The sequence below is a fragment of the Anastrepha obliqua genome, chromosome 1 (genome assembly GCF_027943255.1).
Source record: "Anastrepha obliqua isolate idAnaObli1 chromosome 1, idAnaObli1_1.0, whole genome shotgun sequence".
In the NCBI taxonomy this organism is placed as follows: Eukaryota; Metazoa; Arthropoda; class Insecta; order Diptera; family Tephritidae; genus Anastrepha; species Anastrepha obliqua.
In genome coordinates this window covers 153,544,675-153,616,763 of record NC_072892.1, presented here as the reverse complement: position 1 = coordinate 153,616,763, position 72,089 = coordinate 153,544,675, and positions in this window count along the sequence as shown.

Genomic DNA, 72,089 nt, shown 5'->3' with positions numbered 1-72,089 from the left:
ATCGTGACGGGTGATGAAAAATGGATTCATTACAGCAATCCAAAGAAAAGAAAGTTATGAGGACTACGTCGCCTCGGCCGAATACTCACGCTGCGAAGGTTATGCCATGTATTTGGTGGGACCAAGTTGGTGTTATTTATTATGAACTGTTAAAACCAAGCGAAACCATCACTGGCGATCGGTATGAACTTCAATTGATGCGATTAAGCCGAGCACTGCGCGAGAAATGGCCGTAATACTCGGACAGGCATGAAAAAGTGATTCTACAGCATGACAACGCTCGATCTCGCATTGACAAACCCATTAAAACCTACCTGGAAACACTGAAATGGGAAATCTTACCCAACCCGCCATATTCTCCAGATATTGCGCCGTCCGATTATCACCTGTTCCGATCGATGGCACATGGTCTAGCTGACCAGCAGTTCCATTCATATGAAGACATCAAAAAACGGCCTGATCTATGGATAGCTTCAAAAGATGAACAGTTTTACCGCGATGGAGCCAGCGATTGGCAATACTTTAAATAAATCACTTGTAAGCATTTTTTCATAATAAAGTATTTTCATAAAAAAACAGCGAAAACTTAGTTGCGCACCTAAGAATATATAAAGTCTATGAACAACAAATTTTTTCAGACTACTAACATAAATAAAATGTGATTATATTCGAGATTTCAAAAGGTTAGTGAAAACAACATTAGATACAGAAATATGAAGCTCGATAAGAGATGAGATCTGGTTAAGCTCATTAAGAGCGCGAGTACTTGGCGGTTTTGGGCATTATTTGATTTATTACTACTTCCATAAAAAAGGTACGAATTTCAAAAATCCACTTTTTGGAACACTAGATTTCATTTTTCGAGAGGGGCAGCACAGTTAAAATCTGCCTTTTTACTCAAATATACAAAAGTTAAGGAGCTAACTGATCTATTACTTTGTAGAGGTTTTAGTTTGAAAGGAAGTAAACGGGCCTTATATGATGGAAGAGGTGCAGTAAATCGTAAAAACTACAAAGCATACTTAAGAAAAACCTTTTCAATATTCTCAACCCTAATAAGACTTGGCCCCTTCAGACTTGCACTTTATAATACAACAATTTAATGGGCTATAAAAGTGAGTGCATGCAATTTTTCTTTAAAACTCTGATTAAAGAGTATACATGTATTAGAAAACTCATTGCTGTTTTATAACTTTCCATTCCCTCGACGACTTACGTCGAACTGAGGTGATTCCTCCGATTGCTTAAGAGCCCTTACTCTTCCATTCGCGCACTTCCAAGATATATATCAAAATGAAAGATATTACCATACTAGCATATCTAAAGATTCATTGTAATAATTTTTAAGTCAAGCGTTCGCGTAGTCTGACAGTAGAAAAGAATTCGCCCAAAAGTTTTTTTCTGTGTACAAATGACTTTGCGTTTTTTATTTTGGCTTAGATATTCCTCCACAGCTAACAGATACATTTAGCTGCATTTTAAATCTCTTGGTCCAAATATGTTCTTGTATATCTAGAATTTTTTGTAATATAATAAGTGCTCGCCACAACCCTGCTCTAAGAATAGCTTAGAACTGCTTGGGATCGGTATACTTTTCATTTCTGAAGGATATTGCTGATAACATATTAAACTCCTTATTAAAACTCGCCAAGACATGCATCAAGATCTATGTCTAATATGACTCCATAAACACTGGTAACGCTACGGGCACTTGTGGTCTATTCAGATCAGCCAGATATACCTAACCTAACCTCAATGCTGGTTATCTGTTTTATATGGAAGAAAACACAAAAAATAATTTTACTTGCAAAGCAGCGGCTAATTGTTGTGGAGGATCAAGGAAAGGAAGCTGCTGAATAATTAAATATTTTTTTTTAATTATCTTTTCAATTATTGAATTATCAAGTTGAAACCATTTGCAAAGAATATAAACCTTTAAAAATTTTTACTCCAATATTGTTCTTGTAATAAACGTAACTGGTTTTTGACTTAGCTCGATCTTCTAGATCAATCCCAAAAGCCCTTTTGAGACAGAAGTACACATGAGGCAAAATTTTGCATTATATTTCTGATGAGCTCCGCATATGGCATAACCTATTAAAAGTCTCAAAGATATTAATATGGGGATATACTTAAAAATAAGCTGAACAATGAGGTTGTCACAAATTAGCGCTAAAAGTGAGTGAGTGAATTAACATTAAAAGAGCAAAGAAAACTTGTTGAGTTGGCTTAGAGTTGACGAGGGCCAAAGTTGATCTGGGCCGATGTAGGATGCGACATAGTCAAGAATTTGTAGAATAACTTGATGAACATAAAAACATGCCGTACAATCCCGGTGGCACATTTGTTTTAACTGGCCTAGCTAAATGCAAAGTGACTGAGGCGCACAAAGGCTACATTATTTAAGCCGCTTTGAAAATATTTGAAAAATCCATCAAAAAATTCGCGCCAGAGACAAATTTAATTAGAAAATGTACTTCTCTCGACTCGTTCTCATAATAACAGCAATTAGAAATTCAAAAGAAAAAGTTCATTTTAATCATATTTGCTGCTCTCTACTAGTCCAAACAAACAAAAGACTTAAGCAACGAACTTTCTAAGCTGCGTATTTTTTTTAGTTGAGAGATATTACAAAGTAAAATCATCAAAAGTGCAGCTAATCAGTTTATTGCCATCAACAGCAGACTAAAGCAAATGCCTTGGCAGTGGTAGCATTAGCAACAACAACAACAAACAACAGGTCATTTGCACTTAACTGACAAAAAAACATTCGCGGGCGGAGCGTGTGCTACGTGTCGACGACACAAAGCAGTTCTTCTTCGCAGATGCAAAGTGTTTATTTTTTGTAATCAGCGTGACTTTTGTACTCAAATATAAATCAAATAGTTGGTAAAGCATGAAATGCATATTTATATGAAAAAAGTGTAACAGAAATTATTGAAATTGAAATTGTGATGTGTGAGGCGAAAAAAGGCTTAAGTAAACTTTCCTTTTCATTTTAGTACTAGAGTGAAGCATACGAAGATTTATCATAGAGCGAATTTAATGTATACTATTCATGGCCACTTAAGGTTTTAAAGGAAATTTCAAATTTGGGCTTTGGCAGTATTCAAATTTTTAATTAACTCTTTAGTGAAGGTTTACTTTATATTCAGGTTTAAGCTGCGATCTGATTATTATCTAGTAATTAAGTGGCAGTTGTTTATTGAACTTTACACTTGCCTACATAGCAAGCTTGTGAATTATAGTTTTATTTTATTTTTTTGTTCGCACACACAGGAAATGAAAGCGCCTAACTTATGCTAGTGAAAGTCACAAAAAAATTAGCATCCAAAAAGACTTTACCATGACAAAAGGAAGAAATAATAATACGGTAGATATTCAGTCACTTGTAAATAATATATAATTTAGTTTGAAAGTAAAAATTACAAGGATAAATAAAGATAAGTAAACGAAATGCCAAATAGTGAAGTGTAAAGCATAAACCAAGAAAACGTTGATTTCCAAAATTATTTATGTGTATGTTGGTACACATGGATGTACTTCTGTAGCAGGCGAGCTAAAAGCTGCTGTAGGGCATAAGCATAATACCCACTTGATGTGAAATTTCTTTTTTTAATTCATTATTGGCAGATTCAAATGAAAAAAGAGTAGTGCACAGAACGATGTTGTGCATAACTTAAGCAATTTCTTTATGGCCTGTAAATAAGTATTAATTTTTGGGTTTACTTTAGCCCATATATAAATATACGGGTGAGTTTTGGCTCATAAATAACAGTAACATTACGCTTGTCTTTGATTTTTGATTTGTCTGTGATGTTGTAGATACCGTACTCCTTAAGAAGATACCTCACTTCTTGTTTATTATACGAGGCAGACCTCTCTGCTACTCAAAAGTTTCCCATGTTGATGTTTTAAAGCGCAATTTGCATGAAATGCTCCCATGGCTAGGGCCTTAATTGACTTCAATAGATTCTACATATATCGTAATATTGATTTTTCATTTTCAAAAAATCGCTTTACAAATTATAAATAATTTTAAGCCGTGTCCTATTTAGCGTACAAGGATTCCTATCGTGTTAAACAAACAAAAAATTGGAAAAAATTAAAAAAAATAAATAATTAATAAGAAATTTCACAATTAAATGTAAAACTTCGTTCAGTAAAATATGAATTTTGCAAAACTGAATAAACTTTTGTTAATCTGGCAATAAAATAACAACATCCTGCTCCAGGAAAATTCTTCATTTTCTTGTTCAAATTTATAGCTGGGGTGATTTTAACGCAAAGAACATGACATGGGGCTCAAGACTGACCAATTCCAAAGGGAAAGCTCTACTTGACGCCATTAGAGAATTGAACAGCGACTTTATAAGTACAGAGGAACCCACTTACTGGCCAACTTGTGTTAGTAAAGTACCAGACTTGCTGTACTTTTTCATAACAAAATCAAGAAACTTAAAAATGCTGACAATTAAATCATGCCTTGAACTTTCGTCTAACCATTCACCAATAATCCTGACAATTCAAAAACGCCTACAACTAACACCTAGTCGGACACTCTATAATCATCTAACAGACTGGGAGGCTTTTATGGACATAATGGAACATAGTCTACACAGGAAAATCCCATTAAAAAATGCCAACGATATTGAAACTGCAATAGCTTTTTTTAATGGCACGTGTCTCTAAGCCGATCTACACCAACTCTACCTCCACAAACTACAAAATATAACATTCCTGACTCTATAAAAAAGAAACTGAAACAAAAGAGAAAACTGAGAAAAAATGGCAGACTATAAGATTTCCAGATGACAAAAAACAACTTAACAAATTAACTAAAGAAGTTAAAGAACTATTGAAACATGAAAAAGACAAAAAACTAAGCAATTACCTTAAAAATATTGACGCAAAAAAATCTACAAATTATTCATTGTGGAAGGTGACAGAAAAGATGGTCGGAGCTACAATACACCTCCCACCAATAACAACTACAAATGGACAATGGGCCCGAACATAATCGGAAAAAGCGACTTATTTAGCTCAACATTTTAAAAATATATTTCAAAATGAAAATAACACCAAATTCGATTTGACTCATACAACGAGCAATAAAGGCGAGCAAACCATCAAAAAATCTCACTAACAGAGATAAAGCAATTAATTTCGACATTAAAAAACAACAAATCCCCTGGATATGACCTCATCTCGGGAAAAATTTTAAAGCAAATGCCAGACAGCGCAATAATTTATTTCAGGAACGTTTTTAATGCTGCTATCAAGTTCAAATACTTCCCAAAGATATAGAAAATTGCCGAAATCATTGTGATCCCAAAGCCCAATAAAGACGCGACGTTTGCATCGTCGTATCGATCAATAAGTCTACCGCCGACAATATCAAAAATATTTGAGAAGCTACTTTTTGATCACATAGAGGCCATTGTAACAAAAATAAATTTAATTCCCCAACATCAGTTCGGATTTAGGCGAAAACATTCGACAATTCAACAAGTGCACAGAGTCACTCATAAAATTAATAAAGTATGCGTGGCTGTATATCTCGACGTAGCTAAAGCCTATGACAAAGTTTGGCATCCTGGATTACTTCACAAACTCCAATCTTGGTTGCCATACGACTACTTTCTAATGCTAAAAAGTTACATCCAAGATAGAAAATTTTATATAAAATATAACGAAAAATATTCCTACATTGAGCCTATGAACGCTGGAATTCCCCAAGGCAGTGTATTAGGGCCCACTCTGTATCTTATCTACACCTCAGATTTACCGGAACCGTATTCACGAAATAGCATGATTGCGTCGTTTGCAGATGACACTGTACTAATGGCATCTGATAGAGACCCGAAAATACCACAAACAAATTTACAAAACGACCTCAACAAAGCACTGGACTGGTTCAAAAAATGGTACATAGAAATTAATAGCGGCAAAACAATTCAAGTCAATTACCCGAACAGAAAGGTAACCATTGACTCATTAAAGATTGGAGACTCTGACGCGATCACTGATACAAAAGCTAAATACTTAGGCATTACAATTGACTCTAAACTGTAAACTCTCAACTGTCCTGGCTGCTAGGACCTCAATCAAAGCTCTCGCTCCAAAACAAAACCTTAATTTACAAAACGACAACTACACCAATTTGGAAGTATGGTATAGAAGTTTGGGGCACAGCTTCTAAATCCAATTTGACAATACTGCAACGTGCCCAGTCGAAGATACTTAGGACAATAACAAATGCACCATGGTAATATATATACCAAACGATGACATTCACAGCGACTTAAACATCGAAACAGTTGACGAAGCAATACAAATTGCGAGCAGAAGGCACGTAAGCAGACTTCTGACGCACACAAATCCGATGATGAGGAAGCTTCCTGCTGAAGAAAAATTCAATAAGAAGAGACTAAAACGAAAAACCCCAACTGACCTCTTGTAATATAATAATAAGAAATATGTTTATGTAATTACCTAAATTATTATAGTAAATATTTTACAAATTAATTATATATTTCTAAATGATCCTGAAGTGCATTGGCCTTATAGTATCACTTAACTATCCAAATATCTTTTAAACAAATTACTTATTGTTAATATAGACAGGTGTAATATTTTTTGGAAGCAAAAAAAAAACAAATTCTTCATCCCCACGTCACCGAAGCCTGGAGCAATGAAAAGCTGTATCCGTCCTGGACAAAGGGCATCACTGTGAAGCTGCCTAAGAAAGACGACCTGCGGGACTGTGGCAACTGGCGAGGAATAACCCTACTTAACAGCATCTACAAAATTGTAACCGCGATTTTACAAAGCAGGCTCCAAGATATTGAACGCTCCTTAAAAGACGAACAAGCTGGTTTTCGCCCTCACCGAAGCTGTGTTGACCAAAACAGGATTATAGCCAAACAATCGTGCACAGATTATTTATTCTTCACTCATGACTCAATAACATGAATTTCAATCATAATTGTTAAACAAATTCTTATACAACTTACGTTTAAAAAAGTTTAAAAATTTTAAGTCCAGATATTAACCATCGTAGTTCACGGCAAAGCGGCAAATCTTTATTAACAACTACTATTTTTTGCTTCAGATCCTCCAAACTTCAGATATCGAGTTAATAGTTTTCTAAAAGGAAGTAATTTTTTGTTTGTTTTTTTTTTTTTTTTGTAATAATATTCGATGTCAATAGTCCTGTGTACTAAATACTTAAATCAATGAAATAAATTTTAATATGAAAAAAAATTCTGGATAAGAAAGTGAAAATTTTGTACTAATATCTTAAGCATTTCATTAACAAGTACAATTTTTTCTGTTTAGGTAAACAATTATATATCAGAACTTTTCTGAGTTTTTGATAATGACCTAATCTGCTTAGAAATATGCCCGATATAAGCCACATAGACAACATTTAATAGCAAAGAGCAGAGCCAAGACTTTATATGAGTTGGATAGGAACTACAAGAAAGAAGAAGCTACAATAAAATATTTATAAAATCAAAATTGGAGCACAGTAAAGCCAGTAAGAGCACAAAAGGAGGTTCGACAAAATGTGTGTACAATTTTTTGAAAATATGAATGAAATTTGACTTAGTTTTTATGGGGCTAAAAAAGTTATGTAGAGATTCGTTCAAGAGTACTGACAACAGCACTCATTAATAGATGGAGTGATCAAAATGTATCTGCAATTTTAATATTTTATCTTTCAATGTACGTTTTATAATTTAAAAATGACAGTATAAGAGTTGAGGATCAACTACGTGGTGGGCATCCAAAGAAAGCTACACCACCAGAGATCATTGAGTAAGTATGCATATGATTTCGTTTGTGAAGACCCTAGTTTGATAGTGCGTTGTTAACTTAGGTTTCCCTGAATTGTTGTTAACTCAGGAGTCTCAGATGAACGAATACTCCTTATTTTTTATGAAGATATACATACAGCAAATGGAGTCCGTAAATTAGTGTCACATTTGTTGAGTGCAAAAGCACGAGGAGTAGTGTTTTTCAGAGCTTTCAGAAATTCATTACTGATATGAAATAAAATTACACTGCCTTACAATGGTTAGCTAAATTACTTAAAATTTATTTTGATACCAAACTATGCGCTATAGTAAGCAAAAAAGTTGATTTCCCTGCAAATCGATACTACCTATTGCAAATTGCAAAGTAAAAGGTGGCTCAAAATTAATCATCCACTTTTGTTTTTTATTATTTATCATAATAATATTTAATATTTTATATAATAATAATAATATAATGTACTAAAAAATATAATATAATTTAGTACATAATAATAATAAAATTGTCTGTTTCAAATTTTTGTGAAACTCTTTAAGCCTCTGTCTTATTTAATGAGATTTTGTTAAAAGGGTGGTTAAGATTCAAGGACCGCTGCTGATTTTGAATAAAATACAATTTTTTTAAGAAATTATTATCATTTCTCTTTACTAATATTGGTATGGCTGAATTACCTATAAAACAAAATATTGTCGAAATGGCTACCGCGGCCTCGGCGGTACACCTCCATCCGATGGTCCAAATTTTCGATGATGCTGAGGCATAATTGTGGTTCTATGCCGTTAATGTGCCGAATTATCTCATCCTTTAGCTCTAGAATTGTTGCTGGCTTATCGAAATACACCTTTTCTTTGAAATAACCAAAGAAAGAAGTCCAACGGTGTCAAATCACATGATCTTGGCGGCCAATTGACATCGCCGCGACGTGAGATTATTCGGCCATCAAAGTTTTCTCCCAAAAGAGCCATTGTTTCGTTAGCCGTGTGACAAGTGGCACCCTCCTGTTGAAACCACATATCGTCTACATCCATATCTTCCAATTCGGGCCATACAAATTTCGTTATCATCTCACGATAGCGAACACTATTCACAGTAACTACCTGACCGGCCTCATTTTGGAAAAAATACAACCCAATGATGCCGCCGGCCCAGAAACCGCACCAAACAGTCACTCTTTGTGGGTGCATTGGTTTTTCGGCAATCATTCTTGGATTATTTTTCGCCCAAATGCGGCAATTCTGCTTATTGACGATTCCACCGAGGTGAAAATGTGCCTCATCACTGAAGATGATTTTCTTCGAAAATTGGTCATTCACCGTTGCCATATCCTGCCAGCATTCTGATGCGTTGCTCGATTCTTTATCTTTCCATAATTCAAATTGAGTTAGTCTGAAATTGAAAAATGTGAAATGAAATGCAGAAAAGACTTGACGTTTAGGTGTGGTTCACATTCAACATCGGCCCTTTATATGAGTACCTTATTGTCTAGTGACAATGCTGATTTGCGCCCAAGTAACCAGTGAAGTGAATGAAGTTTCACCGCAAATTGTTTTCGCTTTAAAAATATATGTGATCGCTACATTAAACGCCTGTCGATTAAAATACCTAAATATTTGGCATTATCTGTCTCGTGTATAGGAGCGTTGCTTAGAGATAGAGCATAGATTTGGTTTCGTTAGCTTTTATGCGCCAGGTTTTCATTATTGAGGTTTTCTTGTAAGTAGTAAAAAGCAATCGGGCTCTTAGGCATTATAACCGTTTTATCGGCATAAGTGGATGAATATGTGCTTTTTATTAAGGGTAGCTGTGAACAAAGTGGACAAAACAAGTCCTAAGATACCTCCTTGTGTTACACCTGCTTTATTTTCGTGGAGGTTCGTTTCTTCTGAGAAGAAAATGTCCACTATTCAGGTACGATTTTAGAAGCATATAGTAATTAAGTAATTAACATTTTTAATAAACTGTGCAAATACAATACGTTAAAACTTTAACCCTCCTTAAAAAAAACTCAGACTGGCTCGACCAGTATCATCTTTGGCCAAGTTGATTGTGGAGATATCCGCTTTCATAATTATTAGCGTTTGTTTCTGTTGAGTAACATTTTTGTGAAGTTGTGAGACTTCGTTACTACAGGACTATTTAAATAAGTTGCGAATAAGAAAGCAAATTTCATTTAAAAATTCGCATCCCTTACACCGCGTTGCACACATTCCGTTCTATGAACCAAATATACTTTTTCGGAAAGGGGATAAAAAATAAAAAATACACGTGTATCGGCGATTTTCATGTACACGTCACAATTTTTTTTGTTTGTATTTTATAACTTTAAACGAGCAATTCTTGTATGCATATCTGTATAGCCACACGATCTCAGGATTAGCTTAACGGATTTGAATGAAATTGGGCACACAGATAGTGTATCACATTTCTAGACTTTTCGCCACTGACAATGTTTCACAGAGTTGGCACCTGTTCGAAATTAAAAAAAAAAAATTGTGGTATCAAAAGAAAGGTATTTCACTCCGAATTACAATAGAGATATAAAACCCCGAATTTTTTTATTAATTTTATTATATTAAAATTAAAAATTATTACATTAAAAATTTTAATGCTTTTAAAGAAACTTAGGCCTTTTATTTTTGCGTTTGCAAGCATTTGTGTCAGTATCGCGATCACGAGCGGCTGTTATTTTAAAATCAGCCGCCACTATATTCCACTGCTTAAAGCGTGATGCAAAGAGTTCGGCTGTTCTCTTTGACAAATTTCCTTCTCGTACAAGGTCATTGAAGTCGGCTTGCGTTACTAAATGCGGCACTGCAGTCTCAAGTTCACTCGGTTTTGGTACAAATTCCGATACTTCTGGTTCCTCGCATCTCGCAGTCGATGCAAGAAATGTTGATAGCATTGTTGGTGCTACTGTTGGTTCTCCATCCCTTAATTCGGGAACATCATCAAAAATCTCCATTGAAGCCGCTATGCGTTCTTCTGGTGAGTACAGAACCGCTGGAATAACCGATTCTACATTAGCATAGCGAATTTTGTTGCGGCGAAAGTATTGGTACCCTTTAGTTTGAGTAAAAGTTACGCAAAAGTAGCACAGTTCACTGCAGTACTCCGTACGTGGTAGCCAAATTGTTCGCACAGAGTACTTTATTGTTGACCTTCCATCAGTAAACTTGCATAAATTTCTATAGCAATAGTCGCACACAACTTCCGGAGTATACCACAAGTAAGGAACATATGCAGTCTTGAATATTTTCTGAAACGAATTAACCACTGTATTATATTGTAATATTTTTAAAACTTTTACTTGGTGCGAATAAGCCACAAACGTAACAAAAGTTATTTCGAGTCGGGCACTGCATTTTTCGTAAGATGAAATATACAGAAAGACGTTTTCGCGCAACAGAACTTAAAACAATTGTCAAAGTATACGTCTCCTAGTAGCGCAACTGTCAGATGATCGGAGCTTCCGGAACTGTAAGGAACACACAAACGGCACAGAGTGTGTTGTATGAAACAATAAATTAAAGGTTAATAAGTTGTTTAAAAATTTTAAGTCCCTTCAAGTTATGCCGAAAATTTAGAAAAAAATTTTTTTTTTTAGAAAAAAAAAAAATTCAAGAAAATCTGAGAATTGAAATTTTTTTTTTTTTTAATTTTACATAATAAAAACATTTCCACGAGTCTGCCTGCAGAAATTCAGCGCGATTGGATCACGGAAAAAGGGTTAAAAATTGATACAAAGTTTTTCACACAGGCGAACTACGAGCTCTATATTTTATACACAAAAAAAAAAATTCTGACGTGTACATGAAAATCGCCGATACACGTGTATTTTTATTTTTTCTCCCCTTCCCGAAAAAGTATATTTGGTTCATAGGACAGAAAAAAGTTCGTTTTTGTAACGCAGTGTTATGAAAGCTTGCTTAGTTTTCAACCAATCTGTAATTACCCAAAAATAGGTTATTCATTCATTTCATTTGCTGAATCACCATCACCATTGTTTCAGTGAATCTTTATCGGGACATAGGGCACCAACACCACCTACGCACCATCTCGCTTACGCCGTCTCATCTACGCCTTCACCTGCTTCCAACTTGACCCGAATCGAGCCTTCTCACGATCCACAGCACTTTCCAAGCTTTCCCTTGGGCTACCAGGCGCTCTTCTTCCCGCTGTGACTAGGTTCCATTCCATTGCCTGCTTCGCTATGTTACCGTCTCCTTTGCGTAAAGTGTGACTTTCATTTCTGACATCTAATTCAAATGTCTGGCGGCTCCATGTTTGCTCTTTCGAGTAATTCCTTGCTTGGCATTATTTTTGATCACAAAATTCAGAATATAATTCTGACAAAAACTTGTAAGTGACTAGTGTTTTTAAAAAGTTAGTTAGCAAGTAGCAAGTGGCGTTAACCCTACTTGGGTTATGGAGTGGCTACCATTCGATTGGTTGAGGCTTCGATAGCCTCTATGGACATGAAACATGGAACATAAATTCTTAAAGTGTTTTTCTAATAACAGTCACCACTCGACAGGCAGTAGGAAAAACCCAAGTGCATTTTCTCATAAAAACCATCTACTAATGGAAGGCCGCACGAAGCTGTGGAGCTCACAATGCATGAGGCGACATCAAGTCGAATACCGAAAATTGAAGGAGAATGTCGGAGAAATGGCTAAGGAAGGATGTAATGCCAATTATAATAATAAAAGTTCACACAGCAACAGAAAAAATCAGAAAAAGACATACATTTTTTTAAAACCACCCTGTCTCTTGATCACGCAATGAGTTGGCTGATGACCGCTCAGTTCAACGTCGATGCGTTCGCCTGTTGCAATCAAAATTAAAAACGATATAAAAAAATACGAACAAATTTGCTGGCCAGTAAGGAGGATGCCGCATGTAATTTATCAACAATTGGAAATGATGATGTGCAGATGAGTGTCGAGTTTTTCGCTTTCACCTTGTTGCAACAAGTTGACGTTCGCTTTTTCGCACACTCACCTATACATACCTGCACATGCACATACACATATGAAAATAAAGCAGCTACGATGCACGCAGAATTGAAATAAATTCATGCGAAAAAATTAACTTACGCACAATGGTGGGCTTACTCACATAAATAACGTCAGTGTGTATGTGAACGCAAAGGCAGCTGCCACCAATGCCACAATTCTGCACATACAGCACTTGGCTTTATTTATATGTGGATTCGAAAGTAAAAATGAAGGAGGTGCCCGCTGCAGTGAGGCAAGCATTCATGCATACATCCGTGCATATGTATATGTATGGATGTATGTATGTATGTGTGTGTGTGTGCAGATGATAGTAAATGCGCGAATGCTTAATGCAGAATGTATTTTTTAAGATATTTATGATATTTGCAACATGCATTTTTTCTCGCATATGTATATAATGTGCGAGTGTGTGTGTGCATGTGCGCATGGCTTTTAACTTCTTACACTTTCGCGTTCTATTAAAAGCGCAGAGAAAACTGCAAGCAACGAAAAATATGAAATGAAAAATACAAAATAAATAAGAAATAAAAGCCAAAACCCAAGTAACAAAAGAAACACGTCCAACATTCGCGTTGAACTGCCACTGCGGCACCAAATCGAATTAATGAATTTATGCCACCCGTGTTGCACGAACGCCACATACAGACACTCACACCAACACATACGTACATATCCAGTGTGCGCATTAACACAGATTGAGTGCACAGAGAGTGAATTGCAGAATCATAGCAGCGGATTTAATATTTTGCAGCATAAGCACAAATTAGTGACATTCGGAAACTAAGCTTGAGTGATGAGTATTGAGGCGACGATTGCAGACAACCTAAATAAGCGTGAAATTGACGCCATACAATGGCGTTCCGAGAAAATGCGTTCACGTTAATTGATTATCCAGTTTATAGAAGATATGAAATGTGAACAAAAATAATTCTGTTTCAAACTTTCTCAGTTGCTTTCGAAACGGTCGACCAGAATAACGAATTTTATACAGCTTCCAATTAACAAAAATAAATTGAATTAAATGACACACAATTAAATGGCACACAGACTTATTGACAAGATTTGATAATTTATTTGTTGCTTATTTAATTTGAATAATTTTCTTTTTCTATGAAATTATAATTCATTCTCCTACCAAAATCATAGAAATCCCAGTTCCGAAATTGATGAAAATAAAAAATTATAAAAAAACTCACAAATTTTTATTAAATTGTTGAATTTTGGCGCAAGTTTGAAGTGGCTGAAATGTACTATTTATTTTTTTTTTATTTGCCTAATAGTTTGTCTTTCTAATAAAAAAATGTCGGGCATTCGTTATATGAGGAAAATATACGAGGAGTGCCTTTTATATTTCGGGATTTGGCAACCCTGGTGTTGCAATCTGGCAACTGACAGCTGTATCGCAAAGTTTGACATCTTCTGGCTTTTACGTACTCAGAACATTTTGAAATACCAGCGCAATTTGTGTTGTTTACAGTAACTTAAAAGATTCATCTCGGTTCAAAAATGGAATTAAATCGTGAACATTTTCGTGCGATTATTTTTTACAACTTTCGAAGTGGATTAACTTACTTTAATTCATTTTTTGGCGATGAAACTCCATCAAGGACCAGTGTTTATCCCATACCATCGGTCGATGAATTCAATCGTGGTCGTGATTCACTCCAAGATGAATTTCCTGAAGGTCGTCCAAAATCAGTTGTTGTTCCGAAAACCATTGATGCTGTGCGCGAACTGATATTGCAAGATCGTCATGTGACCTATCGTGAGATTGAGACAATCTTAGGCATTAGTGGGACCAGCATACATTCAATGTTGCATAAACATTTGACTGTTAAAAAAATTTGTTCGCGTTGGATCGCACACAATTTGTCAATCGCTCAAAAAAAGGCTTGTGTCGTGACAGGTGATGAATCATGGATTTACGCGTATGAGCCCGAAAGTAAACAGCAGTCGAATGTATGGGTGTTTCCAGATGAGCCAAATCCAACAAAAATTGTTCGCGTACGAAGCACTTCCAAGCAAATGGTCGCCTGTTTTTTCGGAAAAACTGGACATCTCGCAACCGTACCACTAGAACAACGCAGAACAGTAAATTCATTTGTTTGCCAGTTGTCTTCCAAGAAATTAGGAAAACCAATCGCCAAAGACGGATTCTTATGATGGACTCTTCACCAGGACAATGCGAGCTCTCACACATCGGCTCAAACAACTGCATTTTTGAGCACACAAAACATCGAATTAATGGGTCATACGTCGTATAGTCCTGACTTGGCGCCGAATGACTTCTTTTTATTCCCGTACGTAAAAAACAAACTGAGAGGTCAACGTTTTTCGACTCCTGCATGTTTTGGAGGTACCTCATTCAGAGTGGCAAAAGTGCTTCGACAATTGGTTCAAACGCATGCAAGTGTATAGATCTTCATGGAGAATATTTTGAAAAACAATAAAGTGATTTTCGATGAATAAAATTTGTTTTTGTTCTCTAATCCCGAAATATAAAAGGCACCCCTCGTAGAATATCGCCACCAGAAAAAAAATCAATCAACAATCATCACATATATGTATGACCAGTCTTTTATTACATCAAAGAGCAAAATAAGAATATAATATATGCAAACTTGAATAAAAAAAATATATATCCTTAAGGGGTTAGGGCTAGTCAGAATTTTCAAAAAATTGGATTTTTTTTATTTTGTTTGACATGAATATGACAAATACTTTTCGCGTTATTGAACAATGAACAGAGGGCGCTCGGGCAGTCCGGAACGTTCGTATGCTAAAAAAATGGATGCTGCACGTATGAAATCGACAGAAAAGCGTGCTAACGATAACACTCGGGAAGGTGGAATGCTTCGTGGGCAACAGCAAATCTATATTTTGGAAGCTGATATGGCGGCTGAAGAATTATTATATGGCCCAGGAATAGATGACACAGAGTAAGTATTTAAATAATTCGGATAAATCGAAAGCAAATCTTTAAGGGGACAGATACCTGTAAAATTTCGAAAAAAAACGTTTTCCATAAAACGTTAATATAATCTTTTAAGAATGTGTCAAAAAATTTTTAGAACGTAAATTTAAGTATTTTTTATATTATAGATCGTCAACTGTGACGACTCTATCCTTTGCGTTCGAGCGCTGGGAGAGGTATAGTTACCCTGCCGACTTGAGACGCGTTTTTCTCAAAACTATATTTTTCGAATTGGCGTACACGATAACTCTAAAAGTTATTGACTAACCTCCCTGAAATTTTGGGCACATTCTTTCTATGATATTACTTTCTATGTGAATTTACAAGTTTTCGAAAAATTTTCTAAAAAAATAATTTTTTCGAAGCAAACATAGTTGGAAAATTCGAACCAAAATTTATTTTTTTGCTTTGAAGCATTTTATACCGCGATCTTTTTTAATTCATATAAAAATTAAGGCATTAATAAACAAAAAATTTTTTTGTTTTTCGCCCATTTTAATTCGGGAATGAGTAACCCTCTCATGATTAACCCTCAATGATTAAAATAAAAAAAGAAGAAAGATTTATAATATTTTAATATATAAATAAACTGTATGCCAATTTTGTAAAAAAGTAAAAAAAATGTATTGACTTCTTCATTTTAAGTAATTTTAATGCAAATCAGGGAAAATATGGCCGTTTACAGGTATCTTTCCCCTTAAATGCGATTTTCTCAAAACTAGATATATTTTTTGAACTGGTGATCACTGTAACTTAAAAACCGCTTAGTAGATTTCAATATTTATATTGCTTTCGAAGAACATAACAAAGTCGTAACTGACCGAAGGATTGGTTTTTTTCGATTTTTTTAAACAATTAATTGTTGGTTTTTTTCTCGAAAATCTGAAAAAACCTTCGATCAAGCACAAAATTATCTACTAAATTTCTCTTTTCCGATTGATTTTAGATGAATCTTCAAGGACTTGTGATCGTCACCGCAAGGGACTTCTGGAGAAACGGGCTCCACACAAACAGCGATAACTTTTACAATTTTTAATTTTTTTGTTTTTACTTTGCTCAAGTCAAGCCGAAACATGACTTTTTATTGCTATGTATTTATTTTTGTAAAACAAAGCAATTGGCTTGCAAAAAACAATTGTTCAAAATCATCGCTTAAAATAATTAAAAAAAATACCAAACGAATTGAAACAAAACCAGATAAGTTTCTTGAGAAATATGAAGCCAAAATGATTTTTTCGGTCGTCATTCACATCCACTTTCTCCCACTGTAGAATAATTTGAGTCGTTTTATCCAATTGACTCTCTCTTTGGGCCACCAGTTATCCTAAGAAATCTATTTTACATTTTGCAAATCTATTTGATGTAGAAAAGAAAAGAAAAAAATACAATACAAAATAAGTTATCAGTATCTTCACCTTTAGAACGTAATGCTTTGTTTGGTACATTGCAAAGTATCTGCTCAAATAATGATGGGCAATTAGTGACTGAAGGTTTCGTCTAAGCAAAGGCCAAATGGAGGACGGAACGAGTAAAAATATGCTGTACTCAGCCAATTTTACCAGGATATGAGACATACAATGGATTATCGATAATAGAAACACCTTCCAACCTGGATCGTACCGGATTTTCTTGTACAAACAGCCTTCATTTCTCCAGCGAGATGCTTTAAAAAAGCTTGATGGGGATAAGCCTTGGCAATAACACATTTGTACGATTAACGAAAGTAAAACCTGAGCCAAAAATGACCCCCAGATCCAAGTATTCTTCAACATTAGAAAGTTGAAGGTTTAGGATAGAAAAATTTGTGTCCATACAATTTTGAGCTTTATTATTATTAAGAGGTTACATACGTCCTGCAGCGCCAAAAATGCGCTAAAAAACTTTTTTTTAGAAGGGATAACAATAAAAAAAAATGTTTAAAAAATTGTATACCTTGTTTATTAGTACTTAAACTTTATTAAAAAAATTATTTTTATTTTTCTTTACAAAAATTAGTATACAAAAAATCAGGTGACCCAAAGTACAATGAAAAAAAGTTGCTCCACGGTCTGCATCATTTCGCATAATTATGTTTATAAAATTTTTTAATAAAAATATCAAAAATCCGACTCCTTAGAGAAACAATTTCAAATATTAAAAAAACCACATCAAAAAATTTTAAACACTTTATGAGGTATCACGCAGACCGTGCCGGAAAAGTAGTTTTGAGAAAAACGAGTATAAACTTTCAAGTGCATTTCGCTCGAGCTCGCGCGCTTTTAAAACAAGAACTTAAAATGAATGTTTTATAATAATTTATTTTGGTAACTTACGTCTAATCTCCCATTTCAGCTTTATATTGTATGCCTTCCTGATCAGTAGGCAATTGTAGTTGTTTATTTTTTTCCAGTCGACTACGAAAGTAACGGCCAGCTGACTCAAACGAAGGACAGGTACCTGTGCGCATCAAACTCTCGTGGGGCAGATACATTTTCTACCATAACTCTCTATCTTTAAGGAATTTTTACAATCAACTTCCACAAAAATATGCCTAAAACTATAAAGAATAATAATCTGAAAAAAAGTCGATTCTTTTAACATTCTGGATGTATGTAAGCCCTTAAGCGACTTATTTTTGCTACCCCACTCATATTTTGAGACTAATAATGAAAACACAGTAAAATAGTAATAAAAATGGTTTTATTGTTGGAAGTCAGTCCACTTCTGCATTCGCTTGAACTGATTTTCAGAGCTCTTTTGCCATTCAGAAGTCGATTCCTTGAAAATGAGCTGTTTAAAGCCTCAGCAGCTTCTTCAGGCGTTGCAAAATGTTGAGCTCTCATTTTATTTTACATGCTCGGAAATAAAAATAAATCATTAGACGCCAAACCAGGTTCATAAATGTGAATTACCCATTAATTCGATCTTTTTTATACGCTCGCATTGTCGTGGTGAAGGAGGATTCTCTGTTTCTTACTTCTACGAAAACTTCTAGCAAATAAATAGCTGTCTACCACTCATAATTGATTGTTTTAAGTTTCTCTAGTGAAAGAGTTGCTACATGACCAGATTTTCCGAAAAAAACAGGCGACCATTTGCTTTGAAATGCTTCATCTGCGAACACTGTTGTTGCATTATCCAAACCGTCGATTGCGGTTTTGTTTCCAGCCCATATCCATAGATACAAAACTCGTAACTTGTACGCTATCATAGACGTGCTTTGAACTATCGCGGCTTCAAAATTTCTTCACACCAGTCGGCACAAGTCCTTTTTTGGGCAGATGCCAAATTATGCGGAATCCAATGAGAACAAATCTTCGTGGCGACCATTTGCTTCATGCAATATTGGATGTAAGCTGGTCCCATCGATGCACAAGGAAGCCTGTATCTCGAGACATATCACGAGGAAATGATGATCATGTGTTAGCAATTGTTTTTGGACTGCCTTCAAGAGATTAATCCTGCAACGAACTCGTTGTGCTTCAATCCAAACGTCGATGCAAGTTAATCAATGCGCTGCTGTCTTGATAATCCACTTTGAAAATCTTACCAAGCCATTGCATAGATAAGTCAAAGTGTCGGCTATTGGGCACAAATTTTTTTTTTCCTTGTTCACTCTCTCTCGGGAGCATAGGGTCCTGTGCTGTTGTTTTTGTACCGTCCCATGACATGTCGGCATCTGCTGGTTCGTGCACATTGACCTTCTCCAAGTGTTTTTTTGGTCGACCACGACCTCTGCTCCCTTGCGGGCTCCAGGGCAGTGCCATTCTCCCTGATGCTATCTGGTGGTTTTCTCAATGTGTGACCTGTCCATCGCCACTTTCTGCGTTTGATTTGCCTAAGGATGGGTTCCTCATTCGTTAATTTCCACAGTGCGTCGTTACTGATGGTGTTTGGCCAGAATATTCTGCAGATGATACGTAGGCAATGGTTGATGAAAGATTGTAGCCTCTGTGTGATGTGTTGGGCACATCAAAGATACAAAATTATTATCGCGCAAAAATGTTCACGAATTAATTTCATCTTTTGGGCAAGATTAATTTTTCAACTCACTGAAAAAAGAACAATCAAAGCTCGTCAGTAAGAACTTTATTTGTAAATTTATGCTAAAAAATGCAAAATTTTTCCCTTAAATAATCGAATTGCAGCTCATCACTAGTAGCGTAGCGAAGGCGACCCTATTGGAGGGCAATTCTCGTAAAATATTGTATGAGACTGTTAGATTAGATTAGATTTGTGGGAAGTTGAACAAGTCCAAGCACTCAGCCAGTAGACCATTGTACTACACCCGGATAGAAATCAGTATCTATCTCTAATAGGAAAGATAAAGGGTGGATGGTAAACGGATAAATTGGTTTGAGGTCACTCTTCCACAAATCTCTTGGATTCATTGATGAATTTTAAAAGATCCGAAAGAGGAAGACTGTGAACTTTGTCCATACTCAGTGTATCGCAACCCCATATCCTAAGTCTGATTCTGGAAATTGCAGGACAGCTACATAGAAAATGCTCTACAGTGTCGTCATTCTCACGATAGAATAGGCATATCGGGCTGTCTACGACCCCCATGGTAGCCATATGCTGACCACAGACAAATTAAAAAAAAAACAACTCACAAATTTTCATTAAATTGTCAGGTTTTGAAGGCGGTTTTGAAGGCTTTCGAATTTCAGGGCAAGTTTGAAGTGGCTGAAAAATACCATTAATTTTTTTTTGTCTTTCTAATAAAAAACATTTCGAGCAGTCTTTATATGAGGATAATTCAGAATATCGCCACCAAAAAAAACCAATCAAACAAAAATCATCACAGCAAATCATCAGCAAAATAAAAATATTATTACCTGTGGGCAAAAAGTAAGGTGACTTTATTTGTCAAACTTCGCGGGATTACAATTTCGCTCTAGTGATTTTTTCATGAGTTGGCAGCACTGTTAATAACATCTGGGCCAACTTTCATGTGAATGTCCTTATCAGTTATATATTTACGCTTGTGTTTACCAAACGACCAAGAGTGCATTTTTCGATTTTTACAATGACTGATTTGATTGAGCAGAGAAGTGCCATCAAATTTTGTTTGCGGAATGAAATTTCGGCTGCTTTCCTAAGTCTGATTCTGGAAATTGCAGGACAGCTACATAGAAAATGCTCTACAGTGTCGTCATTCTCACGATAGAATAGGCATATCGGGCTGTCTACCACCCCCATGGTAGCCATATGCTGACCACAGACATTGTGCACTGTGATTACACCCACCAGCACTCTCAGGACCTTCCTGCTGAGTTTTAGGAGGAAGATCGCTGTTTTCCTGTTTGGTTCTTTCACAAAGCACTTGCCTACTCTGCACGAGTTCAACTCAGACCAACGTCCTCTGTGAGTAGACCTCATGAAGTCGTCAATCCATAGTTGAATCGATGCGGAATTGACACCTAGAAAAGGTTCAGGGCCTAGTGGCATACTTGCAGAGCCTTCATTAGCCAATTTTTCAGCTAACTCGTTCCCTGCAATACCACAATGTCTAGGCACCCAAGTAAAACTTACTTTGTTGTGTTTTGCAACACTGTTCAGTTTCGTCTTACATTCACCGACTAACTTCGAAGAGCAGCGTGGGTTAGCAATGGCTTTCAGTGCAGCTTGACTGTCACTACAAATTCCAATACTGTTGCCCCGCCACTTTTTCTCAATTAGCCAGTACGCCACATTCAAGATGGCATAGACTCCCTTAACGAATACCGTGGCCATCTGTCCTGTGGCATAGGAGTACTAGTGTCTTCGTCTAAGTACCATCCAGATCCGGTTCCATCGCTGGTTTTGGATCCGTTGGTGTAGAAAGTGTGCTGATATCTCGTTAATAGGTTCTCTAGACTTAACCATTGATCTCTATCTGGAATCAAAACATCATACTTCTTACCGAAGCTAACGACAGGCACCCGATTGTCCACCGGCATCGAGAACAGTGTGCACCGCTCCGACAACTGGTGGTATATCTGACAGTGGCCAGTGCTTAACTCATTTCCCCAGACTCCGTTTAACTTGAGCCTGTACACCGCCTTAATTGCTTCCTTTCGAATTTCAAGATCTAGAGGTTGCAAGTTCAGAATGGCATTAAGGGCATCACCAGATGTTGTGCTCATGTCACCTGTGATACCCAAGTGCACACTTCTCTGTAGCCTGTTTAGGGGTTTTACTCTGGAATTAACCATTGTGGCTTTCCACCATACTACAGAGGCGTATTTAATAATGGGTATAATCAGGGTGATGTACAGCCAGTGTACTATCGCCGGTCTTGGACCCCATGTCTTGCCACAGGTTCTCTTGCACTGCCAGAAGACATTTAGTGTTTGAGAGACCTTCTGCTCGACGTTCTTCTTCCAGGTAAGTTTACTATCTAGGATTACTCCTAGATATTTAACCTCAGAAGACAGTTGCTGTATTACCCCTTTCAATGTGGGTAGTAACAGGCCTTCCATATTGCGTTTCCTAGTGAAAAGCACTAAGGTACTTTTTGTAGGATTCACCGAAAGACCATGCAATTCGCACCAATACACAATCTGCATCTTATTGCATATAACTTCAAGTGATCATCCTGAGATTAATACGCACACAGCGTCTGCGTATCAATTTTCTGCAGATCATTAAGAGAAGGGGAGAGAGTACACCGCCTTGTGGGCAACCCTTCTTATTTATGAGACTGTATCCTTCGAGAAATCCAGATAAAGCTGAAAACATCCTCCATTTTCTCAAGCCTCGAAGCGATTACTTGATTAAGTTTTGTTTTTCACAAATTTACTATCTTTTAGTGAGTACAATAACACAAATTTATATATACAAGTGTATCCGAAATATCACTAGGGGTATGATAATAATATATCTACTGTACATATGTTTGTATAAAAAAGATATGTGAAAACTCTCTACTACGCGTGATTTCTCATTTAGTAAACTCTAATTACAGGCAATAAAAACAATAAAAAATATAAACACATTTAAAGCATTTAAACATTTTATAAACATATTATATAAGCTCCCATGTAGGTAGTCGGTTTCCCACGTGACTACTTCCTCAACACTCAGTCAAAGGCCGATTAGTCACACTGCTGCAGTGCAGCCGCTGCAGTCGAGTGGTCAGCAATAATTTTAAATGCTGCTACCGCAAGACTACCAAACTAATGGCTAACCAACTACTGCACGGTTGGCTAATCGTGGATTTTCTGGTTATTTTGGCTGATGTTACCGCTTACGCGAAGGGCTTCACGACTGCCATGCAACGCTACTTTTGTTTTTAACAAATTGATTAATTTTTTCACTGGTTGCATTCGTACGCTTCATTCAGTTATAGCGAGCTTTTTAATTTCTCTTTGTTGTTGTTGCTTTCATTTTCGAGTATTTTTTTGTACCTGCATATACTCATACCTACATATTCTCGTATCTTCCGCATGCTCATTCCTACTTTATGGTGCTTTGTTTGATGTCGGTAAATTACCATGAAATATTTTTATATAAAAATTAACATCGAAAAAAAAAAGAAATAAAAACAATAAAATCTTATGAAAAACGAAATTTATGCTTGAAGCGAAAGTGAAAGTTCTCTCTCACATCATCGTCAAGTGGTCTGTGGGCACGTTGTTGTTGTTGTTGGTTGCTGCAATATAAGGGCCGGCGAAAGATTAATGGGATTTTGTCGTTTTCGAGCATTTAACACGCCAAAACATGTTGCATAAGCCAAGAAGTTATGTATTGCGGCATTACTTAAATGGCATTCACCACTTTGCACCTCTCATCGCCACCGTCACCAGCAAATGTCATGGTTTCTTTCACTGCTTAGTTGCCATACACCACCGAAATGGTTTTCATTTATGTAAAAGCATACAGTGATACAGAAAGGTTTGTACACCGCAGTGATAATTTAATCTGAACAGCTTGTGCGAAATTTGTATTACTTATTCAGATCAAATGAGTTTATTAAAAAAAATGTATTAATTTACAAAAAATATTAGTAATAAAATAATAATAATAGCGACCGCCGTAGCCGAATGGGTTGGTGCCTGACTACCATTCGGAATTCAAAGAGATCGTAGGTTCGAATCTCGGTGAAACACCAAAATGAGGAAAAAGTTGTTTCTAATAGTGGTCGCCCCTCGGCAGGCAATGGCAAACCTCTGAGTGTATTTCTGTCATGGAAAAGCTCCTCATAAGAAATTTCTACCGTTTGGAGTCGGCTTGAAACTGTAGGTCCCTCCATTTGTGGAACAGCATCACGCCACATATAGGAGGAGGAGTTCGGCCAAACACCCAGAAAGGGTGTACACTCCAATTACATATAAATTAGTTGTAAGTGGGTCGTTTTTTTTTATTACAATTATTCATAAGAAAAACAAGGAAATTTAAATTTGGCCTAACCAGTGAAGCCACTGTACTTTTACACACTTAACTACATATGTCCATGCCCCTATATAGCTCATACAGCTCGCTGTTCCATCGCGCATGATACTTCTCACCAACGCGGAGGGCACCAAAGATCTTAGAGGATAATTTTTCTCTCGAAGGCTCCCAAAACTTTCTCATCTGCTGTTGACGTCGATAAAGTGATTAGAAATTCGAATTGCTGGTTGTATACTTCTGCACTGACATATTGGCTAGGCTAAGTTAGGTTAGCCAGTTTGTTTGTCTAAAATAAGGCACTTGGTGGCCCTAAGGCTTACTGTCACACCTGCATTTGATTTCCATCCACCAACAAAGTTATTTAAACCACTGAGATCTTTTTAAGAAGCAAATAGTCTTCCCAGTAAAACATTTTACGAATTTCCCAGGTCTTCAAAGAAATAATCGCCAAGGTACAATATTTAAACGGCTTCTTTGAACTGCCCGACATTCCCAGAGGAGGTGTTGTACCGACTTAATTTCCTCTTCATCTTCATAATTCCTGTAGAGGTCATTGTGTGAGGTACACCCGTTCCATTGGTTAGGGTACCAATAGTGCAGTGACCCGTTATAACACCTGTGTGGACGCTGGTAGTTGATCCTTTGAATCCAAGCAGACATTTTGTACTTTTAAGATTCAGCTTTGGCCAGAGCGTTTTGGAGATCCTGCAGTTAGTAGTCAGAGACCATCCTCTATTGGTTTCCGCGATTACACTCAAGTCAATCGCGGTGTACAGTTCGTTTAGAAGAATGCTCTATCACTCCTTTCCTTGCACACTCATTTGCTCTTTCATTTTCCCTTCACTTCACAGTGGCCGGGGTCTAACAAAGTGTGGTGTTGTATTGTCGGATAATTCAGGTAGATCTCCTGCATTCTTTAACACAATTTGAGTTGATGTGCGCTGTATGCCAGAGGTGCGCCTTTGCTGCTTTGTCTAAAGCGTAGATCTCAGCTTGGAATACGCTACACCGGCCAGGCGGTCTTAAGGAGCAATTTAAGTATAATTGTTCCGAGTACACTCGGATAGTGACCACTATCCTCTGATATGACTCTGGTCTGCCAATCCTTTCTGTCGGGTACCGGATAGTCTGCTTTCGATGCTTCTTGCAAGTGTTTCACAGATAGTAGAACTGATGCATCAGCGTGCGTGTTTTTTGGCATGTCTGTTGCTTTAATTCTGGAAGCAGATTTGCTCGCTATCCCTTTAACATCTATATCAATGGGTTGAAATATGCAGGATCACTTCCAGCACCGCCTGAAGCATCGATTGGAGCGCACCTGTTATTTCTACACAAGCTAATCGTTGAACTTTTATGAGATTCTTGTCTATGATTGTGTCTGCACCTCTTCCCACCACACGAAAACTCCATAATCAAACTTTTTACCAAATGTCCTCTTACAGGTCAAGAGGTAAAGCTTGTTAATCCTTTCCTCGGTATTCGTTTTCCAAGAAAGCTTTGAGTCCAGAATTATGCCAAGATACTTGGCTTCGTTCGATTAGATTAGTATTACTCCATCCGGTAACTGAAAACTCGGTATAATATATCTTCAAGTGATCAGAATCAGTTCGGTCTTGGCTGGGTTAACAATTAGACCATTTGAGGTCGCTCACTTAGAGAGTTCCCTTAACGCTGTTTGCATGAGCCCGCTGATAGTCGTGAGAAACTTCTTTGTCATTAAGTTGACTACATAGTTCGCATAAACAACTATCTTGATCCTTTTCTTGCTCATGGTAACAAGCAAATAATTTTAGACTAGGGACATATTGTCTAAGACGCGAAGGCTCTTTGTATGTTAACAGCAATTACAATAGTTTGTCCTGATTTACCGAAAGCGAACATTTCTCATATCTTATGGAAGATAGTACCAGTGCGGTTTAGCTCGGCAGCGCGAAAAATTTCTTCCAGTCAGAGGTTGCAAATGTCACAAGATAGAAAATCACCTTCTTCTCTAATGTGGTATCGAACGGCCCAGAGAGGTTACTTCCTCAAGTGCTCAACATCATCGTACAGAGCCGTATTAGTTTTGCGGTGCTACCAAACTTAGCCATGGCAGCATAGAGGGCCATGGCTGTACTTTCAAAGGCGGGTTTAAAATTGACGAAGATATATAAGTGTCCACTTGTTTTCGTGGGGCTTCTCCAGGATTTAGCGTATTGTGAATATCTGATCTATGGTGGACTTATCAGGTCTGAAGCCGCACTGATAAGGTAAAATCAGTTTGTTGACGATGAGCTTCACATACTAACAGATACCATTGCAATATAAAGTATATAATATAATAATATATAAAAGTAGAATGGGTTCATGCGTGCCTACCAATCAGAAGTGCAGAGGCTCGAAACCTTGGGCGCGAAACATAAAAAATCGTGATAGAAAAAGTTATTTATTCGCAGACAACGGAAAATCTTCGAGTGCATGAGAGCTTCTCTTAAAAACCATCTGTCATTCAAGAGCGGCTTAAACGGATAGGACCTTAAAATTTAAACGTGCATCACAAATTAGAGGAGGAGCTCGGCCTTACACCCAAAAAAGGGCGGGTGCCAATTAGACGCCTTTATTTGAGCAGCAGAACTCCAATATTAATCATATTCCAAATAATTGTTTCTCTATTTCAGCGAAAACGGAGCTCATTTGGTTGGGGACGTTACACTGTGCGTTGTGCCTTTCAACGATTATTTGTTGCGATCAGTGACATATGCTCTGACTGATCGGCGAGCATATTTCGTCTCGACGATTTCTGCAACTCGTGAGGATTGGGAAATAGATTTTTAAAGATTATTTAGCATTTTGGTAATGCCGGCCAATTTTTGTTATTAAATGATGAGAGTTGGAGCTGATCAGAGATGCTGTTGGACCAGTGTGGAAGTGGAGGTGGCCAGAAATGGAGTTGGACCAGAGTAAAAGGGGAGGTGACCAGAGGTGGAGTTGGACAGGAGTAGAGGACCCCAGGAATGGATGTGGACGAGAGTGGAGATGACCAGAGATGGAGTTGGACCAGAGTGTAAGTGGTGGTGGCCAGAGATAAAGTTAGATAATAGTAGAGTTGAAGGAAAGTGGCGGTGGTCAGAGGTGGAGTTGGACAAAAGTAGAGGAGACAAGAGATGCAGTTAGACCATTGGAAAAGGGTGAGGTGACGAGAAATGAAGTTGGACAAGAGTGAAGGAGATCAGAGCAGAGTGAGGGTAACGAGAAACGGAGTTGAACAAAAGTGGAAGTGATCAAAGTAGAGACTAGAAGGTGACCAGAAATAGAGGTGGAGGAGTGGGAGTTACCATAGTAGAGTGGAGTTGACCAGGAATGGAGTTGGACCAGAGTGCACGTGGAGGTGGCCAGAGATGGATTTAGACGATAGTGGAAGTGGGGGTAGACAGAGATGAAGTTGGAAAAGGGTGAAGAAGCCCAGAAATGAAGTTGGACGAGAGGGAAGGAAATCAGAGCAGAGTGAGGGTAACCAGAAACGGAGTTGGAAGAAAGTGGAAGTGACCGAAGTAGAGTAGAGGGGACCAGAAATAGAGAATGAAGTGACCATAGAGGAGTGGAGGTGACCAGAGATGGAGTTAGATAACAGTAGGGTTGACCAGAAATGGAATTGAACTGGAGGTGGAGTTGGACCGAGATGCCGTTGGACAAGAGTTAAGGTGACATGAGATGCAGATGGACAAAATTAAAGGTGACTATAGAAGGTCGGAGGTAACGATAGGTAGAGATGGACGAGAGCATCCGTTTCAATTGAAAATATTGTATGTTGAATTTTAGAGTATAACTGATTAGTCGACCTTCTCCTATGATCAGATTTTTATCATTGTTGTTAGATTGACCAATGTGAAAAGATAAATTTTTGCAAACTTACAAATCAATATATTTCAGCTTCGCCATAAAATAATCAAGCAAAATGATGCAATTCTCTATTGCTTAACTCAACTCAAGAGATTTTGCCAGGTTATATATGCAACATGTATTGACCAAATTTTCACATATGAATGAGAGAAACGAGAAGGTAAAAATTAAATTAAATAACGATTGTTTTTAAACTGTCCCATTATTATATAATTTCTTGATTTGCCTTTGGTTTCAATTCGAATATTTCACTTAATTATTTGCATTTGTTGTTAACTGTTAATAGTGTCATTTAACACATTATGCGAGTAGCTCAGTATTGCCACACACTCACTCATATATACATACACACACACACACAACCACATACAAACGAATATGCGTAACTGTCCATTTTGGAGCCATGTTTCGAAGGCTGCCGGTTCGCGATGGATTTTTAACAACAACCAGCAGCGAAGTGGCTGGACAACTTTCTTTCGAAAGAGAAAGGGATTTTTCTCACTTGAGCGCATATTATTATGTATTTGGACGCATAATTCTGTTGGTATTTATTGGTAAAAAATACAGTTATTTTTGTTTGCTTTTTATTTTGTATATTGGATATTTTTTTATATATTTCGATTTTAACTAGCATAGTTCAGCTCTAATGATCATTTTATGACTACATCAAAGAGTTTTATGCTGTCGACTGGTTAGTGCGAATATACAACTTTCAGCGGGGTATATTTTGCTGTATGAAAGAAAATATCATAAAATGCTAAACTGGAGCAAAATCAAATATTATAAATAAAATTGCAATAGAAATGACGAATATATTTGTAAAAAGCTGTGATCTTCTATTATATTTAATTAATTTTTTCCTAACTCCATTAAACCATTTCGTTTCAAGTTTTTATAGCTATTTTTTATAATTTCTTTTATGGCTGCTCATATCCGGTATAAAGAGCGCATGGAATTGTTTCGATCTGCGCACGTGTATCGATTAAATGCGTGCCGCAATGTCTGCCAACTTAAACGGTTCGGTTTATCGGACACATTTTAGCTAACGATCTGGCATTACCGCATCTGCCTTTACAATCATTGACTATCACACACATACATACACACACATATATATACACGCATGCAATCGCAACTGGAAATGTTAATTTATTTTAACTTTCTGCCTTAAATTAACTTTCATTTCCCATCAAATTGAAAGGGCAGATTCGAAAACATCAGCATTTTTTTATGGCGGCTTGTCAGAAAGACATTTTTAGCGGCACTTTTTAAAGAGGTTTTACGCAATATTTTAGTTGAATATTATTAATGCTAAGCTTTTGGTTGATAATCTTTGTTGGTATTTTTTTCATTATTATGCTTCCCTTGCCCCATATAAAAGCAGTTAATAGTGAAATCAGTGATTCCATAATTTATAATTTTTAAAACACTTGAATTATGGTTTGTAAATGCCTATTTTGAAATTTGCCTTTTATTTGAAATCTAAAAGGAAATTGAGAGCTAATTTCACATTTGAGATTGAGAGAAAAATAAAATGTTCCAAATGTGGAAACTTAGCAAGACTCATTAAGTGAAAAAATATCATTTAGCAAAAATCAAACAAAAAACAAAAAAATAGCCTTAGAGTAGGGAAGCGGGATCGGTAGTCTAGCGTAAGTGCACTAGCCTGCCACAAAAGTCAGCGCATTACTTGCATTGTAGCTGCTAAAACAAGCAAAGAATAAAGAAAAAGTGCATCAGTGGCGCCAGCAAGAGCAAGCGGGTAATCGCGGTAATAGCGCAGACACACCAAATTTAGCAAAGTCCTTAACCATCTGTGCGATCCTTCTGGCAGAAAAATGTGAAACACAGATGGCGCTCTAAACAGTTAGAAGGCGTTGTTCCTAAGCAACAACAGGTGGATATTTCCACTATTTAGGACTGGTAGCAGCAGGCTAATCACCTACCTTGCCAGAAAGCAAAATATATTAACGAAACCAACGCAAGACTGAGTCTTGTCGCCGCCCTATGCTTCCGAGTAGAGTGAACCAGGGAAAAAAACAAGGGTAGCGGGATTTGGGAAGCTGTAATGTAATCACAATACAAATACACCAATCAAAGCGATATCTACGAAGTAAGAATATAATTTTCTTTATGCAATATTTTAGGGGGAGCTCTCGCTAAGATAATCTGCGGCATCAGAGCCCTTTACGACAACTCCCAACCGGCAGTGTTCCATAACGGCAGCATCAATGACCCATTCACTACCAACACAAGCGTAAGGCAAGGTTTTCCCCTATCGCCGCTTCTCTTCGCCATCGTTCTAGACGACGTTATGCGCCAATTGCCCCTGCAACGTTTGGAGTTTCACCAGACATCTTGAGGACCTGATCGCCGATGACATCTGTCTCCTCTCTCACAAACTCACTGACGTGCAAGCGAAGGCAGACAGACTAGTCATGCTGGCACGTACTCTCGGAGTGTGTATGTGCCAAGACAAAAGCTTAGAGAATCAACTCCAATAAGTCAAGGCGTTCATAAGCGGACATTTTTTTCAGTACTAAAAAATTCTTAAGGGTTTTTGAGGGAAAACCTCTCATAACAGGACACGGAAACTTGTTTTCCACCCCAAAGGGGTCCCCATAACCGGTCAGCTTACAAAATTGTTTTTACGTTTACTCTCTATGCGTAGAGAGGAATCTCCTAAATACGAAGAACTTGTTTTAAATGACTCCGCTAAAGCCAAAAGGTCTTAGTATTGATAAATTGTGCTACGAATGGTTTCTGAAGGCACGAAATAAGGCATTAAAAGGAGCAAAGCCAAAAAAATTTCAGTGAATTTCAATTTCGACGATTTTAGTGCATCATTCATCAATATAATGTGAAAAGTTTTTCCGAAAAGTACCATATTTGGTGGATAAATTCTAACAATTTACCCATCATGTGGCGAACAAACAAAAAGGCTTGGATGACGTCTGATTTGATGACAGATTTTCTCGTGCAGTTCGATAGAAAAATGCAACTTGAAGGGTGGCGCATCGCTCTTTTTCTTCATAATGCGGATTCACATTCTCGGGGTCAAAAGTTCAAAAATTAACAAACGATTCTGAAGCACTGTAAATCCTCGAATTGGTAATGAAATGAATAACATCTGCATCATGTTAAAGTTACTGTTCGGTGCCGGTTTTCTCGATAATGATGAAGCTTGTACCATAACTGTCTATTTTTTTTTTTTTTTTTTTTGGCGGTGAGGTTGGGTTAAAAATGCCTTCGCACCATATAGTAACCGTCGCTACTACGTGTGTGGTGAATCCACTAAAAATATCCCCCCTCTTCTCTTGGAGTTTTCCCTCCACCCCGGGACTGCTTCCGCATTGCTTCGAGGTAGAGGGCCAAGACGGCGTCCTAAGAAGGACACTTACTTACTCACCCTGCGTCCAGGGTCGCCTGTTTTGAGAAACCTATGCTCAATGCTCTTCAGCATGACTTTCCATTTCTCGCTTCTTTTTTCGGATAATATCCTCTACAAAATTTGTGACGGCATTCCATTTTTCTTCGTCTATCATCATTTTGTCGATAATTTCTTCAGGTGTAAATACACCAATAGCTCGTTGTAGACCTGTTCTCTCTACGTTCCACCTCTCGCATTCAAAGAAGGTGTGCTCCGCATCATCATACTCAGTATCTCCATATATGCAGTTTGGTTGGCTCACTTTACCCATTCGCCACAAATACTTGCGAAAGGACCCATGTCCGGACAAAAACTGTGTGAGGTAATAGTTAACCTCACCGTGCTTTCTTTCTACCCACTTTTTTAGATCGGGTATTAGTCTCGCTGTCCATCTACCATACCGTTCAGAGTTCCATCTTGCTTGCCAAAGTGTAAGTGTTTGGACTCTAATATCGGAGAGGCGTAATACTGGGGTTCCTGCGTTTTTTGCCTCCCATCTCCGTTTGCGCTCTTGTGCTAGAATATCTATAGGGATGGTTCCGCTGATAACTAACACCGCTGCTTCAGATACTGTTCTATATGACGAAGCCACTCTGAGAGCGCAGGTGCGTTGCACAGATTGCAGAGTTTTCCGCCGGCAATGCACCCTTAGCGAATCTGCCCATATTTCGCATCCGTATAAGAGAATCGAGTTCGTCGTGTCCATTAAAAGTTTTCGCTTGTTCTGCGTTGGACCTCCAAGGTTTGCCATGAGCTTACTTAACATGCCACTTACTTTGGCAGCTCTTGTGGCAGCATGGTTTATATGCGCCCAGTAGGTTAGCCTTGTGTCTAATTGCACTCCTAAGTACTTGACCACTCTTTTTGTCGATAAAGTGGCATCGAGTACCTGTATGTCTACTTCTAATGGGATACGTCTGTTCGTTAGAAGGATTAGCTCTGTTTTCTCTGTGGCCAGCTTTAATCCATGGTCTTCTAGCCATGTCTGAACTCGGATCATTACCTGATTTAACTTTCTTTTGGCTTCGTCAGTGTTCCGGGCGATTATTACAGCCGCAATGTCATCTGCGTATCCCACCAAATGCACATCCTCGGGCATCTCTATTCGAAGGATTTCATCGTAGCTTATATTCCAAAGTTCAGGTCCGAGTATTGATCCTTGGGCCGCACCTGCTGTTATTTGTTTGGTCTTACACCCTTCTCGCGTTTCGTATAAGAGCACGCGATTGCTTAGATAGCTGCGAATAATCTTCAATAGATTACTCGGGGTCTTGAATTTTACCTTTAAGGCTTTAATTACGTCGTCCCAACTTAAACTGTTGAAAGCATTTCTGATATCCAGTGTGGCTAGTAATACTAAACGTTTGGAGTATCGATTACCTGCCTGGGCATGTTCTACGCTAGTTATTACATCTTGGATGGCTCCTAAGGTAGATCTGCCACTTCTGAAACCATGCTGCCTGTCGGAGAGGCCGCCGCTGTTCTCTACGGCTTCGCTAAGCCTATGCTTTATCAATTTCTCAAAGAGTTTTCCTGCGCTATCCAGCATACATAACGGTCTATAAGCAGACGCTAATGTTGGGTCTCCCTTTCCCTTACTGATTAGTACTAGTTTTTGTTTTTTCCATATTTCTGGAAAAATTCCTTCTTTTAGGCATGCGTTGTACATGTTTAGCAGCAAAAAAGGTCGTTCGATTGCCAATAGTTTCAATATTTCTGCAACTATGCCATCAGGTCCTGGCGCTTTATTGCATTTCATTGCTTTTGCAGCGTCCATAAGTTCTTCTTCTGTGAATGGGACAGGTTCCGTTGTTTCGTGCTCGAGTTCCTCCCTCTCGGCACAGTGTGTTGGGAAGAGTGTGTCGACTATTTTGCTTACCGTTTCGGTTTCCATATCAGCAGCAGGGGATTTGGCCCCTAGCTTTTTCATAACGATTTTGTAGCCCAACCCCCATGGGTTATTGTTAAGATCGTTTCGTAGCTCTTCCCATTTGTCTTTTTTGCTTTGGTTTATAGCTTTCCTCAATTCTTTTCTGCTCTTTTTATATTCTTCGGATTCTGTTATCGCCGGGCCCAATCTTCTGGCTCTAGTATACTTTCTACGCTTATGGATGCACATATTTCTAAGTTCTGCGATCTCATGTGTCCACCAGTATACAGCATTTCTTTTTTTGTTCTTATCTATTTTAGGCATAGATGCGTTGCAACCTATCTTAATGCATTGCATTGTTGTCTTGACTAGTGTTTTTGCTGTACTATTCGTACAGATCGTCGTCTTATTTTCGTCAATAGTTGCAAGGAGCGTCGCTGGGTTTAGTTTGTTAATGTTCCATTTGCGTGTACTTCTATTTCGATTTTCACGTACTCTTTGGTTTTCCATTTCAATGCAAAACGTGATGTATTGATGGTCACTCCCATTGTAATCTTCCAGGACTCTCCAGTCTTTAGTAAAGGTGACTATGCTTTCCGATGCTAGGGTTATGTCGGGTGTTGTGCCTTCACAACCTGGCTTTCGGTACGTAGTCGTTCCTGTGTTGAGTACCACTAAACCTAGTCTGGCTGCCATGTCCAGCACTCGTCTACCTCTTGAGTTCGTTGTCGCCGAGCCCCATTCGGTTGCTTTTGAGTTGAAGTCTCCCGCTATTATTAGCCGTCCCTCTAAACTAAGGGCTTTGTCTTCAATACTTTCCAGTTTCCGGGTGAATTCAACTATATTGTCGTTCGGTGTGAGATAACAGCTTATCATTGTGAATTGGCTGTTTTGAACGTAGACGAAACCATCGCCTGATCCTTTCGCGGTTATTGCGAAATTGGTGCCCCTAGGCAGCCAGATAGCGGCAGTTCCCGACTCGTCTTCGATCCAAGCTTTCTCGGATTGAGCGTATTGTTCGCTTATCAATACTGCTTGAACTCCTTTTTCTAAAACCATCTGCTCCATTAGCAGGTCTGCGTTTCTACTTCTGTGCATATTTGCTTGAAGTATAATCATATTTTATCTTGTCTTGGCATGTTCTTTTGTCATCGGGCATTTGCCCGAGCCTGGCATATGCTTTGTCTCGCTGCGATTGGCATCAGTGCATAGGCAGCATTTGGGTTCTTTGGTGCACTCTTTCATTTTATGCCCAGCTTCTCCACATCGGATGCATATACCTTTTCCGCTTCTGTCTGGTCCTTTACAGTTTGATTGAAGGTGTCCGACACCAAAGCACCGGTAGCAGCGCTTCAGAGATGTGCTAGCTCTCATCCTTGCACTAACCCATCCGATTTTGATATTAGTTTGCTTAAGCAGCTTTTCTGCGCTTTCAATAGCGAGAGTAACATAAGCCCGTACTTGTTGTCGTTGATTAGGTTTTGTGATCCTAACATCGATATTTTCATTAGTGCCAGCTAGCATTTTTCTCACAGCGTCATCAACTTCCTTCTTCTCCGTGACGGCATCCAAGTCTCTGATCTCTACAGTTGAAGTTGGTCTGAGAGTTGTAATGGAACCGACCGCTTTTACGGTTTCCTCTAGTTGTTTCAAAAAATCAGCGTTAACTGTTTTCCCCTTTTCGAGTTCAAGTAGAAGAGCGCCAGTTTTGGTTCTTCTTATGCCTTTCACCGTTGTGTTTTCGTCTGGCATGGTATTTTTGCGTATGTTTTTGAGGATTTCAGCATAACTGTGGCCCTCTACCGGCTTTACCAACACAGCCTCCGATTTTGGTTTTGATATTCGTTCAGTCTTCTTTTGTTTGGCTTTAGTCTTCCTTGCGCCATCGTTTTGCGCTTCATCACTTCCTTTTGGCACGGTATTGGGCCTAGATTTTTGCCGGCTTACCACTTGCCATTTCTCAGGCTCTCGAACTCTTAGTTTCTTCGAAGAGTCGGGTGCGGCAGGGCTTGGTGCATTCCGTTTTGCGGTTAAAGGAGTGCTCTCCTGAGCAACACCTGTTTTTCGGGCAGTTGCGGGGGTGTCACCTCCGACTTCTTTAGTGGATGTTTCCGGCAAGAGACGACTTTTACCGGCTTTCTCAGCTCGAATCCAACCTCTTCTGCAGTTTTTCATGACGTCAAATAGTTCGTCAAGCTCTGAGACTCCGGTCTTTATTTCCGTGGAAGTATTTCTACTCTTCAATATAACTGCTTTCATCTTCCTAAGCACTCTCAAACATTTCTCTACGGCTTCCTCTTCTTCAGCTCGCATTTTGAGAATAAACTCTTGTCGCGGAGATGCAGTGGTTTCCCGTTCTGTGTTTGCATCCTTTGCAGTTACAGGGGTATGCGACGGCGCATTGGGCGCATTTGCAGTATTTTTAACCTCTTTTGACGTTACTCTTACATCCTGAGGCGTCATTTCAGCTCCTTCATTGACCGTATTTGATTTCCCTATAGTCGGCAATGCTCCACTCGTAAGGGGCGAATTCCCTTTTTGTGGTGGCGACCGAAGCAATCGAGGTTTCCTTACGAAAGGGCTCTGCTCTATATCTCCATCAGTGATGGCCTTCTGCTGTTTTTCTTCTTTTTGTTTCTTTTCCATAATTTTTTCCATTCTTTTTTATTTAACCAGCGCATCGTGTGCAGGGGGGCGGGCCGAAATAGTCAAGAGCGGGTGTACCCTCGGAGGCAATGCTCCTACCCCAGTTCCCTGAGGCCTGACCTACGCTTTACCGATCCCGGAAAACACGGACGGACCGGCGCTCGCCCGGAGCAACGAAAGCTACTACTCTTTCGCCCAATGAACACTTCCTGACCAGGGTCCAAGGCGGCTGGTTACTGATATACAACGAGGCTAACACATCGGCAGAGCGAACTCACATCACCCCTTTGAGGTCGCAGGTGGAAAGCCATAACGACCTATCCAGGGACTCCCAGTGCGCCCCGTTGCATACCGGTCATGCTTTTTATACAGTCGCACCTAACATGGTGAACAGACACTGACCAGCACACCGCCCAATATGGGAACAGACATGTGCTGGATTTTGTCTCCTAACTTTCTAGCTAACTCTTACAGAGTCGCTGAAACGGGGGACATCTTGACTAGGGTCCGCGGGGTCGTCGTACCCGTCACCTCCTTATGGGAGATGCCCTTGCGGGTGATGACCGATATCCGGGTGGGTGACCGATATCCGTGCATGATTAACGAATGTTTGTGAGCCACTATACATACATATATGTATGCCCATATAATAGGAGTTTACACCCTTTATTCGGTGTTTGGCTGAGCTCCATATCCAATTTGGGATATGCGACTAGATGTTGCTTCCAAAATGGAATGACCTACAGTTGTATGCTACCACTGAACAACAAATAATTTTTTATTAGGAGGAGCTTTTTCATAGCAATAACGCAACCGGAGGTTTGCCATTGCTTGCCAAGAGCATTTGCGAGCCATAATCGGGAAAAATTAGTTGAAGTATTATTGACTACGGCAGGATAGCGCCACATACCACACGGCCCGACAGACGTTGAATTTACTCAAGTCAATTTTCCTTCAACGATTCATCTTCGAAAATTCGCTCGTCCGATTAGATGATTGACGGGAAAGACATAGGTGCAATATAAACCTCTTACACTTAACTCTATGAAGGTAAGTATTCGTGAGGAAATAAACTCGGAAATGCTTCAAATGTTTTGAAAAATGTAGAAAAGATGCGTAAATGGTGATCATTTTCTTGTTATTGGCGATTGCCCCAACATGAAGTATAGTGTGAAGTATAATTTTAGTCAAAGGAAGTCGAAAGTGGTGCATTTTTCACTAAATTATTCATAATTCTGAGCCAAGTATAGATGGAACATCCTTATAACTACACAAACAATGTAGGCAAGTAGGTGGAATGTTGAGGAACCACTCTGGCACTCCCCAAGTAGCACTAAATCGCAATTTTGATACAATTATGAGATCTCCAATAGATAGATATCGACAGACAGCCAGAGCTGCTGATGTAATGTAGAAGATTGATGGGATTTAATTTGCCCAGACTATCAAAGAAAATAGCACCTTAATCGTCTGGGTGCCAAACCTGGACATTAACTAAGGTAAGTGTTCAACTGTCTCCCTCTCTGAAAGGTCCCCACAGCTTTTGCAATGGGGGTTAAATGAAAAACCTAGCGTTTGCGCATGTGTGCCGATTGTCCAGTGACTGGCAAACATAGCTGCGAACTTGAAAATTGAATGGCGTGGAGTCTCTAGGAATTTCTGTGTTCTCCGTCTGTTGTACTTTGCCCATAGGATTTTCGAAATGGCACACGAAGAAACGAAGCTTTTTTACTGCGTTTTCCTGAGAAATAAGTTGTTCAATTCTCCTTTGATAACCCACAAATTAAGCACTTTTAAATGAAAAGAGATGAATAAAATTATTCAAAATTGCTCCAATGAAATCCATGGGCGAAAGAAGTCACGAACAATTTTTAATACTTTTCTTATACATTTTATTTTATAAACTCATAATATTCGATTTGAAACACATCTTTTCCGCCGTGGTCAATGACCGCCAGCCGGCACTTTGCACATACGCAGAGCGCATTTGTTTGAATGTATGTATGCATGGATGCAGTATTTGTAGGCCTGTAACTGAGCATTCATCACCAATGTCGAGTGCCAATTGAGGTGTCAATATCCGCGCTTCACACTTAACACAACCTCCTGGGGGCAACATGACAAATATGCAGGTAAATTTTATGTGAACATTGTGACTTACATATAAATATGACCACAAATATACAAAACTAATGCTTGTAAATGTATGTATAACAAGTACACATCCTACCATAAATACATTTATACATACATACAAGACAAGCTTATGAGCATACTTTTAATAAGTAATTTCGCCGCAATAAAACTTTTAATGTATGTACAACACTTCAGTGAAAGTTGCGACGTCCACAATAATTTCCAACAACTATAAAATCGGCTAACAACGCGGCATTACATACACAACGCTACTGCACCATTAACAACACTGCAATGAACAGCAAACAATAAACAACAAATAACAAAAAGCGTCAACAACAGCAACCTCAAGAGCGTCGTTGGCGGCAACAAGAAAACCAAACGCAACAAAAATACGAAAAAGTGACATCTACTACAGCATCACATTAACAATTTCCAGTTACTCATTTTGTTATTGCTTGTGACGCTGCTGATGATGCCTTGGTTGCCATTGTCGCCGCCGCAACTTGAGCTCATGCCGCTGACAACATCGAAAATTTTCGCACTTGCAATTTCGCAGTTTTACATATGCACAGCTATATGTTTGTAGGATATATGCCACCATGTGGCAAGCATTCTGCACAGTGTGCAAGGAGTACCAAAAGACCATGGAAAATTATCTCGACAATTAGCAAGAAAAAGTTAAATTGCAACTTAAGTGTTCTCCAAGTTCTTACCGAACATTTCTTCCATATGTGTGTGAATGGCTGCGGTTGTTGTTATTGTTATAGCAACGTGGAGTATTTCCACAAACCGCTGGGAGTACCGCGTCATTCGAGTAATGAAAACCTTCCCTTCTTCTTCTTGTACTTTTATTACAGGCACTTCTTGTTTGCCTTGACACTTTCTTCAACAAACTTAACATATTAACTTAATAGCATTTGTTACAAATAAACACAAAAGGTCATAATTATTATAGTTTCACAGTTTAGCATATCACATTTTTATGTCCTGAATTTTACTGATGGGTCGAAATTAGAAGATAGTATGTATATCAGGCTAATCACCTACCCTCTCAGAAATCAAGTAGATTAATGTAACCAACGCAAGACAAATATCTTGTCGAGGCCCTATGCTCCCGAGAGGAGAGAACAAGGGGGAAAAAAAGGTCAGAGGCGAGAATCAATGGGCCTAAATTCAAAAAAATCGATCCCAATGGCTTTTTACCTAACAATCATTCAGGCAGAAATACATCCCATTGATATGTATGCGAGGCGATGTCTCCGTAGAAAAATGAAAGCATAGTCAGGCGGCTTTGAAAGCCCTTCTATCAATTACTTGTATACCCACCTCAAAAGTGATATATGCCCATCTAAACCTTCTCAATATGTTAGGCAACTTCAACAGAGCTTTACTAGGTTGGGTTCCTGCATACGAGGGACATGAAAGAAATGAAATGGCGGATAATCTAACTAAAAAAAGAGTCAAGCATGCCTCTAATTTGTCCTGAGCTTTTCTGTGGACTTACAAAGAGCCTAATTACCGAATTTCTCAGGGTAGGAGGGAGAAGAAATTCATTGAATGCTGACGAAATTTTATCGGTCAGCGACAAGTGAAATTATACGTAACACCGGACAGGGGAATTACCGATAAACTGCTTTCACTCAGTAGGGCAGACTTAAGACTTCTAACTGATTACTAGCCTGATATACCATTTAAACAAAATTGATGTCTCTGAGGTCTCTCTGAAAACTCAGAACACATTCTTCGTAAATGCCCTGCTCTAGGCAGAAAATGGCTACACCAGCTAGGTGGTATTGTCGTGCGCCCATAGAAATTAAGGAACAATAAACCCCATAATGTGATAAGTTCGTCTGCTATTAAAACAGCATCGTGGCTCTAAAAAAGGTCAACGGTCGCAATGCAAATTTTATAAAAACTTTTCTATACGCCATATGAGTGACTTGGAGGAGCTGCCCGATAAAAGCAGCATATTGTAAATGGGTCCTAAAAATGCTATATACAACTTTTTGCAAGTATTAGGATCTGATAAAGAGGAACAATTACATATTCGGAATTAAGTAATCTATGTGACCGCTGAATGTAAGTTAAGAGGCGAATAATGCCCCTAGGTCTTTAATTTGGTCTATAGTTTGCAGTTTAGACCCCGAAATATGATAGTTTCAATACTGACAATGGCGTAGTAAATTTTAATCATCGGAAGACACATCTTTTTGAGATATATCCGTTGCATTGGCTGGGGTGCAAGTAGTGCAGTGGCCCGTTATAACACCTGTGAGGACGCTGGTAGTTGATCCTTTGAATCCAAGCAGACATTTTGTCCTTTTAAGATTCAGTTTTGGCCAGAGCGATTTGGAGACCCTACAGTTAGTAGTCAGATACCACCTTCTATTGGTTTCCGCGATTACACTCAAGTCAGTCGCAGTGTACAGTTCGTTTAGAGGAATTTTTATGACCTGCACCACTCGCTGAAGGTCAAGATAAGAGGCTTTCCTTGCACGCTCATGCGCTCTTGCATTTCCCACCACTTGAATGCGGCCGGGAACCCAACAAAGTGTGGTGTTGTGTTGTAAGCCAAAGGGGCCTCCTGCATTATTTAACACATCATGAGTTTATGCGCGCTGAGGTCGGTACTTGACTATCAGCAAAAATTCTGAGGTTTGCCAGAAGTAAGAGCATTAGTCTTTTCGATTTTTCTGCTGTATCAAAAGCATTGAACTCAACTTGGAAAGGTCCGGCTTATATGGAGTATTTATTTTATACTGTATGAAAACTATCGTCATCGATTGCTATGGTTTGACAGCTGATAATGGCAAACTGTGTTGCTATTTCTGTTTAGTAAGGCTTGGCGAATCATCGCGAATCATTTAAGACCAAAACAGTGCTTCCGAATTGTGAAAATTGACTTTGAGAAAAATAAATCTATTCGCGAAGCTCATAGAGTGCAGGCGGCAAATTCGGTCATTATTTAAATAAAATTTAAAATAAAAAAAAAAAAATTAATTTCAACAATATTTTTGTTGTGTATTATCATTTTAAGTTCTCAAGCTCTTAAAAAAGCAACTTATACATATCTGGCAGAAGGTTAGTTTGGGGTGGGTTAGATATTGTTAGACTGATTACTTTTAGAAAGAGTTCACTCAAAAGAGATTTCTCTACTCCTGCGTATTTATATACTCTTCAACTATACTTTCAACCAATATTTGGGAAACAAGGCGATTCACTATCAGCGACAATTTTTAATTTATTACTACATGAGGTAGTATGCAAACTGAAATGTGGCAATTCGATTTTTAATTGCAGCTCGCAAGTGTTAGCTTATGCCGATGACATTGTCGTGATTGCACAGAATGAACATGAGCTTAAGAAAATTTATATGCGATTGAAAAACAAAGCTTTAGAAGTGGGTCTACGGGTAAACATAGATAAAACGAAATATATGCACTTCGCAAAGAAACCGAGTGAAGATGCACACATTGAAATAGATGGTGAATGCATACAGAAGGTCGACAAATTTAAATACTTAGGTTTTTTCATCAGCAGTAATTCTGACACTTCCGTGGCAATAAATGACCGAGTAAGTGCGGCAAATAAAGCATTCTTTGCTCACATAAAATTATTCAAGTCCCGATTGTTATCAAGAGATCAAAAGATGGCAATGTATAAAGCGCTTATAAGACCCATACTAACATACAGCAGTGAGGTATGGGTACTTAAAACAAAAGACATGGACCAAATACTAAGGTTTGAAAGAAAGATACTGCGAACAATATATGGTCCTTCCCGGCGAGATGACGGAACGTATCGGATAAGATACAATCATGAGCTAGACACATTGATACGTAATGGAAACGCAATACGCTTTATAAAAAGTCAACGAATCAGATGGCTGGGGCACATGTACCGAATGCCCAAATGGAGAGCTGCCAATATAGCGTTCCATAGACAACCAATTGGACGGAGATGTCGAGGGAGACCAAACAAACGCTGGGTAGATGAGGTCACAGCCGACCTGCAGAAAATGGGTATCACAAACTGGAAAGGAGTAGGAGAATCGATCGGAGTGGAGAACCGTAGTTGTGGAAGCAATGGTCTGCACAAGACTGTAATGCTAATGATGATGATGATGATGATGAATATTTGGGAAAATTCAAACTACTATTTCTGCGATATTGTACCTAAGATCAGATTTTCAATAAAAATTGGTACCAAAACGTTGAAACGTATTCCAAGGAAATGACTGTCAAAAAATTGTCAAACCTTTCTTATCTAAATCAAACCTGGACCTTTGGTGATTGAAAGTCGGCAGTAAATGCATTTTCTTCATGAATCAGCTCTTAAAAAACTGGGCGAAATAAAGGGTAATTTTTTAAGAGCTATAGGAAAGTTTTTCAAAAAACTCACGTAAAATTCAGAAAAATGCATGAAACTTTTATTTAAATCGATAGTACAGTACATATAATTTAATGTTTGAAGATTATTTCTTGCAAATGTTGACCGCGACTGCGCTTCATCCGCTTACTCCAATTTTGGCATAGTTCCAATGTTTCGGCCGGTATCTCACATATAAATACTTTAATGTTGCCTTCCAACGCGTTAATTGAAGCAGGCTTGTCTGAATAGAAATGAGCTTTAACATAGGCCCACAAAAAATAATCTAAATATAATCTAAAGGCGTTATAACGCACGATCTGGGTGGCCAATTGACAGGTCCCGAACGTGAAATAAAATGTTCACCAAACTCGCCTCTCAACAAGTCCATTGTTACGCGTGCTGTTTGGCATGTGGCACCGTCTTGCTGAAACCACATGTCATGCAAGTCAAGCTTTTGCATTTTGGGCAAAAAAAAGTTGGATATCATTTCACGGTAGCGCTCACCATTCACAGTTACGTTACGATTCGCAGCATCTTTGAAGAAGTACCGTCCGTTGATACCTCCAGCCCATAAACCGCACCCAACTGTGACCTTTTCTCGATACATTGGTAACTCTTGCAATTCTTCTGGCTGATCTTCACTCCAAACCGACAATTCTGCTTATTTACGAACCCATTGATCCAAAATTGAGCTTCGTCGCTGAACACAATTTTTCGATAAAAAAGTGGGTATTAAAGTTTTTTAACAGAACACGCATTTTTATAATAAAATTCAAAGATTTGCAAGCGTTGTTCGTTTGTAAGACGATTTATGGTTAAATTATAGACCAAACTGAAGATGTTTGAAGTGAAGCAAAACACGAAACGTGCGTCAGCTGTTTAAACCAACTGTTTAAAAGGATAATAGCTAAAAAATCACCCATTAGTTGTGATAAACAAAATTTGCATTTCTCTGTTAACTCCATCCACTCTCTCCGAAAATGCTCCACTGTTCCACACAAAACCACTCAGCATTGTAATTTCAAATATTTGAGAAACATTCATTTGTCCACTCCCTTGCCAATAACAAGCAAAGGCTAATTCATCGACGACACTAACAATCAATCACCTGCCGCCACCGCCACCGCCTTTAGCAAATTGTTGACAAATATTTAAGTTTTGCCACAACAAGGCGACAGCAAATATCCGTACATGGTTTTCCGTTTTCGTTTTCTTTCTATTTGCATATGCAGGCACAACCCAACAAATATGCACTAAGGCGTACGTATGTGGATAAATAAATGTTCAAAGTCCGTGCCAAATTTTTGAAGTGAGATCTTTGGTGTTGCTTTCAATTTACTACTAAGGCTTGGGAGACGGTTCCTCATCCATGTATTTATTCAACAAAAAGTGAACGCTTCGTAAAAGGCAACCATTTGTTGACCCCGTTTTGGGGCTTCCAATCACAGTGGCTACTTTTTATTTAAAAAAATATAAACAATATTTGACAGCAAATATTAAGGCTTCACATTTGTGCTCTCTACAGTTTGGCAAACAGTTCAATTTATGTGCATAATTAAGTAAATACTGTTTTCACTTGTAGTAGATGAAATGTTGTTGTCACTACGGCAGGTGTTTCCTCAACATTGACCTTTCGCTCATCACCGAACTACCTTGAATGCATATGCAAATATGGGTGTTTGTGTGTGTCTTTGGGAATGCACATTGCAAAAATAAATATTTGTATTCATGAAAAGTGCAGCTCACAAGCAAATAACAAAATTCACTTACAAATCTATGTATTTGTATTACTAAAATAAATACAAACAGCAGCAGAGTATTGATGATTTGTTGGCAACTGAAGTTATGTACATACAAGCATATAAGTGATTGAAGGAAGGTGTTTGAGTATATCAAACATTTGCACACGCGTACATACACATGGGCTAAAATGCATCCATTTAAGATAGTTTAAGTTTTTTTGTAGCTTCATGCTTTTTACTGGAATTTATTAGAGCATCTTCCAAGGCCTTAAGTGCATAAGTTAGAGTAGATACTCTTAAAATCACACTGAAGCTTTAGTATGTGGGTGATTTGATCTTCAAAGACAAAATTATTTTTAATCCTCAGCTTCAGTTAGAAGTAATTTGATGCGAAGTAATTAAAGTGTTTTGGACATAATCCTCAATTATTCTAAAAATGTTTTACTTATGGGTTTGTGTGTAATAAGAAATAAACTTAGAGGGATTTTCAAAATTTTTTCATAATTGAAAAATAACCAAAGAAGTGGGTAGAAGGTAACATTCGGTCGCTTATCCCCCTGACCGCTCCTTAGCACAAAAATAACCACAATTGAGCGGGATTTTTAAATCACCTGAAACTAATTGCCCTGATAACTAGTCCGCGGGTGTAAGTGCCAATTATAAAGGGTGGTTAAATGTCAAAGGCCGATGTTGAATGTGAACCACACCTAAACGTCAACGACAACATTGGATTTCTTTCTTTGGGGTTATTTGAAAGAAAAGGTGTACGTCGATAAGCCAGTAACAATTCAAGAGCTAAAGGAAGAGATAATTCGGCACACTAACGGCATAGAACCTCAATTATGCCTCAGCGTCATCGAAAATTTGGGCCATCGGATGGAGGTGTGCCGCCGAGGCCGCGGCGGCTATTTGGCCAATATTTTGTTTCATACGTAATTAAACCATACCAATATTATCATAATAATGAGAAATGACAATAAATAAAAAAAAATTTTATTTTATACAAAATCAACATCAGCTCTTAAAACTTAACCACCCTTTAGATAAGGAACTATTTGTATTTGGTGGTCTTTGGAGGTGTGCCGCCGAGGCCGTGGCGGCCATTTGGCTAATATTTTGTTTCGTACGTAATCGAGCCTTACCAGTATTATCATAGTAAAGAGAAATAATAATAATTTCTTAAAAAAATTGTATTTTATTCAAAATCAACACCGGCCCTTAAAACTTAACCACCCTTTATATATATATAAGTAAACACCCTTTTTTGGTGTTTAGCCGAGCTCTTCCTCCTATTTGTGTGTGTGTCCACAAATGGAGTGGTCTACAGTTCTAAGCCGACTCCGAAACGATATTTGTTTTCAGGAGCCTTTTCATGGCAGAAATACACTCGAAGGTTTTTCATTGCCTGCCGAATGGCGACCGCTATTAGAAACAACTTTTTCTTCATTTTGGTTCTTTACCGAGATTCGAACCAACGTACTCCGAATTTCGAGTGGTAGTCACACACCAACTCGTTCGGCTACGGCGGCCAGCTAGTGCGATTACATTCGATTAAAACCTGGCAAACCTGGACATTTACAGAGAAAGTGCTCACTCGTAAATGCAAATAGTAAACCTAGCTTTTCCGTGTGTGTGCCGATCATCCAATGACCACTTAATACAGCTTCAAGTTTCAATTGAATGGCGTGGAGTCCCCAGTACTTTCTGAGTTCCCTGTCTATTGTACTGGGCCCATAGGATTTTCGAAATAGCACACGAAGAAATTGATCTCCATCTTTTCTGCGCTTTTCTGAGAAATAGGTTGTGCAATTCCCCTTTAACAACAGTCAGTGGGATACCGATGACCGGATGGGAGACCACTGAATCCAATTCAGTCGACCCTTTCCTGGTAAGCTCATAAACAATTTAATTGTCCTCTATGCTCACATGTCCTGCAACCCAGATCAGAGAAATTTTTTTTTTTATGTACACTCAAGCTGTTTGAGCTCCTCTTTACACAGGAGTTGACTAGTTTGGATCTGCAGAGCCTTAATCGCGCTCCCACGTTCCCTAAACATTCTGCATGCCTGCAGGATCGCAAAGACTTCTGTCAATCCAGCCTGCTAGGAATGATAGCCCTAGCAAACCCACTTTGCGGATGAAGAGATTGGTAAGAGTTATAGAGAAGGAAGGCGATATCTACCTCAAAATGCTACCATGTCCTATAGGAGACTGCTTCTAGAGGCCAACCTCCTTCAACTTAATAACGCTCTGAGCAGAAATGAATTAATCTTGAAGATAAAAGGCAAGTAAGTGCGAAGGACTTTAAAGGCGGTAGTGGGGCATGCTCAACACGCCCCAGTGATGCCATTACAAGCAGTCCTTTAGCTCTCTCTAATTTAATGGTGTTATAGCCCTTCCGAAGAGCTACTCACCAAACTAGGCAAACATATGTCAAACTTGGCTGAATCACTAAGTGGTAAATTCAGAATACGACAGGTGGCTTGAGATCCCATTTTTTGCCGAACATAGATTTAGAGGAGTTGAATACTACACTTCCCTCCTGAACTTGAATTCGTGTGTGCAGTTTCCAATGGAGCTTGGGATCAAGTGTTACACCAATATACTTGACTTCCGACGAGAGCGTAAGAAACTGGTAGTTTAATTTTGGAAGTCTATAAGGGGGTGGTTTGTATTTTTTGGTGAATAGCATCAACTTCGTTTATCCAGAGTTGACCCTAAGACCGCAACTGAATACAGCCAAAGCTCACACCAAAATTTCAGCCATGACTGAGGGGAAGGGTTCTGGAACCCCACCCCTGTTTAAAGGAGTTAGAACTTCTAGCTACTAGCCAAAGGAGAGGCGAGAGAACACCACCCTGCTGTGTACCGTATGCTCGAATCTAGTGACTCTAGACCCTCCCGCCACAGTATTAATTTCCCAAGGACGTGATCGAGAGGCGGATAGGTCTTTCTACCTCTAGCCTGTTTGTAAGAGTGAAAAGCTTAGGAGGAAAACAGTATTCGAGTGATAACACCGATGACCGTTCTACTTAGTGACGGATGATAAGTAAAATATTTCTCTGATATTCCAAAATCCTAAAGGCGAGGCCAGACCGAAAAGAGTACGTCACAGTCGTTCAAAAATAAAGGTCATGAGGACAGTTTTTTCGATTTTCGTGGTGTGGTGCACTATGAATCCCTTCCACCTGGCCAAACTGTTAATAAGGAATATTATTTGAGTGTTATGCGTCGTTTACGTGAAGCAATTCGTCTAAAAAGATCAGAATTATGGGCCAACAACTCTTGGTTTTTGCATCACGATAATGCACCGTCTCACACTGCACTCGTTCTTCGTGACCATTTCGTCAAAAATTCCACGTATATCGTTCCTCAACCACCGTATACGCCTGATTTGGCTCCGTGTGCCTTCTGGCTATTCCCAAAACTCAAGAGACCACTCCGCGAAACGCGTTCCGAGTCGATTGAGGAGATAAAAGCTGAATCGAAGAAGGTGCTGATGGCTATACCGGAAATGGACTATTTGGCATGTTTCGGGGATTAGAAAAATCGTTGGCATAAGTGTATTTCATCGAGAGGGGATTATTTTGAAGGGGATGAAATTGATTTACAAGAATAAATAAAGATTTTTAATTTTACAACCAAATTCACCTTACTTTTTGGCCTAAATATCACTTATGTAAATAATACAGATTGTAGGAACATAAGGTGGGCAGCTCCTCCAGACAACGAATTTTTTAATCATTTTTTGCGAAAACTGAGAGTATTTATTATCTTAAAATAAATTACATATTAATATTCATGCTCAAATAAATATCACAAATTAAGAAAAAGGCGGCGCTACGACTGCTCAAGCGTGGCTCCTTTAATTTGCGCCGTGTAATCAACTGAAATCAACCGGACAAAAATGTTGCATTAAAATAAGTTATTCCGCTTTGCACTTAACAATTTGCAACGAAAAATAAAAAATAAAAGTTTGAAGTGAAAAGAAAATAAATTACATCCAAGGTGAATCTATTAAAGGTGGTGTTATAAATCAGCTGATTTGTTTCTTTTTTTCTTTGGCTGTGTTCATGTAGCTGTCAGCACAGAATAAAACAAGGCGAATTAATTTTTTGTTTTCTACCTCGCCAATACTTTGCTATGACAATCAAACGTACAAAACATTGTTGTTGGTCTAGTGCCCGGATCTTCAATAAATGCGCCCTGATCTAAACAATTTTTCTAGTGATAATTAATAGAAAATTTGAGGTATAAGCAAAGGCCAATATGTTAAAGAATAACCCTGTAAATTTTTTTTTTATATCTTGATTACTTTTTGAGTTATATTGGGCACGCGAAAAAAACGTATTTCGAGGAAAAGTTTTCGTTCTCATTCACCTTGCGTTCGATGCTCATCCCTTCACTGGATGTATACGGACTTTTTGGACTTTCTATTAAATTGAAAATATATTCTTTAGATTGTACATCCATGTTTAAAGAGGAAAATGTTGCTGAACAACCTTCGACCAATCGACATTTTGACATTCTCAATTATTAGACATTCATGAATCGGCACTTTGGCGGATTTCACATAAAGATTAACACAAAAATTGAAGCCAACAGATTATTATTAACACAAAAATTTCGTAAATTGATTCTTTGAACTTTTCACGCAAAAGTCATCTTTAGTGATGAAGCTCATTTCACACTTGATGGATTTGTCAACATAAAAATTGCCGCATCCGGGGTGAAGAAAATCCGGGAGTATTTTTAGAAAAATGACTACATCCACTCAAATCTAAAATCTAAATTGGTCCGTTTTTCCTTGACGTTGAAAATGAAAGAGCTGTTAGAGTCAAAAGACATCGCTGTAGACAACTGAGTGAAGATTTTTATTTTCAACAGAATGAAGCCGCAAGTCACACAACGCGGGAATTGTGTTATTGCGAGTTTCCCGGTCGATGAATTCCACATAATGGTAAACATGAACTAGCCACGTGGTTCATGCGAGACTACATTTTTTTTTAAAGGAAAGTCTATGTGAATCACTCAATAACGATTACAGAAATTAAACACAACTTTCGGATTGCGATTGCTAACTGAACTCAATGTAATGATGTGTAAACCAATGCTTGAAAATTTTAATGCGCTTATGACAGCCTGTAGATGTGAAATCAAGAATACGAAAAAGCAATGGTTAGGACAAGCACTTCGCAAAGGGAACAACTATATTGCCAAACAAGCACTGAAGGGGAACTCTCAAGGACTCCGTAGGCCAGGTGCTCCTGCTAAAGCCTGGAGAAGAACTATCGATAGCGAACTGAATGACATGGGTATTCGTGGACTAAACTATGCAGAGAAGCAAACAACAGATTTAGATTTAGGAGGATTATCGAGGCCATATGCTGCACTGGGGGAAGAGAATAGCAGTAAGTAAAAAAGTAAGACGCGCTCATGGAGAACTTTTAAATGGTTTACACGGTTGTTGGGAGCCATAGGTATTTTGAATAGTTAATAGTAAAGCCTAAAAGAATCTAAATTTTTGCATGACTTCTTTTCAGCAAAATGTAGGCGCGTCATTTGAAATACCCCTTATAACACTTCAGCAGTGCTCCCAATATTTTTGGCGCAATTTGGAGTTACTGAAGGCGCTCTAAATAAAAGAAAATACAAAATAAATATAAGACCACAGGAATAGAGGAACAGAGACTGAAAGAGCAAAAAAATATGAACAAAATTGAGTTAGTGAAGAAAGTGATTCTTGTTGCATGCAGTTAAGCGAGGCAACATGCAGCATTCAGCTGGCCAGCCAACCAGTCGGCCACCCGTATAAACAATGACTGAATACTCAACACGCCAGCTTTACACATTTTAACCTTTTCTGGAAGTAGTTGCACTGATTCGTTGATGAAAATGGAGGTGCAGTATCCAAAATAATAACAACAAAACGAGCAGAACTGGTGCAACTACAACTACGAACAATACAAATATGACAAAAATGAACAGCAGCAACTTGCACAGCCAACTGCAAATGTGAGTGAAATGAAAATCTTGCAGTCCACTTTTGTTGTAATTTATACATAAAGTAAAACCAAGTTCCAAGGCGTAGACCAAACGCGTTACCATGTAAGTGTGCGTGTGTGTGTGCGCCTGTTGTGGACATTTGATATTCACATTGTTTCATTCGTCTCAGTTTAATTCAATTTCGGTGCGCCATGCGCCTGCGCCTGCGCCGCTGCTTTGTATGGTAAATAAAAATTTCACTTTCTCGCCGGTTTACAGTTACTCATAAACTTGCTAACTTTGTCTCTTTTTTTTTAGTTTCTTCGTTTTTTTTTTTGTTTTTAATTTTATTTTATTTTTTGTTTTCTGTGAACTGGCTACAGTTCACGTAGCGCAGCTGCTTTGTGCCACATTCATCACTAGCGGCAATGGCTGCCTCAGCATCCAACAGCCATTCAGTATGGAATTAGTTTTTTGGTCTTTTTTACGCTTTTCTAACCATTTGCAGCTTTTTAAATGTACATTTGTATATTTTTGCAACCGAATATCTAAGTAGCCACTTTGGTAGCGTAGCGAAAAGGTTCATTGACTGCCCCCAACCTGTACTGGCTGCATCGACAGCTGCTGCTGCTGTGGCTAGAGTTACGAGGAATAGTGCAACGAATTGTGTGATGCAAATTTTTCAATAGCTTAAGTTCAATGTTAAAAATACTTTAGCTGCTACACTTTTCCGAACCTCATTCGAAACGGAAATGAAATTAGAAAAATTAAAAATAAATAAATAAAAGTTCAAATATTACTCAATTCCTTCGATGTTCGTTTTGAAAATAAAATGGGTACAACTTTATTTGAACTTGTGCAAGTAAGAAATTGCACTGCAATAAAAACTGTATTTTTTGCTGCAGGAATCACATTTGATATAAAAAAAGTTTATTGAACTTAATATTACGGCGTAGAAAAAAATATGGAGACAATGCGCAACACCACCACGGGAAAAAATTATCAAAAATCCAGCAGGATTTTTGAGCTATTTCAAACTTTTCTTTTATAAAACTAAAATTTAATGCACTATAAAAGTTTCCATCCAAATTTTTAGTCCAAACCAATGACATACTTAAAAATGGAGGTGATGAATTGCACATTGCGCTCTGCGAACTTTTCAACAAAAAATTGGAGCAGCGGAAAATACCAGCAGCCTGGAAGCGCAGCACTAACGTACCAGTGTTCAAAAAAGGTAGCAGGAGGGTCCCAGATAAAAATAAACACAGAAGGAAAAATCTAATGTCTCGTCAATCTCACTAAGCTTTTTGATAGGGTTATCGTAAAAAACGTAATTGAAATTCTGCAAAAAATTCAAAAATATACAATCGAGTCATTTCAGCTATCAAAAATCTCAACACCGATAACCCAACAAGCATAAGAGTCGGTAATGTTATGTCTAGAAACCTACCAGTAATCTCTAGGAGAAGGTAAAGTGATAACTTAGGCCCTACACTCTTCAACTTAGTTACGAATTAGATACTAGCAAAAGTCAAAAGTGCAGCAAGGGGGTACAAATTGAAAGCGGAAATAAAAATTAAACGCTATGCAGATGACGCAATATTAATATTCGACAATGAAGACGATTTACAACGTCTCCACTACGGCTTCGAAAAAGCAACATAAATTTTAATATGGAAATATCCACATCAAAATCAAAAGCTCTTACAATTTCAAGACATTCGCTAAGGTGCAAGCTAGACAACGGAGTTGGTGGAGGGGTTCACTCCGATAAACTCGGAGTCAGCCAATCGTTTCGCCTACCTGATCATTGCAGTGTATTTCAGGCGGAAGTCACTGCTATAAGAGAGGAACTTACGTTAATAAAAACGAGAGTATTATCCACAAATGAAGTCTTCATTTACTCGGACAGTCAACCTGCAATAAAAGCGCTAGAACACTCGTCATAGAATGTTTTAAACCTCTAAATGACATATCAAAATACTACAAAGTACACCTTATTTGGGTGCCAGGCCACAGGAATATAGCAGGGAACGGCAAGGCAGATGAACTTGGTCGAATCGGTACAACGCTCGACCTCCAAGTGGATAAGTCGCTGATACCCTGATGCCTGATGCCTATAGCCACTTGTAAACTACTGATAGATAGGGAAACCATCAATAAAGTAAATACAAGTTGGCAAAAACCTCTCAACATGCGAACTAAGCAGACAGACATGGCCGAAATGGAACAGCGGTCCATCAAAAAGTCTGTTAAGATTTAAGAGAGAAGCTATAAGAAAAACGATAAGGGTATTAACTGGTCATTGTCTGATAGGCAGCCACGCTAGAAAGTTATGACTCCCGTACTTTGATTTCTATAGAAGCTTGCTAAATACAGAAGAAGAGGAAACAGTCATGTGAGTGTGAAAGCTTAGCAACAAGGAGGCTCCTCACTCTTGACATGGCATTTTTAATTGATGCAGCGGACATAGCACATCTAAAACTAACGAAGCCTTGCTCGTTTATTAAAGCTACCGGATGGTTTGAAAAGGAACCCATAGGGTAAAAATAAGTTCCAGTTTCTCAATGGACCTATGAAAGGTCTAAGTGTATCATTGCGACAGCCACCTCACCTACCTACCTACATAAGGTGCAAGCTTACGGTGTACGGCATAACAATCGAGCAGGCTATGGAGGTAGTGGAACCTCGGTGACAAAATAACTTCTTCGAAAAACCTTCATTCTGAAGGGAAAGTCGAAATATGCAAAACATGTACAAGGCCTTTATTGCCATATGCTATTAAGATGAGAGCAGATATGAAAACAAGAATTAAGAACCGAAATGCACAAACTGCGTGCTATAGCAGGCTTCACCCGCCGGGACTTGGAGCGCAATGAGGAGATACCACAAATATGCGACGTGCAAGATGTAATCAGGTGGAGCAAAAATAGACGGAGAGAATGGCATGAAAGACAAAAATGTCTATGATAGAAAAGCCAACAAGCTCAAAAAGCCCCGGTCGACCCTTAAGAGATTGCAAGAATGTCGGATCCCAAGTTCAACCTGGACCTGACTTTTAATATAGTTCATATATTTGATGTATCTGTTATGTACAGCTTTGTTCTGATAACGTCGAGCTTATTTATTCAAAATAGTCCCTTCTGGCCTAGATACACTGTTTTGCACGATTTAAAATCTTTTCAAAAGGGTGTTTCAGGTCATTGTCCGAAATCCGGAATGCTCTTCTGGATGTCGGTACGTTTTCCTTAGGTAGGAGTCACAGGGAGCCATATCAAGCGAATACGATGAGTGATTGATGGTTCAAATGAGATTCCTAGTCAAAAAATCAGTCACAAGAGTGAATCCATGAGATGGTGGCCAGCTTCCTCCTTCGCGGTATTCAGGGCGAATTCGACAAACGTGATGCAACGAACGCTTCAAAACGCCAAGATAGAAAATTGCATTGATAGTTTGGCCCGTGGGTATGAACGCCTTGTGAACAATTCAATTGGAATCATAAAAGCAAATGAGCATCAACTTGATTTTTGATTTCCCCGAACGCGATTTTTTGGGTGGTGGCTCGTCTGGTGCTCTCCATTCGGCACTTTGACGCTTAGTTTCAAGTTCATGTTGAAAACACCACGTTTCAGCACCAGTTACAATGTTGCAAAGGAAGTTCTCGTCTTTTCTCGCCTCTTTAATGAGGTCCTTCGAAAGTTGAATTCTGAGCAAATTTTGGTCCTCAGTTAACTTGTGCGAAATGAAACGTGCGCAGACCTTTCGTAAGCCTGAATGATCAGTTAAAATGCGATAAATCGATGTTTTGGATATATTCAACATTGATTCCATAGATTTCAACGATGATTTCGGTTCAGTTTTGATAAATTTACTAACACTTTCGATGGAGTTTTCGGTGATTACTGATTTTGGGCGGGCCGTATTTCATTGCCATTTATGCCTTCACAACCATCTCTGAAACGTAGAAACCACTCACGAACTCTGGCACGAGATAGACAATCATCGCCATAAACTTTTTTCATCAATTCAAATACAGAGATTTTATTAAACTCAATTAGTGCTCTAATAATAGGAACATCACGTACATAAAGACACTAACATTTGAAAACTTCGAACTACAAAGAGCTCTGGCCGGCATATTTAAGAAAATCCTCGGAAGAAGCACAGGACAGTCAATAGTATCACGATTCAAATTGAAAATGAAAGACAAAGGCAAAATTATTTTCTTTTTCTGCAATGATTTTAAGCTGATGAACAAGCATCGCGCTTCATAGGCGGGGATGTAATCCGAGAAATTTAAATTGCGCTACGCGAAATGTAACTAAAACTACATTCTGGATCTGTTCAATTCTAGCAGTATGGCACGCAGCAGCCAATGCTGGCCAATTTTTTAATAAATATTATTATACATGGAAAACCCAAACAAAAGTTTTATAGAAGTCCATTATCGTTTTTGAATAACTTTTTACTAAAGAAAAGAAAATGATTTTGAGTGATGGAAATATTTATTTTGACCTTTACGCGCTCCATTGCTTGTCTGTTTGTCTACTGAAGCTGTCTAATTCACAAGTGTCAAATATGACTCACGTACGATCTTCTGATAGGGTGATTAATTTTGCACCACATTGTATAAATACACAAAGCGCATTTTTTTTTTGTTGGTTGAGATAGGGTTCAAAATACCTTCGCACTTACAGTGACTGTCGTCTACGACGTTGAGTAGTCTCCTTCTGCCGAGACACTATTACCGGGACCACTTTCTGCATTACTTCGGGACGGTCCAGAGCGGCAACCATAAAGGACAAACTCTATTCATCCGAGCCTGGATCCACCCTATTTATAGCCAGCTTTCATGCTATAGGTTCGTCGTCTCATATCTCTATCTGTGAGGCTTTGATTTGTGGCACTGTGCCGAAGTTTATCTTTTTACTTTCAGTAATATGCCCTCGGTGTATCTCTTTACCGCATACCAGCTGTCCCCACGTTCGAGCATTTTACAGATTACGCTGGTCGGTGTGAGGTCGCCAATCTGCTTCCTCAGCGTATCTCTTTTCGCGGGCATTCTGTCACAACTAAACAACGTGTGTTCAGCGTCATCGCTCGACGCTTCGCAGTATATAGACTTTGGATTGCTTACCTTATCCATACGGTATATGTATTTCCAGAAGTATCCGTGACCCGAGAGGAACTGAGTTAAGATGTAGTTCACTTCGCCGGAAGTCCCTTTGGATTTATTTGTCAACTGATGGAATAAGTTTCGCCGTACATCTGCCACTCGGTTCAGTGTCCTATCGGCTTTGCCACCGCAACATGGTTTGGCATCTCCGTTCTGAGAAGGTAGTGATGACGTGTTTCTTCTTGGAGTCCCACACATCCATTCGCAACATGGTTCGGGACCTCCGTTCCGCGACGCTAGTGATGTCGTGTTTCTTCTTGGAGTCCTCCACATCCATTCGTTCCCGGGCCATGAGGTGGACGGGTATCTCCCCACTGATCACAAAGACTGCAGCGCGACGACAGCATTCCCACGACAGTCGGTTCTAAGTTACCGAAATACACCATTCCCCGTACATATATGGGAACTACTTATGCTGCTACAACAACAACAACAATAGCTGCAGCGCCAGAGACAGTGCGGTAGTTCAGTTTAGTTTAGCGCATCTTCCCACATTTCGCTTCCGTATGGGAGAATTGAGTTTGTGCCCACCACGATAAGCCTTATTTTGCTCTGTGTTGGCTCACCGATGTTTGCCATTAATCTGCTTAGCATTTCCGTGACCTTTGCTTCTTTGGTAGCCGCATGCCGTATCTGGGCCTGCATTCAAGTTGTACATCTAGGAAATTCACTACTGAGGTTAGGTTAGGTTGGTATGGTTGCCCAACGAATGACCACACTTGGACGAAGAAAAACGGTTTCATCCTTTGTGATACCATTATGAAGGAGGTGAGATGAAAGAGGAAGTCCGATGGATGTAGAGAGAGGGCGGGGAGAGGTGGGCTGGGATCGTTAGGAGGGTGGGTTTAAAGTGTGTGGATTACGAACGATGACTGTGCTGCGTTTGCGTCAACCGCTTTCTGCTGCTGATGAAATTCATCAGATTTTTACTGTCAATGCCAGCTGTATCAGCAGGCTACGCAAAGAAGTAAGAGCCAAGATGCTTGGATCTTAGACCCGCCACTGAGATGATTCCACCTCATTCTCCACACATCCATCGCAAAAAGGACTTGAGGTAATTCCAAGTCTCACAGCATACATTCCTCGCGCATAGTAACCTGTGAGAAAACCCACGAGATTCACTACTTATCCTTATCATAACTTGGTTCAGCTTCCTCCTAGCGTTCTCAGTGTTCCGGGCTGGTATGACCACCTCCATATCGTCCGCCACGAGATATACATCTTCTGGCATTTCTATGCTCAAAATCTCATCGTAGTTCAAAATCGAGAGATCGTTACCGCTTTTGTTTCCTGACCCTCTCGTGAGTCGTACAGCAGTTGACGCTCACTCAGGCAGCTCTGGAGAATCCTTAGCGGGTGAGCAGATACTCGAAACCTCTCTCGTAGTGCCTCTATAATGTCTATCCATCGTAAGGTATTAAAGACGTTCGTACATCAATGCAGTCATAGGTGTAATACTACGACAATACTTGAATAGATTTTTAACTATTTAATATGGCCAATTCAGATATGGATTATTAAACAATAACACAAAGATTTACTTGTATAGGTATTTATGTATGTATTTAAATACCTCTAAATACGAATACGAATACCTCTAATAAGAAGCAAAAAAAAAAGTGTGTGGAATCCCAAAATAAAGCGAATGGTCAGCTTAATGTTAAGAAGACGCACGGATGCCGTATCAATCGTATCAACAGTGATCTCCTAATGAAATTTCACAGTGTATACAATAAAATATGTATGTATGTATGTAATTGAGGTTTTGGTAATTATGCCGCAAGCAAGCAATAACAATGGCTCAAAGCCCCCATTAACGGAAGCAATAACAAAACCACAGGCACGGTTCGATGAGAAGATCGAAAACTGAACCGGAGACAAGCAGATACGAGCTGTGAAAACGAATGTAATGAAATCGGAAATTTCGGTGCAGAAAGAAAAGATAAAAGTGAGAGTTTTCACTTCATTTTTAAAATCAACCAACGGCGTATATAGTCCGGTCGCTGCACAGCGCGCCACGCCGCCTCAGAGACATCAGCAGCAATAGCGACAGTGGCTGCAGCAGCTATGTGTACATATGTATGTGTGTGCGTATAAGTAAGTAAACGCAGCAGTTGGGTAAGCTGCTGGAGGCACTTCGCATCGCTACAGCAGATTCACTTTCAAAATTGAAATTGAAACCGGTGCGCATGCCCAATGGGGGCAACGGTAAAGCAGCAGCTGCATACATACATATGTACATACATCCATTTGTAAGTGTGTACTTTGTGACGCCCTCGTGCAAGTAGCGTTCACAAAGGCAGGTGCGTCGCGATGAGTTTTCTGCAGAGCACCAGTGAAACGTGCATTTTGAGATTTGTTTTTTTTTTTTTGCCTTATTCCGAGGCGGATGTTAGTTGACAATTTGTTTTGTTTTTCGACTTTCTTGCTTTCCCACTTCAGATTCTTTGTGCGGACTCAGTGATGATTTAACGGCCGTAAAAATAAAAGCCACACCTTAACGAAATTGTAATATTGTTCAGTTGGTAGGTCACCAAAAATATACCGTTATCAAAATTAATTAATTTTCTAGTGAATGTGAAGGGTTCAGCATGAAAGCAAAACAAATGCGATTCACAAATGTAACACTTAGGCGTAAGATATTTGTGAATGGGTGCATGGCTTCCTATATAACCATAACGAGTTTTTTATATAGAAAATTCGAGAACGGTAAACAGAATCAGGTTTTTTTTATTTTATTATTTTTTCTTTTCAGAATTTTTCTCTAATCTAAATGTCTACATAAATAAATGAAATTACACTATAAAATTTATGTTTTGAATAATTACATAACTAACTTCGTAAGTAAAATGCGAAAAATGCTACCAAGAGCCGCACAAATATACAAATTTAGCGCCTTGCCTGGGGAATTTATTACAAGGGATGGCATCGGCAAATAAGTAAAAACCACTATGGAGAGAGATGGCAACTATCGTGGTCCCGCTGGTTTCCTCTCAGCAAAATTGACATTTTTTTTAATATTTTTTTTTTTCATTACAAACATTTAAATACGCAAGTGGCCACGGAGATCTTGTGATTTAACACCTTGTGACTTTTTCCTTTGCGTTCGTTAGACTATCGATAACATAGGGCATCCACTTTGTAATTTGAATTGAAGGTCACAGGAATTGATTTGTTACTGTTTAATTTTATCCGCCAAATTTTCGTCCATTTTCCTACAGCGCCTATAGCGATTTATAGTTTAGCTGCCTGCTGCAAGAATTGCTGTGACTTCAGCAAAGGTGGGGATCATAGTGCTTGGAGGTAATGGTATATCTTTCGTATACAGAAGGTAAAGAAGGGCTCCAAAGATGCTCTCTTGCGGTACGCCAGCGTTTATTTTCTGCAATTTAGAATACTCATTCCCTAGTTTTACGCAAAAATAGCGTTCAGTTACAATTTCATAAATGCACTGTATTGAAGTGGAAGGCATGAGTTCAATTTACTGATAAGGCTTTCATGCCAAACCTTGTCGAATGCTTGCGCGACGTCCAGGAAGACTGCTGAGCATGTGATTAAATCAAATCTAGGTGCCATTTTGTCTTTTAGTTGCTTGATTTCTCTTGTCAGTTCAGTTGACAATATCAGCTGATTTTTGTGACGTCACACTAGCCCAATTGGTGATCAGTGTGACCAGATTACCGTTTTCGTGACTTGATTTATTTATTTATTTTGTTCTCTAGCCTCGGATTTTTAGTTCTTTCTTTTTGGCATTTTTCTAATATAGCTTCTTTTGATTAAAATGTGATGTTTATAATTATGTAAAATATAGATTTAATAAATAAAAATTAGTCCAATAGTTCTCACAGTTCTGGTTAGTTTTATGTTTTTAACATCTGGTCACACTATCGCGATTGTGATTATTGTTGGTGTTAGATGAGTATTCGCGTGTTATATTTGCGTATACTAGGCAGGCCATGGACGAGAAACAATTCGAATATATTTTCACGCACAAATAAGTAGATCAAATAGTCTTGCATAACCTCAAAAGTAGCAAAAATAAAATCTTATGCACTTTCAAAATATATTCACATCAAATTATATAAGAATCAACAGATTTTGAATATAACTAAAAGGTTTGCGAAGAGCAGAGGGTTTGCAACACTGCACAACTAAGCTAGTGTGACGTCACGCACTCTGTGATGGGCACAATCTTGTTGCAATTATTCTTGAGTAAAAACGTGCATGTATTTTGTTTTTGCTTTTCCAATACAATCACGTCAAAATCAGCTGCTTGCGCAAAGAAAATAAGAGACGTAAATACTCTAAACAATGATGTATTCTTGTTTGCTTAGTTTTTGTATGATATATCAAACCCCTTTATACGATAATATAATTTCCTTTTCACTAGTCAAATCGAACGAGTCTCACATTCCGAATTGCGAAGAGGCTTCGCTACTTTTTTAATTGCCCCCATTCCCATGCCCTTTAGGACCGTTGGAATAAAGGAACCGGTCTATTCACTGCTTTCTCTTAAAAATCGCCGCTTAAGGGGTCCCGAGCTCGAAAATTTAGAATATTTGCAGGAGTTTTTTTTACAATAAAAAAATTAAAAACGATATTTAAGTTCTTTAGGATTTTTATTTAACTTCATTTACATTCAAAAATGAAAAAAAAAATTTGGAAAAAAAAATTTTGGAAATTTTTATTTTTGATTTTAATAATTTAAAAAATTTGAAAAATAGCGCTATTTTCAGGAATTTTTTTACAATAAAAAAAATTAAAATTGATTTTTAAATTTTTTAGGCTCTTTACTCGTATTTAATTTCTTTTACATACAAAAATGAAAAAAAAGGAAAAATTTTTGGAAAAAAAGTTTAGGAAAAATTTTTGGAAATTTTAAATTTTAATAATTCTAAAAATAGCGTTGAATTTGACTGTCCTGAAAAATTGGACCTGGACGGTGGTGTTGCCCACTTTGGCTCTTCTATTTATCTTAAACACACAGACCACAAAAATTATTAATCAAATGACTGTAGCTATGTCCTGTACTAGAATAAAAAAAAAAAATTTACAAAATGTGGCGATTTTGAATACGACACTCTAAAAATCGGGTTTGTTTTTCAGCTTTTTAATCAAAAAAGTAAGAAATAATTGATCCAAGTACGGGCGATAGCCATTGGTGTAGTGAACAACATATTAAAATAACAGACGATCGGTTGAAAAGTTTTTGACAACACCAGGCCGAAAAAATTAGTTTTGAGATAATTGAGTTTAAAGTTTTGAGAGTGGCCGCGTGGCAAATCTGACTCTACCTGCTAAAACGGCTGTAGAATCGAAAATACCTTTCAAAAATTTGACACTATATTCTTAAAAACCTATACTTTCGTAATATCAAAAAACAAACAAAAAATTGATTTTTTGAAAATTCTAGACTACCACTAGTACCGGCTAGACTACCCTTAATCAGAAATATGAACAAAAATCTTCTATGGTGTAATGCAAGCATAATTTTTTTTTGGAAAATATTAAGCTCATACCGGTATTTTTCGTCCTTATGAGGCAATTTGTGAAAAATCAAATAAATCAGATGAGCATAAAGTATAATGGCCTATAGTACAAATATATTTCTGATAAAATTTGAACTTTCAAATACTTAAAATACGATTTATAACTTTTGCGTGGCATATTCCTTGAACCTGAATATGCCAAAGATTATTTAGTTATCGGAACCTTTTCGGAAAAAAATCAGTTTTGGTACCACAGTAAAATTCAAGCATTCACTGGGTAAAAATATTGCCTTAATGTTTAAAGTCAAAGGGTATATGGCCGCTTTTATTCTAGATTTGAAATAACGCAGGTTCACAAATTTTTCATGAGTTTTTATTTAAAATGAAGACCGTAAAATTTCTATATCGAAACGTTGAGTTCAAAAACCTACCTAACTTTTGTTTCTGCGTTTTAGTTTATCGGTAAATCGCTAAATAGCGAAATAAAAAAAGTATGATAGGTGAACTTTAACTATGGTGAAAAGGAAAACTGTGAGGGGAACTTCACTGCCACGTCACTTGGGAGATTCGGCAGTCGAATTTTGAATTTGAAATGTATTCACTCGCTCGTCTAATCAGTCATTATTCACACGGCAATGAAGTTTCATTGGTTGAAGTTTTTTGGATATCACCAACACAATAAGTTTTTTTGTAATCACATCCCAACTGACGTCAGTCCCTCATCTGATTCTGTCAAATTCACTCAGATTCGAATAACGATCTGCTACAGAGCATACCGCTAAAAATCTCTTCACCATAGGAGCATCCGATTTGAGATAAGGATTTGATGATACAGCTGTCAATAATTAAGGCTGTTTGGGCATTGCGCCAAGCCTATTTCTTTTAAGATGGAGATAAGTCTCCGATTTTCGAAGTTAGCTCCATTTTTCAGATATGAGTCTTCGAAATAGTAACTGTAGTAAAAAGCGGAGCAGATGAAGATGTCAACTGCAGGCTAAACGGAGCAAGTTCAGAGTTTGAGCGAATGCATAAAGAATGGGCGAGTTCGCACATCTCCAAACGCTCTAAACTGCGAAAATTCGGCTCATTTGTGAAGTCAGTATTGTTGTACGGAAGTGAAACATGACTAGTCTCCAACAACATCACACAGAGGCTACAAACATTCCTCAACAACCAGGGGCGGATCGTGACATTGTGGGGCCCTGGGCTAATGTTACTCGGGGGCCCTGGTGATGCAGTATATAGTTATCAGAAAAAAAATCATCTTATAAAAACATTTATTTATCAAAACAAATATGACAATAAAGAATATTAAATTACAAATCAATCTTTCTGCATTTTCGTGCAGCGAATTTCATTATTTGCTCATCAACTGCTAAATCCTTTGTTAGATCACAATTTATCGAAAGTAGAGATAAATGATTAAGTCGATCGTTCGACATTGTTGTCCTATACTTATTTTCAATATATGACATCCTGGAGAAAGAGCGCTCCGCTTCGCAGCTGGTGATGGGCAACGTCAAAAAAATTTTTAAGATGGTGTAACAATTAGGAAATACACCAACAAGTTCCCTTTCATAGATAAGCTTATAAATTTCACTGCAAGAGGTGTAGCAGTCTGATTTAGATTGTAGTAAATATGATTTTAATTGAATGCATTCATTTACTAAATTTTCATCTACGTCGTCTGAATAATATTTTACAATATTGCGTACACTTTCCAGATCCACGCTTTCCTGGTTTTTATTCTGCAAATCCATTAAAAAATTAAATTTTTTGCTGGTTGTCTCATAGACTTGACCCCTTTCATTTAAATCCATAATCAGCTTATCCAATGCAACGTTTAGCGTGTCTCTTTTAAATTTTTCTGCGCCGCACACTGAGACTTTAGCAGTAGACTTATCGGCAAATTTTGAAGTAATCTGTCTCTTGTAAACGTCGCTGTAATTTGTTTCCACACTAGTACTTAATTTTTTAGCTTTCTCTTCGTACTCTTTTAGCTTCTGATCCGAATGCTGTCGTATGTTGTACACGAAATCTTTTAACGAAACAATTAATTTAGTGCCTTCGCAAATATTTAAGCTAGGGCTTTGTATTTTTTTATTTACTACATGAAACCTCTCCAAAATTTCTTCGCAAAATGTGATCAAAATTGCAAATGAGAGTTTCGCCAGTTTATTAAATAAACTTCGTGCCTCTTTTCTGAAATCAGCTTTCTCATCCTCATTTTCGCTAAAAGTTTTTAAAATTTTCATAATTTCAGAATAATGATTTTTTAAAGCTTTGACAGCCTCATAATGACAAGACCATCTGGTTTGGCTTAAACTTTTTAACGTAAATTTTAGTTGCATTTCACGATGTAACAATTCCCACCTGTGGGTTGAAGATGAAAAGAAAACATATATTTTTTGCACCACTCCAAAAAAATTTACAATTTCGGTTGCAACTTTAACACATTCTTCACCAACTAGGTTAAGGGAATGTGCAGCACATGGTACATACTCCGCACTTTTATTTTTTTGTTTAATTAATGCTTGGACACCTTTGTACTGACCCGACATATTGGCTGCGTTGTCATAAGACTGTCCCCTACAGTTATGCAGTACCAGCCCATTTTTTTCTAAAAAGTCTTGTAGAATATTAAATAAGTGTAAACCAGTATGACTACTAATTTTGATGAATGAGACACATCTCTCGTACACATTTCCCTGAAAACAGTATCGTAATACAATAGCAAGTTGGTCATTGTGAGACAGATCTGGAGTTGAATCCATCACAATTGAATAATACTTTGTGTCGTCGTTATTTATTTGATTTATAATTTGTTTCACTATCTGTTTGCCCATAATATCAATAACTTCCTCATATACTGTTTTTGATAAGTACGATATGGTTGGTTTCGGTCGCAGCTCTCGTTGTTCAATATGTTCCCGAATGAATGGGTCAAACTCTGCCAATAGATCCAGAGCTCCCATGAAATTACCATTATGTGGTGTACCAAATACTTCTTCGGAACCTCTAAATGCTAATCCTCTTATACTCAAAAATTTTATCACTGCAATAACCCGTTTCATGACATTATGATAGTACTCTGTTTCTTTCTTTGATTGATCCTGGAGCTGCTTATCTACAACAGACTTATTTTCTTTTCGTGACAGCCAAGCTAACATAGAAAGTTTATGTTCATTAGAATTTTCGTGATTTTCTAAAGACGTTCCTATGTGTTTCCAGTCAGAAAATCCCGTTGTGTATTGAGAAAGTGTTTTAGAAAAAAGTTTGCAAGTCGAACAAAAAATAGTCCCAAGACTGGGTGAATAGCACAACCAAGATCGTTCCAGTAATTGGCCGTTTTTCATTTTCTTAATGAAATATCTGTCTGAGAATGATCTATTTTGATCTTTATATTTTTTTGTTGAAGCTGGATATTTATTTTCTGGATCTTTATTTTGAAGATCTGTTATTTCATGAGAGAGGATGTGATTGATGAAGTAATTATTTAGTGACACTGGTCACGATCCCACGTCAAGATATTTCCCAAACTCAAAGTTAATGTTTTCTGAATTTCGTTCAGTCTCAATATAAGCTTCCTTATGTTGAGCATTAATATCGTTTTCAGTTGGATCAGAGGGTTGTTGGTAGTCAGATTGTTCATTTGCATCACTAATATTTTTTTTTTTGTGTTCGGGTTCCTTACTCTCTGTAGATATGTTCTCTTTGGATAAGGTTCCTTCCTTTTCGCTTGATAATAGATTTTTAGATCTTTCATCGTCATTTTTATGTTCTATTTTAAAAAAAGTATCTAGTTTTGCACATTTACTTTTTTCTTTTTCTCGGCTTAACTGTAATTTTCGTTTTTCGGCTCCACTTTTATATTTTCTTGTAGACATTGATATGATTTTGGTATTCTAAAAATAATCAAAGAACAGAATTAACCTATAATCGTTGAGATAATCTAATATGTACTAATATTTTGTACAAGTAACGCAATTTATTAGAAAAAACATGCGAATAAATTTTTGAGTGGATGAACCCGACCGCTGGATGAGGAATAATTTTCTTAACAACTCCTGTCGATTTGTTTGGTTGAAGCCACCGGTAATATAATATTAATATGTTGAAACCGATTGGCGCTACAGATTATTTCACAAATCATAAATCGCTAGCCTCTACAGATTTTTGGTTCCATGTAGAGCTGGCCATAATTCGAATTCCCATCCACCCTTACAGAAATTACAGAGAACACTTATAACTAGATTTACTTACGAAGTTGATGCAATTGCCTTTGCTTTGTTCTGAATATTCCATGGAACTTCACTGTTTATTTTCAAATTTCGAGACGTATTATCGCACCAACACTTTTTATGCACTATACTTTTTTTAAGTTATATAGTAACTTTATTAGCAGCACACAACCAGTTTTTGTTTATTTTTGCACTTCGAAGTCAATCATGAACAAAATTCTTGATCTACGGGGAGTCCCCAAAATATACGCAATACACACGCACGCTATAAAATACACCGTCTATAGACAAGCGAAGTGGCAGGTGAATTATCGATTCGTTTCATGAGCGCGCACACGAGTTGATCGATTTTAGTTGCCAGACTTACGATTTTTTTTTCGTTGCAAGTAACGTTCGCACACGTGTGCAAACAAAAGAACATACATATACATATAAAGTCAAGTATCAATGTTTATGTCAGCGCAGGATCAGCACTGTCAAAAAGTGTGAGTACTTAATTAGTTGGCACTTAACCGTTTAAACGGTTCTGGCCGTCTAGTGTTGTTAGTAGAAAAATAATGTGAGTGTGGTAGTAAAATATCAGTGCGTCTTGTAGGGCATTCGTATTTTATTTTTATTGGTGGCTGGGGGCCCTTTGCAACCACGGGGCCCTGGGCTGAAGCCCAAAAAGCCATTAGGTAGATCCGGCACTGTCAACAACTGCCTCCGCATCATCTGCAGAATATCCTGCCCGAACGCCATCAGTAACGACGCGCTGTGGAGATCAACGAATGAGGAGCCCATCCTATGGCAAACCAAACGCAGAAAGTGGCGATGAAAAGATCACAGGCTTAGAAAACCACCAAACAGCATTGCGAGAATGGAATGGCACTGTGCTGGAACCCACAAGGGAGCAGAGGTCCCGGGCGGCCATAGATAAACTTGGACAAGACCGATGTTGCGCGAACTAACAGATGCCGATATTACATGGAACAGCTCAAAAACAGCAGCCCAGAACCGCGTACGATAGAAGAGTCTTGTCGAGACCCTACAAGACATACAAAAGTATACTTTTCAGTAAAGTAGTGGGCCCATCATCTGGCTTGAAATGCTTGCATTCCCAATCCATTAAAGGTGCTGGCTAAAAAACTTAAACGGTCCACTAGACAGGACTAGTTTACTGGGGCGGCAGCCCTGGGTCTGGAAAAGCCCGAGCCATTACGGTATCGTAGAACCGGCTGCCATGGAATGGACTAAACATACTGATGCTGAAGCACCTGTGTCCAGTGGGAGTCAGATTTCTCACAAGGATTTTGCTATCTGTCCTTGGCTACTCTCATTTTCCCTGAGACGTAGAAAGCAGGAAGAGTGGTCCCGCTACTGAAACCTGGGAAACCCGCCAACCAAGGGAAATCTTATCGGCCGATAACTCTTCTTTCTCCAGTAGTGAAGACACTTGAAGCCCTACTACTCCCACTCTTCACGAAACATCTGGCTCCAGCTCCGCATCAGCATGGCTTCCGACGAGTGCACAGTACCAGCACAGCACTCGCCGTCATAAACGCCCAGATAAACCGCGGGCTTAACCAAAACCATCCCTGCGAGAGGACTATCCTAGTAGTGTTGGACTTGAAGAAGGCTGTCGATACTATCAGCCATTCCACGCTACTAGAAGATAGTTTTCAGACGACACTTCCACCAGGGCTGAAGAGGTGGTCCGCCAACTACCTGGGCGGTTGACAAGCGTCAGTGATTTTCGAGACCAAACAGAGGAAGATCAAGCAAGATGTTCCGCAGGGTGGTGTCTTTTCACCCTTGCTGTTCAACTTCTATCTATAGAAGCTCCCCCAACCATCAGAGGGAATCTCCCTGGTCTCATGCGCTGACGACTTCACAATAATAGCGTCGGGCAATGACATTGATGGCCTGTGCGCCATAGTCAACGTCTACCTCACCGACCTTTCTCGTATTTTCACTACGAGGAATCTCTGACTTTTCCCTACAAATTCCAAAGCGACCCTCTTTTCCACGTGGACAGAGATGACCAAACTTCAACTCAAGTTAAAAGTCGATGACGCACCAATTCCGACTATGAACAATCCAAAATCTTTGGGTGTAACCTTTGACACTTTGCTCTCCTTCTCTGCGCACACAACCGCAATTGTCACTAAAGTCCAAAATTGCAACAAGGTCTCCAAATCGCTTGCCGGCAGCACTTGGGGCAAAGACAAGGAATTGTTGCTATCGACATTTAAGGTAATTAGCCGGCCGGTTCTAAACTATGGTGCTCCTGTCTGGTCGCAGAGGATAAAGCTCCAGACTTGCCAAAACACTTCTATTCCGACAGCGACAGCCTTCTGATGCCACCTCTTCAACCCCTTCAAAACGAGGCACAGATGTTCCTAGTAAAGGAGCACAATAAAGTACTCAACAAACAGTTGCTGCTTGGGTGCTACCGCTGGTTTTACCCTTGCAGACACCTGCTTGAGCCAGAGCCGCCTCCTAGGCACGTCTGGAGACATCTCCTCAATTACGCCTACGAGATCTAGGACAAAACGAACAGAAATCTACTGGACCAGAGAGTATTTAGACAGACTATACACGCAGTCATCGGGAGACCATCACCACCTTCTTAAGCTCCCGACCACCGAATGCCGTAATCGGAGTTGAACCATTACCTACAGAAGATGAAGAGCTCCAGTTTGCCCGTGAGACTCGCGTAACACTGGCACAATTACGTTCTGGATATTGCAGCAGGTTAAACGTCTACTTATCTAAAATTAATCCCGATATTTGTCCTGCATGTGAAGGCACCCCGCACGACTCTAACCACCTTTTCACTTGCCCCACTAAACCTACTCATCTAACACTCTTCTCCCTCTGGATCCAACCTGTCGAAACAACATGTTTCCTGGGCCTACCTTTAGATGAGTGAGACGAAGACGACCGGTGATATACACTACACTGACAGGGCTCAGTATTGCTGCTTCAACAACAACAACAACGAAAAAGTTTAACAAATTTGCTGCGATAGTATAGATAGTCACAAATCATTGAGACATAGAAGGCAACTGCTAAGCAGATGAACTGGCAAGATTGGGTACCACATTACCGATCCCACCAGACAAAGCAACTAGTAGGATGACGTGGCCGGAATGGAACAGGGGCCTCACAAACCGACTGTTGAAATTAAACAGGAAAATCATGATGAATCTTCTCGGGGTCCTAACAGGGCTTTGTCTGATTGGCAGGCATGCCAGTAGACTGAGAGCGCCCTATAACGACTATTGCAGAAGCTGTAACGACATTGAAGAAGAAGAGACTATAGAACACTTTCTATGCGGGTGCATGGCTCTGGATAGAAGAATGTTCAATATTCTAGGAAAAAGCTCCTAAAATAACTTGGCAGAAGTAGCCAATATAAAAATAACAAGTCTTGTTAGATATATCAAAGCCACAGGTTGGTTCAATGAGGACGATGCAAAGTGAGGAGAGGGGATAGCCCCGGTGGTATAACAATGGGTCTACAGCAGGCCTAGGTGTGTCCAACGACAACCACTATACCTGCCTACCTACCATTAAATTAAAATTCAATCAGCCCAATTTTAATACATTAAAAAAAAAATCGATTGCATTTGATATTTAATGTTAAAGCGAACATTTTGTAGCTTTTTCGTTCATTTGTAATTGCATTCCACATATCAGCAGTGCTCTTTTTATTATAGTACCATCGCTCTTTGGTGCCAGACGGTGCGGCGCAACTACCGGCACCTGCTTAATGCATGAATAGCTGGTTGCGGGGCTGAATGAGTTGAACTGGCTGCAGCAAAGATGCTACCACAGCCACTTCAATTCCTTTAACGGAGGTAGAGGCTAAAAAGGTTTGCTAATATGTAACTGGTTTTTAACTTCCATACAAATCATTAGTTTTTCGAAATTTTGTAAAGCAAAAATAAAATAATTACGCTTAAATATTTTTGTTAGTCATTTCAGTTGAAAAAACATAGCATAATTACCATACATACGAATTGGGAAGTTGACAGGCATTAGGTTAATAAGCAATCTCCTAAACATCGCATTAAAAATGTTAAATCACTTTCCTATGCAAAGCTCGTTTATCTCTATTATGAACGCTTTTGTTAGCAATCTTTCATTACCTGCTCTTTATAGTGCACTTTCGATTCAAGGTCAACATCATTAATCAACGTCGTTCGAAAGAAATTAAAGAAAAAAAATAATACCAAGTCTGATTTAAACTATAAAGCTAAGCGACGCATTACAATTAGTTTTGTTTGCATTCGCTCTGCGGCAATGTACCAAGGAAGAAGTTTACACTCGCATGTGAGAGTTTCTACTAACTACAAATGCATAACATAGCATACTTTTGGGCACTATCCCATCTACTGATTGTGCACTTCCGCTAACCTACACACGCAAAACAAAACTTTAAAAGCTAGCAAGATTCAGATTGAAAATCTAGTTGATTAATTAACCGGAAGCACTGGCAACCAACGAATTTGAGATGGCATAAATGTGTAGCATACTTTGCGGCGTGATGGTGGTTCGAAGCTCTTGACTCTGTCCACTTCTGTTCAATTGAATAAATCGCCGATCTGCACCCACACATATCTATCACAGCTCCCTCTAAAATAATTGCGAATTACAATTTACACAAATTTATTGTCGGCAGGGAAAGTAAAAAAAAACAGGTTATTTGTTGCGCGTGTATCCGGTCGATCGTAAAGGGTGCTTAATATATACATATTGCCGGGAGCCAACGATGACGTGCGTAGGAGGATCCCTCCACTGCACGTAAGCACGTAAGTGTTGCAGTGTATGAATTATTTCGTGTTGGCAGCTCGCACGGCGAAGAAAATTGAAGTCTAGTCTGACAGCCATCATCTCAACTTACAATTAAATCAAATCTAACAGTTTATAAATACATTTCACTATTTTTTAAAATAGCACTGAACCTGGACGAATAGCTATTGCGAATAAATATAATTGCTACAGTGCTAAATTTTGATAAAAATTGGCTGTGAATTCTTTTTTTAGTCCTTGATTATTCCACTTGGGCACGTAGGACTTCTACAAAATATTTATATCGTATTCTATTAGCTGCTGTCCTCTGTGCGACATCCCACGTTTGGCTAACTTCCTCTAAATCACGAAGGTTAGAACGTCTCCAGGTATTTCGTGGACGACCGCGCCGTCTGTGTCCTTGGGGAATTGGAGTGGAACCCGGTGATCTGCCGAAAGTCCGCATTTCGAATAGTGTTAGGCCAAAACACTTTACACATACATTCTGTCAAAAAAGTAACGAGAATTGTTCAATAAAACGCAAAATAATTTTTTAATCACCAACAATTTTTTTTTCGCCTTCAAAATAGGCTGCATTCTAAGCAATACACCAATGCCAAATGCTACAGATTAGTCCAGTCATCAAAGCACCTTTTAAGCGCGTTTGAAGAGATCTTCTTCAGCTCCTTCAGCGAATTCTCCTTAATGGGCTCTATCGCCTCAAAGCAGTGTCCGCGGAGTGGCAATTTAAGTTTTGGGAAAAGGCAAAACTCACAGGGGGCTAAATCTGGAGAATACCGTGGTTGTGCAATGATGTTTGTCGAGTATTTGGTCAAAAAAGTGTTCACAATATGAGCCTTGTGATACGGTGCCTTATCATCGTGCAAGATCCATTAGTTTTCTTTCCACAAATTTTGCCGTTTCCTACGCATATTCTCTCTCAAACGTCGTGGTTTTTTGGGTTTCGGCTCAAGTGGATACCGCCATTTAGCCGCCTGTTGATTGTTGAGAAGGGGCGACAGGGGACAACCTTTCTTTACGCCTGCGCTGGTAGTGAATGGGTCGTTGATATCGCCTTTGTGAAGCCCTGCCAGTTCGGAGTTTTCCTAAAGGGCTTTGATGATTATCTTGGCGGGAACTCCCTTTGCACTTAGTGCCAGCCATATTGCGTCTCGTCTGATAGTGTCGAACGCCTTATTAAAGTCTGTCTTGTTCAACACAGCTTCGGTGAGGACGAAAACCAGCTTGCTCGTATCTTAAAGAGCATTCGAAATCTTTGAGCCTGCTTTGTATGATTGCGGCTACAATTTTGTAGATGATGTTAAGTAATAAAGTACGATAATTCATCGCCAGGGCAGCTTCTCGATGATGCCTTTTGTCCAGAACGAAGGCAGCTTTTCATTGCTCAAGACGCCGGTGATGTGGAGATGAAGAACTTCCGCTGATATGCCGTCTTCGCCCGCAGCTTTGTTGAGCTTCAGCTTCTTAATTGCATCCTTAATCTCCGCTAGGCTGGGGCAGGATGTTGTTATTTTATTGCTGGTTGTTGTGCTGCCCACTTCAAAGCTAGGTATACTGCTAAGAACAATGTTGCTAGTTGCTTCAAAGTGTTCCTTCTATCTGCGGATCTGGTCATCATTGGAAGTCAGCAGAGCACCATTCGGATCTTTGATCGGCTGATTGCTGTTACTCTGCTGGTTGGTTAGGCGGCCAACTGTGCGGTACAGCTGTCTCATGTTGTTTACTTTTACTGCCATTTCGGCATCGCTAGTAAGATTTTCAACGAACGTTCTCTTATCGTTTCTGGTCGATTTCATTAGATTAGGCATTTCTGCGCTGAATGATGCACCACGTGGCATCAGAGATCCATGGTTTGCTGTTGGTGGTATTTATTATGCCAAGTTTTTCCTGAGCGATCTGCCTGAGCGTGGCATTTGTAGCTTACCAGTCAGTGCTGTTGTGGTTAGCGAAAGGATCTGGTTGGTTGGGTAGTTTAAGTAGTGATTCATCCAGAATCCAACTAGCGCATCCGCACCATTTTGTTGCCACATCCTCGTTACCAACTTGTTTACCAGTTATTTACAGCATGACTATATCCAGTCTGGGCGGTTCAGAAACCTTATCAGGTTGTTAACATCTAAGCCAAACAACTGTTCCAGACCTTCGAACAA